General features: G+C 46.6%; 2 long non-coding RNA genes across 3 annotated transcripts; both read left to right on the top strand.

Moving 5' to 3' along the window:
• Positions 1-2,106: 2,106 nt before the first annotated feature.
• LOC121132880 lies at positions 2,107-10,334 on the top strand. The gene is made up of 3 exons (XR_005869587.1): positions 2,107-2,351; positions 2,853-5,862; positions 9,830-10,334. It is a non-coding gene; the product is annotated as an uncharacterized LOC121132880 (long non-coding RNA).
• An 11,401-nt stretch (positions 10,335-21,735) lies between these two features.
• Positions 21,736-68,931, top strand: LOC110340107. 2 transcript variants are annotated; one of them, XR_005869600.1, is made up of 5 exons: positions 21,736-21,992; positions 23,616-23,693; positions 42,442-42,575; positions 63,657-63,974; positions 64,310-65,375. It is a non-coding gene; the product is annotated as an uncharacterized LOC110340107 (long non-coding RNA). The 2 variants fall into 2 exon arrangements; XR_005869599.1 differs by lacking the exon at positions 64,310-65,375 and adding an exon at positions 67,419-68,931 and having other exon boundaries at positions 21,737-21,992.
• The last annotated feature ends 3,158 nt before the right edge of the window (positions 68,932-72,089 follow it).

Genomic DNA, 72,089 nt, shown 5'->3' with positions numbered 1-72,089 from the left:
GTACTGTGGAGTGAACTCACGTTTCCATGGTCACTCAGAAAGCCTTTTACCGATGGATCTGTCTCCCCAGGCCCTTATCACATGATTCAGAATGTTCCGTCTGTCAGTGAGGATTCTTCCCATCTCCTTCGTAGGTGTACTGTGGGGATAGCATAGACTGGAATGCATAGAATCATCGCACCAGATGTTCAGCAGAGGCCTGGCGCACAGCAGGTGCTCAGTATAAGGACATCAGCATGAAGCTGGGAACCAGAGGATGGAAGCATGGCTTGAAGCAGCCCGTTTAGCTACTGGAAATGATGGCAGCTGAGATGCAGGGGCAACCTTACTGTGCGGCTGCCAAACAGGAGTGGATTTCAAGTCAGCCTCGGGCAGTCTGATCTTAAAGCCAGGGCCTGGGAAATGAACCAAGATGGTTTCTGGTGATGAAGACAGGGAAAGGAGATAGATGGGGTTTGTAAACATGACTACAAACACACTTTTGGTAACCAAGCAATTTGGCAATGGTCCCTGGTCTCGAGAGGGAATTTTTTTCCTTTAAAAACTAGAATAACAGCACACGGCGATGACTTCATCCTGGACTCTGGGCGTGTGTCCCAGAGGGGCCACCCTTCCCTGGCTGTGAGACCTTCAAAGCAGGTCAGGCATAAATGGAGAGTTTCCTGTCCCTGGTGGGCACGGCAGGTGATCACCTCTAGCTGGGGGCTTCTCCTGTGTTGCAATGAGTGTGTTTGCGCCCTCGGTCCCTGTCCAGGCTTTCTCCTTGCATTTTCCGCAAAGCACCGGCTTGCTGTTGATTGAGAGTTTCCCAGTTAACTCCACGCAATGCAGTGGGCGTTTGTGCTCCTTCCTGCATCAGGTGATTTGGAATCAAGGCTGGGTAGACAAAGGTGAAGAGCGCCTTCCAGTGGCCACCATAACCCCCTGTACTCAGTACTTCAGCCTCTTGACTTCCGGGTCAGGGCTGGCACCTGGCGTATCTCACCATTCCTGTGGATTATGGTGTGTGGGTCGATCTGGTTCTAGAGGCTGCTGCTGGGAGAAACCAGCTTGGAGGTGCCTCACCCCTTTCCCCAGCGGGACACGCTGCCTCAGAACACTTTGTTTTTCCTGCTTTGTCTTCAGTCATTGTATCTTTCTTTCCATGTCATCACCGGTTGTGAATCAGCCTTCTAGACATTGATTGACCCACTCCAAGGCCTACAATCGACTCACCCCAGAGCCTACACACTCAACCTTATGGCACCCTGACCTAAGGGTGCCAAGGTCAGATTCCCAAGCTCAGTCCCAGCCATCTTCCTCTTTTCTCAGGATGAAGAAAATACCCCGTTAGCTCATGGAGGCCGAGTCTATGTCATATCCCGCTGAGCGCCTTCACGTGAGCTCATGTTGGGCAGGGCTGACACGGATCATTCATCTTCTCCTCACCCCGTGACCGAGAAGATGATCGATTTCCAGAACAGCTCTGTCTGTTTATAAAATCAGGAAGGTCTGGGCCAGGTTCCTTCAGAAATAACCTCCCATTCTAAGAACTGAAAACCATATTGATCTTTGAGTCATACTTTAGGCAGCCAGAGGATTTCTGCGGTTGGCAAAGTTTTCGTATCGAGTTGTCGGCCTGAGCTGGGGCCCAAGGCAGGTCCTTGGTAGAAGTGCTCTTGTTTGTAGGGCGGGTAGGACAAGTTCATTGCAGCGCTGGGGTTCGCAGAGCCCTGGTGTGTGCTCACGAGTCTACACAGGTGCACCCATACCCATACTTCCCGCCACACCCGCACACACCTTGGAAAGAGAAGAAGCAGGGTCAGGGCAAGAGTGAGGTCAAAGTTTGTGGGGTGGTACCACAGTGCCCATCTCAGTGCCTACCAGCCATGATGGCAGCCAAGTCCAGGTGTCAGTACAGCGCGTACTCTGACTCTGTGCATTCTGAACGGTACTTCGGTGCTCTCACGTGTTGCTAAAGCCATCTGTTGCAGGGGGATAGAGGCAGGTTAGTATAAACACACAGCAAGAGCTGACCTATCCAGGACCGATGTGGCCCTGGGTTCAGGGTGGTGGTATGAATATTATTCTTGATTTCTTATGCCGTGTCTTGGTATGTCCAGATGTTCAGCAGACGCCTGGCACACAGTAGGCCCTCAACAAGAAGATAAAGGAAGAGTGTGCCGAGCAAGCAGATGACAGCATGGTGTGAGGAAACACAGGCTTCATCTGCGGCTGACTTTACAGAGCATTGTTCTACCAAAAGCCTGCCAGTTCCATCGTTAATCACGCGCTTTGAGGAGGTCTTTCTGAGTCATGCTTGGCAACACAGATCCATGATCTGTCTGTCCTTGAGCCCGATTCAGCAACAGGTATGGCTGAAGGCAGGGCCCGGAGGGGAGAGTATGGCCAGGTGCCGGATGGATGCAAGAGTCCCGAGCAGTGAGGACAAAGTCAGGCAGGACTCATGGGGATGATAGAGAAAGGTGCATTGGAGAGGCTAAGGAAAATTCATAGTTGCACATCCCGTTGACTCTCCTCTGTGACGCCACACCCGAGAAGACCTGCTGGAGCAGTGAGGCCGTCACAACCCCCAAATGATCGAGCTTGCTTGCTCGCTTTCTAAAAAAGCATTTTTAGTGATTTACTTATTCTCATTTTATGTGCATTGGTGTTTTCTTGCATGTGTGTCTGTATGAAGGCGTCAGATCCCCTGGAACTCGAGTTACAGGCAGTTGTGAGCTGCCGTGTAGGTGTTGGGAATTGAACCCAGGTCCTCTGGGGAGAGCAGCCATTGCTCTCAACCACTGGGCCATCTCGCCAGCCCTGATCAAAAGTTCTTACATGATTAGAATAAGATCTTCTCTTTACAGGACTCGGCTTGGCTTTGGTTTGATTCTGGAGAAGAGGAGCCGGAGTTCTGAAAGAAACTGTAGATTTAGAATTTGCCTTTTAACAACGGCAAGAAGGAGCTGACATACCGTCCCGAGGAAAGGCAAATGCTTGGCTCGTGTCAAGCTCCCAGATTTCTCACAGCTGAGGTGGAGAGGGAGCCTGGCTGCAGCTTGTGGTTTGTAGTGCGTGTGCTCCTGGGGTGCCAGGGGAGCCTGGGCTGGACTGAGTGGGTGAACCTGAGACCTTGGTGACCTGCCGTAGAGAGACTCTGCCCCTTAGCTAACTTTCATCTCTTGCTACATCTGTGACTGTTTCCCCAAGACTCCTGAAGCCCTCAGTGAAAATGAGACCTTGTCTGATCTGGAAATATTTTTGCCGGCCTTTGATGGCCAGTTTAACTGTCATCTGCTCCTAAGAGGGGGAGCCTGCGCTCTCAGATGCTCCCTAGGGCCCTATTTCAACCCAAATGCCTTGGCTTAGAGCTACTGTCTCCCCTAGCAACCCTGCTAGATTCACCTCCTGGGGCGGTCACCCCCAGACTGGCTCAGCCTGGTCTACCCACAGCCCACAGGTAAGTGGACTTCCCCAGTCCATTCTCGTTACCTTCTCACAGCTTGCTGTAGAGACCTCATGGGTGACCGACAACCTGGACAGTGGACATCAACATGGCTATGAGTTGGTTGGGGATAGTGTATGCTTTTTTGTCCATGTAATGTAAACATGTGTGAGCCAGAAATATGTAGGGTTTTCTTCCTTCCGCACTTGGGCATTGAGGAGTCAGGACTCAAGCTTCCTGCTGGGGAACCACACCGTGAAAGTGTCCCCTGGTACATGCCTGGCCCATTATGTTATCACCCATGATGAGAGGGAGCAGTCCCTGACAGTGTAGGACACAGCTCCTGGGGGCTCATCGGAGGGAGCCCAGGGGAAGTGCCTGGTTTGAGCTGGAACCTTGGCTTCTCCTCTTCTTTCTGTGCTGCTGGGAGGGGTACCCTAAAGTGTTTGGCGATGAGGTAATGGTCAAGAAGCTGTGGGCACCACGATGCCTGGCCAGACACCATGGGTGGAGCAGAGCCCGGACTGGCTCAGCTGCGATTCCCAGAGTCTGGTTCCCTGAAGGAAAAAGGCTTCACTTCAGAGACACTGGCACTCTCCTGATGACTCCAAGAGGAGTCCTGGATCTCCGCTTTCTGCAGAAGCTAGTGCCAGGGAGGCCTCAGACAGACAGCTCTGAAGGGCCCACCCTGCCTCTGCAATGTGCCCTCATGGCATTCTCTCTAAGCAGCAGTGGGTGGGGCAGGGGCATACACTTCATACCTATCCATCCTCTCCCATTCCATCCTCTCCCATTCCAGGCTCCTGCAACCCGGGGCAGGTCAACAGGGGCGGCTGCATGCCTACCCTCTATGGTAGGAATTTTGAAGTCTTTGTTTAGATTTCACTGCACTTCTTGCTAGTAGAAGTCTGGGGTACTTTCTTTCAAAGAACATCTTGGAAGAGATGGTTCTCTGGCAGGGAGATGAATTCCATCTTTTCCAGCTATGTCTTTGCCCTAACTCTTAAACCTGGCATCCTGGAGTCCCGTTATATCATGGTCCCATTGCTTAGTGGCTAACCAGGCTTGGAATAACCCACTGAGATCATTTGCAAGTCAGATGCTTTTTGGAGGTGCAACTCAATTAATTGCGAGTCAGTATGTCTGATAGGTCTGGTGTTTGAAGCTCACCGAGTCAGCAAAAGTCTGCAAAATCTAAGAGGCGAGGAAGGTTGGTGACAGCGGGTCCTTCTGAAGTGGCTGCGTTGACCACAGCTTGGCATGTGTCTGTCCATTCACAGTGCCCCTAGGACCTTCCTTTAGCACGCACACAGTCTGCTCTCCTGGGTACTGCAGATACGGACAGCATCACCAGGAGCACATGGGGAGTTGAGGGCACCCCTCTGAATGCTAGTAGCAATGACAGTTCCTCTGCTGATGCCTGCTTTGTCTTTTGCTCAGGAGAATTGACAGAGAAAAGGAAAATGGCGGGTGTGGCTCTTGAGCCGTGGGCTGAGATGCCATCTAGAGTTGGTGAGCATGGTGCTGGGAAATGTTAGGGCTTACTTACAACCTCTTGCCTAGCTTGGCTGACTTAGGCACCCACAGATGCTAGTGAGCATGCCCAGAACCTCCTAACACTGCTTCAAGGAGCACAGGACCCTCCTACCCCCAGGGGATTCTGCTTGCCCTTGAACCTCCTGCCGTCAGTGAGGAGAGCGTCCAGGTCATTCTGAGCAACTCCAGTGGAGTGTTCAGCATGGACAAGAGGAAGCCAGCCAGCCAGCCTCTCAGGACAGTGAGCAGGTGCAGCCTCACAGGACCATGCAGCAGGTGTACACTGTGACGCAGGACCAAAGGGTTTCAGGAGGGGACACTTTTCTCTGTGCTGGTTTGACCAGATGTGTCTAATAAAACAGATTGTAAGTTGATTTTATACATTTGGTTTTCATCACAACAGAATTCACCTTGTAGGTATTTATTAGATTTTTTTTGTCGCTTTATAATAGAAATATGAAGAGGACCTTAAATAGACCTTAAAATTTATTATGTTGTCTTGCCACTAACAAGAATCCTTTTTATTTGTAGGATTCTTGTTTATCACAGATGTAGAAATTCACCTAATGCGCATTTGTGTCCATTGGAAAGGAAAACACGGCAGTTTGTAAGGCTGAAGGCTTTGGAGGCAGCATGAGGATTTGAGGACCGTCTAAACTCAGGGAATTCGGACTTGGAGCTTTGCCCTAATCAGCTCAGTGTCCTTGTTGGGTTGCTTCCTCAGGGTTTTTCTGAGATCCACGTCTTCTCTGAGGCTGATGCTTTCAGATGCTCACCGGGGAGCGACACTGAGCATGAGGATGGTGAGGAATGGGGACACAGGAAGCACAGTGTCACCCTTACATTCGTGGACAGGTCCTGGTGGCAGGGCTACAGAAACGAAAGGCACAGGCGAGGTAAAACCGTGTCGGGGCACATTTCTCTGTTGAGTGCAAATTTTAGTCCAATAAATGTTGTACAGGAATCATGGTCATTATGACTTTAAGCACGAGAGGCCATGTTTCTGAGTGGCATTTTCTCTCCAGTGTGCTTTGGAGGCTTTTCCCACTTCCTGTCAAAGTGAGAAATCCTCACTCAACATCGTTTTTGAAAGTCTCCCATGGTTTGGTGCAAACAACTTTTTTCCCTCAAGGAAAAGAAATTCAGCCCTTTGAATATACAAGAAAAGAATTGCTCTTGATTTTATTTATTTATTTATTTATATTTTCGGAGACAGGGTTTCTCTGTATTGTTTTGGAGCCTGTCCTGGAACTCACTCTGTAAACCAGCTGGCCTCAAACTCACAGAGATGGGCCTGCCTCTGCCTCCCGAGTGCTGGGATTAAAGGCGTGTGCCACCAACACCCAGGGATTTTTTTTAAAAGATGGAAAACATGAAAAGGTGAGGACATGTTTGAAGGTTGTGGAGAAGATGAATTGGTTTCGTGAGGCAGCGGTTACACAGGTGAGCAGTAAGGAGAGAGAAGGGGAAGGGAGGGGCTCCTGTGTTCACAGTCGCATCAACGGTTTACTCAGCTCTCTGGGTTCCCACAGAATCTCTCTACCCTAGACCTCAACGGTATTTATTCCCTGATATTTACTTCATGTGGATGATATAATGGCAATGAAGGCATGGCTTGAAGTATCGAAGGACACTTTTTTTTCTTTTGTTAATAGTGGGTAGGATAATTCAGACCTAAAATAACCAATGACATTTGAGTGATATTAAACAAATCCTGGAGAGCAGCAATGAGTGAGTAACATAGCAGGAATCTGGGGAGAATGATGCTCAGGACTTCTGTTGACCAAAGGGCAAATAGAAATCTGTAGCAAGCTTTCTTGTCCCAGACTACCTTTGGACTGCCAACCCACAAATAACAACATGGAGACTTGTTATTAACTATGAAAGCTTGGCCTTAGCTTAGGCCTTTTTCTAACTAGTTCTTATAACTTAAGTAACTTATTTCTGCTAATCTGTGTTCTGCCACATGGCTCAGTCACCTCTCCTTAGTATAGCACACCTGACCAGCTCTGAGTCTGCTGGTGAAATCCGTGTCTAGATTCCTCCTCCTAGTTTCTCTCTTTCTTTCCGGAAGTTGCATCTATACCTTCTGCTGAGCTATTGGCCATTCAGCGTTTGATTACACCAAATCACAGCAATACATCTTCACAGAGTGTACAAATATTCCACAACAGAAATCTGAGACGCAGAGCTCAGAGGGGAAGTATTCGCCAGCCCTCTGGGCCGGGGGAGCCGTGAAGTTGGAACCCGGAGTCATCAGGATAACCTTGCCATGCCTTGATTTGAGACTTAGCAGAGGTACCTGCTGGCGATGACGGTGGGATGGACGTAAAGCAGCCTTTTCATGAGCTCTGTCCCGGGTCTGAGCCCTCGGGGTGATGGAGGCTTCTCGAGTCATGAGCAAGAAATGTGTGATAATGAACTTGACGGTGCCTCCAGGGTCTGATGTAAACCAACAATGATTGCATTGGGGAAAATGACATCATCTGAGGGCCAGAATAGCTGTATGGTCTGAGCATGGTGGTGCTTATCTGTAACCCTGGCACTCATCAGGTGGAGGCAGGAGGAATCAGGAACTTAAGGCCATCCTTGGCACACAGTGAGTTCAAGAACCTGTTCTGAGTCTGCTGGTGAAATCCATGCCTAGATTCTTCCTCCTAGTTTCTCTCTGCTTCAAATTTTTTTTTGGAGCCTATCCTGGAACTCGCTCTGTAGACCAGGCTGGCCTCAAACTCACAGAGATCCGCCTGCCTCTGCCTCCTGAGTGCTGGGATTAAAGGTGTGCACCACCAATGCTGGGCCTAATTCCTGGAGCTTTTAAATCTGTAGATTCAGGTGCCTTTAGGGGGAAATTCTCAGTCTGCTTCAAAAAAATTTTTTAGCAAATAAATTTTCACTTACTTATTTATCATTTGTTTAGTGTGTGGGAAACATGCCACAGTGACTGTGTAGAGGTCAGAGAACAACTTGTGAGAGTCAGCTCTCTTTTTCTACCATGTGAGGTCTCAGGGATTGAACTCAGGTCATCAGATTTGGTAGCAGGCACCTTTACCTGCTGAGCCATCTTGCTGGCCATCTACAAGTAGTTTTAAAAGCACAGCCTCAAGCACACAGCAAAGCAAAACACCACCTGAAAATGAATCAGTTGAAATAAGAAGCAGCAGAAGCACGGTCAGGAAGGAACCAGACAGAGGAACAGTGGAGAGCGGCTGTGCAGAAACCATACTTAATGTTTTCAGGGACGGAGAAGATGTGTGTGAGGAAGTTAGCGGAGTATGTGAAACCATGAAAAGCGACATATTAGATTCAAGCAAGAACAAAGAAACACAGCAGAATTTGCCAACACAGCAACACAGCGGATCATTTCAACAGCTTGCAGTTTAGGCATCCGTCTAACAAGATTCAGCAGAAGAGAGAATCAGTGAGCTTGAAGATTGTTCAGAAGAACACACAAGGGCAAAGGTAGCAATGAATGTTAGACAGGGAAGACAGTGAGGCGCTTTCACGTTTGTTCACTTGGATATTCCAGAGGAGTCTTGGACACAACTGACGTTGGATAAAAATAATGACTGAGAATTTTCCCCTAAAGGCACCTGAATCTACAGATTTAAAAGTTCCAGGAATTAGGCCTGGCATTGGTGGCACACGCCTTTAATCCCAGCACTCAGGAGGCAGAGGCAGGCGGATCTCTGTGAGTTCGAGGCCAGCCTGGTCTACAGAGTGAGTTCCACGACAGGCTCCAAAACAATACAGAGAAACCCTGTCTCAAAAACAAAAAACCAAAACCAAAAACAAAACCAAAAAAAGTAGCTCCAGGAATTCTAGCAGAAACAAGTGAATAATGTACGTGACGGGGAAACTATGAACAATTATACCCTTAAAGGGTTAGGGATAAAAAAGAAAGATTGCTTTAGAAATGTCCAGGCTGAGGGTTTAGCTCAATAGTACAGCACTTGCCTAGCATGTGTGAGGCTTGATCCCATCATGAAAAAGTCATAAAACAGATTAAAGAATAAAAAGCAAAAGTAATTGTAGTGGGACAGTAGCGTGAAGCCTCAGCACACTGTCTTCAGCAGAGTAGAAGAAAATAATTGCTAACACTGACCGTCACTGACCACCACCCTCAGTAGGAAGAGGCTCCAGGAGTTGAAATACACAGGTGTGTGCAGACAACAAACCAGGGGTTTATTTCCAGGACGCTTCAGTGAAAGCACAGTGAGGACAGTTCTTCAGGCAGAGAAAAAAGAATTCTAAGTGGTAGGTTAGGGATGGAGGAGAAACGAAGAGCGAAGGAAAGGATAAGGTTTCAGCAAAGCCAAGAGAACCCCAAGTTTATAAAATGACCAACATTTTATGGTGTGTGTGTGTGTGCATGTGTACATGCATATGTGTGCATATGTGTCTGTGCGCATGTGGGCACTATTGGAATGTTGGATTTATCATAAGTTAAATAACCAAGGTGAGTATTCAAAATAGAGTGAAAATGTAAAAAATTTAAGATAAATATGGAACGATAAAAATTTCACTCCAAAGGGAGACGAGAAAACAGAAAGCAGGAAGTGGGCGCAGCAGACAGTATGCTATAAAGAAACCGTTTTAAAGCTAAATTTATCACCAATTAAATGTAATAGATTGCAGACTCGATTAAAAAATCAAAGGCTTTCATTCTTCATTAAAACTCAAAGTTAAATGATGCTCTGTTCTCAAGGCCCACGCTAAAATATGAGGATAAAAATGTTTGAAAATAAAGATCAGAAGACATTGTACTGGGTGATCAGCAGCCGAGAGAAAGCTGGTAAAAGCATATTGACTTTAAGGCAAAGAGTTACTTAAAATAAGAAGGTCATTTCTCACTGTTTTCAGGTCAGCCGATCTCTCAGTAACCAACATGGCAAGCAGGCAACATTTAAACAAGACTGAAAAATGCCCAGAAAGATGCTTAAGCCTGGCAGGAGAGATGCCCTCACAGACATACTAAGAGACAGAGAACACATCTGCAATGGTCAAGCTGGACATCGCTCAGCTTTACCACACACAGGGCGCTGAAGCACGCGCCAACAATGTCAAAGGATTTGATGACAGAAGATCTAATGTGACCAAGTTCAAAAACAGAGGGTGACTCCATAGTCACCGTGTCTTTAACAATTACGACGAGGGAGAGACAGTTTCATTAAGGGTGTGTCCCTTGGTGTGTCAACCATGCTACAGTAGCTAGCTCCATACCTGGGAGTACATGGACAACACAATTAAACTCACCGTGGTATTAAAAAACAAACAAACAAGCCATGAAATTGAGGAGAGCGGGGAAGTGGGGTAGATTTTGGAGCGGTTGGAGAAGGAATGGGGGTTGAGTATGACAAAAACACATTGTATGCAATTCTCAAAATAAATATCTTAAAAAGGAACACGTCTTGCTAGAACGTAACCAAAAAAGTAAAGCTCAAACAAAATTCTACAATATCAATTCCATGGAATGTTGTACTTTCTACAATATCAATTCCATGGGATGTTGTACTTTCTACAGTATCAATTCCATGGGATGTTGTACTTTCTACAGTATCAATTCCATGGGATGTTGTACTTTCTACAATATCAATTCCATGGGATGTTGTACTTTCTACAATATCAATTCCATGGGATGTTGTACTTTCTACAATATCAATTCCATGGGATGTTGTACTTTCTACAGTATCAATTCCATGGGATGTTGTACTTTCTACAGTATCAATTCCATGGGATGTTGTACTTTCTACAATATCAATTCCATGGGATGTTGTACTTTCTACAATATCAATTCCATGGAATGTTGTACTTTCTACAGTATCAATTCCATGGGATGTTGTACTTTCTACAGTATCAATTCCATGGGATGTTGTACTTTCTACAGTATCAATTCCATGGGATGTTGTACTTTCTACAGTATCAATTCCATGGGATGTTGTACTTTCTACAATATCAGAGCGAGAGATGCCAGGCGAGCCTTAGCAGGCACCAGACACACTGGCCGAAGGGGAACTGTCGAGGGTAAAGCCAAGGGGAACTGTCGAGGGTAAGGCCGATTTAGGAGGTGATGAAGGGAGGGGCCATCTCCATCCCAGGTGGAGAGCAAAGAGCAACCTCAGGAGAATGGCAGGGTGCAGGGAGGGCACCACATGATAGACTCACCCTTTAGGCTACGATTTTGGGAACAGTCAGGCGATGGGGGCGAGGTGGGCGGTGGCTGAGACTTAGGGGAACCAGTAATGAGGCAAGTGCTTCGGGAAGGAAGACGGTTTGCGCCACGCAGTGAGATGCAGTTCCCAGGGGCAGTTTCTGGAAGCTGCAAATGATGTCTAAAAAACCAACCGGGAGTTAAAGGGTGAGGGGCTAATGACAGACCTGCAAATGGGGCGAGGAAGATGAAATACCCCCAAAGAGGAGAATTTCAAGAGGAAGGATGTTATAGTGTAACGTCTGATAGGTGTTCTGGCAACCAGATCTGCTGCTGGTAGCTTCCGGGAGACTGGAGGAGAGCCTGGAGGAGAGCCCTACGGATTCTAGGAGGCAGCTACAGCTGTTGGAATCATTAAAGTTGGAATGCTGGGAACAGTGGGGGCACAGACTGTTTTAAAAGCTAGAAGAGGGTTTGAGGGAGGGCTTAGCTGTTTAGAGAGGGTTGTTGCTGTGCAGAGGGCCCAAATTCAGTCCCCAGCACCCACATCAGATGGCTCACGACCACCTGTAACTCCAGGCCAAGAGGATCTGGCCAACCCTCTTCTGGCCTCCACAGGCACCCACATTCAAGTGTGTGGACACAAACACACGGCACACCAACGTACGGCAGTAAAAAATCAAATTTGAACACAGAAGCTGGGACCCATGCACCTTAACTCTTCGCATTCATCACCTGAAAAGGGAACGTCCGATTTTTGATCTTGGATTAAGGTTTTCTAACCCTGTCAAGGGCTCAATCCTTTTACCCTCCTCTAAATATTATTAGGGAAATGGTTTTGAGCCCAACCTCCATGACAGTCTGTGCTAACGTTTCTGGTTACTTAATCTGTCATACAGTAGATAAGGAGACAGGTGTTTTTAAGAATTGCCAAAGGGAAGAGAGATACATTTGAGCATCCCCTAATCTGTTCTTACCTCACAGTGTTTTAAATCTGAAGTGGCTAGTTTACATGCCACACTGGTATTTCTGTAACATATAATTGAGAGATGCCCAAGCACATGCTCTCTCTTAATAAAGGGCTTTAATTCCAGAACTTTCCTCATCTGCTGCTCTCAGACAATCCTCCAGGAGGGGTAGAGCCTGATAATCTTCATTGTGGTTTTCGCATATGAAACTCCAGGCTGCCTGTGTTAGCTTAATTTTGTCTCTGAGAAGTTTTGTTACTAAAACACATCCCATCTCCATTTCAGATCAAACGCATTTTAACGATGGTTCTCATTTTACCTCCTGTGGTTGGGAGGTCTCAGTCATCTTTTGGCGGCCATCAAACCATTTACTTGTTTTTTGGGGGGATCATCGAGAACACTTCTTCCTCAGTTCCATCCACCCCACAGACTTTGGGGTCCCGCAGGAGAGCTGTTTAGTGTGTGTTGAGGCATACCTACTAACATGGCGACTCTAATGTTTTCTTGCTGGACCACGTTAGAAGTGAGATATTTGGAGTGGAAATGATGGAAATTCTGCTTCCCCAGTGACAGCCCAAGAAAGTGCTGTGTGGCTAGACTCTATCATTATTGCCTTAAGACTGAAATCACTGTGTCTCAAATGCCATTCTGAAGTCAGAGCTTACTATGCATAGCAGCTTGTTATTCCTCTCCACCAAGGACTGAAGCTCTGTTCAAGGGATGGGGAAGAGACACTGAGTTGCTCGCCAAGGATGCGAGAGTCTAATTCCTGGTACCTGCCACCCAGCACACCCTATGCCAAAGGCTTCCTTCCAACCATCTTGGTCAGGAGCGACCCTTCAAGTCCTCGTTAGTCAGTGGAGGAGTGGGCTTCTGGTACCCTCCAAACCCCATGCAGGTGGTTCAGCAGGGCAGGCAGGCACCTTCCTTGCAAAAGCTCCAGTTTCTTGCACTTCCTTGCTGGCTGGAGGTGAGAGGTGGGACTCCTGAGCAGAGAAGTGTTGCCAGAAAGAGGCTGAGTAACTCCTTAGCCCTGGCCTGCATCCAGCAGGGAGATGCTGAGGTGTGTGACCTTAATGCAGCCAGAGACCCTGGGGGAGCAGGAAGCTGAAATCCAGGCTGTGTTATTTGTTCACTCATCGATTTCTATCTGCCGTTGTGTTAACTTCATCAGAACCATCTCTGAATGCTTGGAGCGTCTGTCCTACAGGGAGACCTAACCATGCAGCCATCTGTGTCATTGTTGAGCCACCATGAATTCCATGGAGGAGGATCCAAAACGCCATGGATGAGAGTAGGAAGGGGTCCTTGTCTACCTTGATCTCATAGAGGTAAAGACCAAGGATCAGGCCTCTCCAAGGCGGCGGCATCAGCCAGAATGACAGATGAGTGAGGGAACTGGTCCCAGCAGAGGGAACAGAATATGTGAGGTCACAGCTGTCAAATACCTTTAGGAGAGGAGGGGACTGGCTGGGATCAGGGGCACATGAGACAGGCGACGGAGGGGTGGATGGAGAGATGAGGCCGGTGGCGGAGGCAGAGGAGCATGGATAGTTGGATGCAAGCCCCTCTGGCAGGGCAGGCAGGAGCTCTTTTTTTTATAACAAGGACAGGGAAGCTACCACTTGGTTTTAAGCAGGTGAGTGAAAATCCTACTGGTATTTTGAGTAGTTAATTCTGGCTCCTCTGTGTGAATGGGTTGCTCTGTTGAGGGATGGGGTAGATGTATGGAGTCAAATTTCTGCACTGGAAGTGACCTTAGCCTCCCTATGTGTCATTCTCTGGCATTGATGCTCACCCTTTTCCTATGGCTGAGGGTGTGGGAGCCCATTGGTCATACTGCAAGGGGACTTTAGGTTAATCATTCTCCTCCCTGTTTCTCCTACTTCCATGGTAAGTTGAGGATGAATGGAAAGAGCAAATACAAACTGAACCGAAGTCAAGTGGCAGTGTTTACACCGCTAACACTCACAGGGCACACTTCTCCCCATAGGTCTGACTCCATGGGAATGGCGAATCCTGAACACAGTGTCAGCTGCAGGCTGAGCATGGCCCAGTGCGCAGGTGCTCAGGAACCATGTGGACACAACACCTGGCACTGAAAAAGACACCATCTCAGGACTACTCTCCTTAGGGTCCCTGAAGGGTCTTCTGGGACTGTAGTATCAAAGTTTCTCTGCTAAAAATAAGAGTGTCTTTGCTGTCACCAGCATTAGACATTCCTAACTACAGCTCACAGAGCCCGTGGGGTCAAGTTCGTTTCAAGACAGCCACAGCCAACCAGACTTGGACTTAATTTGCCGTGCCGTTTATGAAGAAATAGGAGAATGAGTTGATGAAATTATATTTTTCTTTAAACAAAAAGAAAGGGGGAAAGAGAACCAGGCCAAATTTTTTCCTTTCACCCCAGGGAGGGAAGATGGCATTATTCAAGTGTGTGTCTGTATAGGGCTCCATGTGAGGTTGGAGAGAGATCATATGTCAGTGGACTGATGGGTTGCAACATACCTAGGTGTTCTCCAGCAGGATTAAACAGTGTTTGAGCACTTTTCTCGTTTTGGTTAGCAATACAGCCTAAGCTTCAAATACACAATCATAGTCACAGCAGAGTTATGTGTGGAACTAGCGACTGGAGAGTCTCAGCTGTGTGTCCCTGATTTGCTCAAGCTGCAAAGACATTGATGATCTAGAGGACAAGTCCTGGCAGCTTTTCCAGCCTCCACACAGAGAGTTTCCAGAATGGAGGAGCAAGAGGAAGCACTTTATTATGGCCAGCTCCCATCATGCCCACAGCTAATAGGGTTATGTAGGTGTCTGCTAAGTCAGTTTTCAATGGTGGGCTCACATTGTCTATCTGTGACTTTTTTCCTATTATTTTTTTTATTGCCTCTGGGTTCATTGGGTTTACTGGTTTCCTCATCCTGTCTCTTTTCTCCCTTGGAACTGACAAACTCTTATTATACATATTTAATCAAGTTTGAAATTCATCAGTACCTTAAAGTTTTAGCTTCTGCACTGAATAAAGATTTTAAACCAATTTCCAATTTTTAATTGGCATCCTATAGTGGCCCATTATTTAATAGTCCGGCTTTTTATTGAGTAATTTAAACATTGCTATTATTTATCTAGACCATTTGTCTCATCCCAACAACGTCGAAACCTCTTCAGTGAGGTTATGATGGCAGGACATTCTTTGACTTTTGTTTTTCTGAACATGTTTTTATCTTTGTACCTGAAAAGGTCATTTTGTGAGGTGCTTGATTCAATACCGGGTTAACCCAGTTTTCTTCAAGATTCTGAATATAGCCTTCCCCTGGCTGCCATGCGGCTGTGGTAAAGTCATCTACTGTCCCAGTTGCCTTTTTTTTCCTGTCAGTCTCTGTTCGTTCTTGATTTGACTCTATCATAGTATTATTGTGCTTACATGTGAAATTTGTATTATTTATCTCATTGTATTCGTCGTGCAAACCCTTTATTGCGTCTTTCATTGATTCTGGAAAATTCAGCTTGGGTTTCACCTCATCTGACCTTTCTTCTGACTTCATAGGATTCTGATGAAATCTATTTTCGATATCTTCTTTAGAAATAAAAAACCCAGTTATTTCATTTTTATGTGTATGGGTGTGTTTTGTCTGCATGTGTGTCTGTAGACCAAGTGCATGCCTCACGCCTGTGGATGTCAGAAGAGGACATCAGATTCCTTGGAACCAGAGTGTCACCTCTTCTTTGCTGCCTCTCTGGAGCTGGGACGTGGGTGATGGTCCCCTGGGAGAGGAGTCAGTGCTCTTACTTGGTAAGTGTGATCTCTCTAACCCCTCTTTGAAGTCTTGCCACTTTTACGCTTCAATTTTTGCTGTCCTGTCTCTATTGCATCCTAACTAGATTTTTTTCCTGAGGCTTATCTTTACATTTATTCATCCTGCTTTGGGTTAGGGTCATTAAAAAAAATCCACCCAGAGCCAAGGCCATAAAATAGGCTTAGAGTTCTATGAAATCGCAGGCTCATGAAATCCCAAGAAACAGCAAAAAGGAAAGCAACTGATTTTCACCCTGTACTCCAAGAATTATGAATATAGACAACTGGTCTACCTTTCATCCAACCGCTTTTCGAAAAGAACTTATCTAGACAGAATACCCACTTCCCAATTTAACTATGAATAAAAACCCTGCTCTCCCCTTGACAATACCCTCTCATACTCAGGCCTTGTACCATTCTCCTGTACCTCTGGTTACAGTGAATCTAGGCATTGAGATGCTCCTCTCAGACTAATAAAGCATGCTCTTGTTTGTAAAGTTGATCTGAGTTTTCATTTTTAATTCCTTTCACAAACTCATTTATTACAGACATCTTCTAATCCATGAAAAACCTCTTTTTTCATTAATTGCTATTGCATCCATACATATATACATACAAACAAATATTTCTAAATATACAAGTACGGTCCACTCACTCTGTATAATGTAACTTATATGCATGTTTACAGGGCTGACCATTTGGTATGGGATAATCTGTAGATGGAAGTTTCTGTCCTGCCTGGTCCTGCAGCTGTTTAGCCCCCAGTAAAGACACAGAAGCTTATATTAATTATAAACTCTTTGTCCTTTTACTCAGGCTCTCTCTTAATTATTAACCCATTTCTATCAATGTGTGCATCTCCACATGGTCTTGGCTTACTAGTGATTCCCGGTCCTCTTGCTTCCTTGGCAGCTACACGGCATCTCTCTTAGGACTCACTCTCTGTGTTCCTCTTCCCAGCATTTTCCTAGTCTGGTTGCCCTGCCTATACTTCCTGTCTGGATATATCCCACCTGTCTATTGGCCAAAACAGCTTCATTCATCAACCAATAAGAGAAACATATACTCACAGCATACAGAAGGACATCCCTCATCAGTAAGCAGTGGGTGTGCTCTTGCCTGGGGATAGCTATTTCTCCAGATCTCAGTATTCCTTAGCTGCTGCAGTTCCTTGTACAAGGTTGAGGCCACGTGTCCCGCTCCTGTCCACTGTGTAGTGCCATAACCAATCAAAATGTGGAGTTGTGGAGCCCAGTCCCAATGGATACATCTACAAAATATTTCCATACCTAAGGCTCAGAGAACATGGTGGAAGACAGGTCAGTAAGACTGTAAGAGCCAGCAGAACAGGGGTTTTGCTGTCAGTCTCACCTAGGCGTATCAGAAGCTGCACCCACAAAGTCTCACCACTTGACTGCCTAAGCAATTCCCACTTCAGGCCAATGTTCAAGATGCCCGCGAGGATCTCCTTCCCTTGCCTGGCACAAGCACCTGATAATCTGTCTGCCTTGATTAAACAGGTTTTCTTGGTTGCTTATGTAAGTATTGCTGCGATAATCTCTTATTTGTAGCAACATATCTTTTATTTCTGAAAAAAATTCAACCTTTGCTAGTTGTCTTAGTTAGGGTTTTTATTGCTGTGAAGAGACACCAAGACCACAGCAACTCTTATAAAAGAAAACATTTGATTGGGGGCTGGTTTACAATGGCAAGGTTCAGTCCGTTGTCACCATGGCAAGAAACATGGTGGCATGTAGTCAGACATAGTGCTGGAGAAGGAGCTGGGAGTTTTACATCTGGATCCAAAGGCAGCAGGAGGAGAGAGTGACCCTGGGCTTGGCTTAGGCTTCTGAAACCCCAAAGCCCACCCCAACTGACACAACAAGGCCACACCTACTCCAGCAAGGCCACACCTCCCAATAATGCCACTCCTTATGAGCCCATGGGGGCATTTTTCATTCAAATCACCGCACCAGTTTTTGATTGGTTTTTGATTTCATATTTATTTTATTCAAGAGTTCATGTAGGTCTGATGATTTTGGTATCTGAGGGCCTCACGAGGAGACAGCTGCTATTTTAAATCTTAAATGTTGCCCTCCACCCATATGCTTGTGCTTTGCAGTCTGAGAGGCTTGGAGCCCAGTGAAGCATGGTCTAGTTGGTGGGATTGGGGTGAGTATATATAGTGAGGATCCTTAAAGATATCCCATCCCTAGTTCCAGTCTGCTTTTACTGCTGTCACATGAACATCTTTCCATCTCATGCTTCTATTGTAGATGGCCTATCCCAACCTTCAGTCATGGCCAGCTAATCCTGCAGACTGTCACCCTCTAACTGTGAACAGAGGTAAGCCTTTCCTCTCTCTCAGGCTCCTTCTATTAGGTGTTTTCTCACAGCTAGGGAGAGACATAACCAACACAGAGCCTAAGCATGTTGTTTTTCTTTCTTTAAAGGCATGCTCACAGCAGCTTCTCTCCTGTGAATGTGATCCTCAACCATGAGCCTGCATTTGTTTGATTTCTGTCTGTGGGAATTCTGAGAGCCCAAGCCAGAGAGCCTGCTCCAGAGGGGATTTGCAAGATGATGCATCTGCTTGAAGTTCATCCCCCATTCTGTTTCCAAAGACTTGTTTAGAGAAATGTTGTGTCTTTGGAGATTTCTCTGGCTTCCACGAGCCCAGTAATATATAAAAAAGTCAATATAAAGTCCACTCTTGAAGGCAAGAGCAGTGTGGAGGAAGAAGTCTTCTTAGTACTGTTAACGAGGGCCCATAAATGCTTTCTTCCTTTGTCCTGGGTCCCTAAGCTCAGCTAAACTCACAGATGATGTCTCTGTGATGTGCTGAAAGGGCCAGCACTGAACTATAATTATTCACTGGTTATGTCTAAGTAGACAGTGTAGATAAAGAGAGCTGCTTTCAAAGCCAGCTTTATTGAACATTCTTGGAATTTCTCTATAAATGGCATAGAGGAGGACACTAGAAGTTTCCAAGATGTTGAGCCTAGGGGTAGTGTGGGAATGCTGAGTGAATTTGTGTCTGCTTCTGTCTAGGGCAGATTTTAGACTGTCCTGGGGTCAAACCCTTTGTGACTCTGAAGTCTTCTATGTTCACGCCAAGTATAGAGTGTTAATACTGAGAATGAGATCTCTACCCTCCTAGGAAAAGACATCTAATTTTAAGCATGAATGTACTGAGCAAGAAGTCTGTTCTTTAAGGCTGTGGACTGGGAGTTTATCTTAGTAAGGGAAAGAGAGAGAGAGAGAGAGAGAGAGAGAGAGAGAGAGAGAGAGAGAGAGAGAGAGAGAGAGAGAGTGCGTCAACACTCCATACAGTTTTGTGATCAGGCAAGGTGACTTGGACAGTTAAATGGCAATATGTAGTGTTAATGTAATCTGATGAAAACAAAAACTAATAATGACAGACGTGCATCATATAAGCTGCATTATCTTTCCTGTTAGTAAAAGGTTTTCCAAGTTCATTTACACAGTGACTCTTGGTGACTCTTGTTACTTAGAAAAAGGAGTGTTTCAGGAATTTCTGAAACATGAGTCCATTTCAGAGTCCTGTGTTGTCAGGAAAACACACACACACACACACACACACACACACACACACACACACACACACACACATTGTTCCTCCTGTCTGAGTGACCTTAAACATCCCCCACTTATTTGTTCTTGAGACAGAGTCTCTTTATATGGCCCTGGATTGCCTGGAACTCACTATGTAGACCAGATTGGGCCCAACTTTTTGAAGATCCACCTGCTTCTGCCTCAAGTGTGGGGACTACAGATGTAGTAGGCCACCACACCTTCAGCTGAAAGGGTCAAAAGTGGGGAGCTATAATGACATTTTAGGGGAGAACCATTGCCAGAAAAATAATTTGTTATTGTTACTGTATGTATATGTGTATGCATGTGCCTGCACACGCGCGTGCGCGCGCGCGTGCACGCGCGCGCGCGTGTGTGTGTGTGTGTGTGTGTGTATGCACACATTTGCCACGGCGTGAGTGTGGAGGTCAGAAGACAACTTTCTGGGTTCACTTCCTTTCTTCCACCTGTACGTCAGAATTGAACTCTGGTCCTCAGCCTTGCATCACCAGACAGCAGGTGCTTTCAACCACTGAGTCCTCCTGCTGGTCACTTGACAGGTTTTCAAAATTCAGGATATAAATGTCCCAGATGAGAACAATGTTAGCTCCTTTATTAACTTCTCATATGATTTACTGCTTTGGGAAAGCCAATAATGGAACGATAATTTATTTGATGAATTCAGAATGGAAATAGTTTTCTGCACCTCTATTAAAGCGATGTGATTCCTTTCCTAGATACCCATCTTATTTCAGGTTGCTACGATAACGCGCCATAAAGCTGGAAGTCAGATCAGGCGCAGGGATACTTGGTTCTGCCAAGTCCTCTTCTGGAGGGCAGACTGCAGCTTCTCATTCTATCCTTACATGGTGGAATGTGAGGGGCCTCTCAGGAACCCCTTTCCCACAAGCACTAGTCCTGCTCAGGAGGACTCTACCCTCCCAACCCACTCATGACCTCTCAAAGATGCCAACCCTGAATACTACTTTACTGGACATAAGGATCTCAACACATGCTGTTTAGAATTAGTTTAGAATCTCGCAGGAGACAAGGTTTTGCACATGTATGTGAAGGATTATCTGGATTAGTTTAAACTGGGGTGGGAACTCCCACCTTATATGTGGGTGGCACCATTTGCGGGGCTGGTGTGCTGAATAAAAAGGAGAAGTTAGGCCAGGCGATGGTGGCACACGCCTTTAATCCCAGCACTCGGGAGGCAGAGGCAGGTGGCTCTCTGTGAGTTCGAGGCTGGGCTGGACCGATAGCCTCCAAAACAATACAGAGAAACCCTGTGTCGTAAAAACCAAAAAAAAAAAAAAAAAAAAAAAAAAGAAGTTAGGTGTGCATAAGCACTCATCCCTGATTCCCAAATGCAGATGTTCCAAGCTCTGGCCCTCATGGCTTCCTTGCCATGTGAGATGGGTTGAATGAGAATGCCCCATAGGCTAATCTACATGAATACTTGGTCCTTAGTTGGTGGAACTGGTTGGGAAGGATTAGGAGGTGTGGTCTCATTGGAGGTGTGTTACTGGGGACAGGCTTTGGGGCTTCAAAGGTCTTGTGTGATTCCCAGTGCGCTCTCTGCCTTTTGCTTGGGGGTCAAGATGTGAGCTCTCAGCTGTTTTGTTGCTCCACCATCATGGACCCTAACCATCTGAAATTGTAAGCACAATTAAATGTTTTCTCTTATAAGTTGCCTTGATCATGGTGTTTTGCCTCAGTAATAGAAAGGTAACATGCACTATATGTCTTTTCCATCCCCTAAATTTGGCTTATTTCTCCAGTTCCATCCATTTTCATGAAGATGGTGTGTTTTCCTTTATATGGCTGTAAATATCCATTGTGCGTATGCACCACACTTTCTGTACCCATTCATCTGTTGGTGAAATCTAGGCTGCTGGTATTTTCTTCTTAGTTATATATCTCCGTGTGCATCTGTAACACGTGGGTACCGGCAGAGGCTGGAAGAGGGTGTCCACTCTACTAAAAGTTGCCGGTAGTCAGCCGCCAAATATGGGCTCTGAGACCCAAGCTTGTCAGAGTAGAAGGGTTCAACATCAGCGTGCTTAGCTTAAGAGGCAAAGAGCATTCTCTGTTCTTATCTCGTTTTGCCTGTGTGATCTATGATTTTCCCCAAGTTAAAGCCTTGATTTTTTTTCAAGAGCTTCTTCAGCAACTTGCGCTTCCTTATTCAAGTGTGTGTGTGTGTGTGTGTGTGTGTGTGTGCGCGTGTGCGTGCGCGTGCGTGTGCTCCTGTACTAGGACTAACTGTGTTTGATGGGAGTCTGCTGGGTTTGACTTGGAAACAGGTGTCCTATTCATTCCCGAGAGTGTGTTCAGGTGCTCACCTGGGGTGCCAGACTAGAAGCTGGAAGCCGTGTTCCTTCCCAAGACCTGTTAGAAGAGCTGAGTCCTCGAAGACAAATGTCACCCTCTCACAATAAATGTCCTGACTGCCACGTCTTTGCGGTGGAGCAGAATTGCCAGACTAAACCGTGCTTAGATTTTTCTCGTGTGGTAAGTGTCACACTCTTTACTTCTATTAGGCTGCTAAGCTCAATATTTCTTCCCAGTTTCCTATGAATCCGATTAAAGCCTGGCTTTACACTGTGGTGAAATGGAGGGCTGCCAAAGACTCTCCAAAGATCTCCAAGGCTGAGGGTCCCGGGAGCTTGACCACCCTGAGCAGTTTCCCCATTGTCTTCTGAAAACGCATGTCCAGAGCCACCGCCTAGCTTTCCCAGGCCACCTCCCCGTTGTCACTCTCATAGCCCTTCCAGTCCTTCCCTTCTTGAAGGCCAGATATGGCCTGGCCTTTCTGTGAACCCTTCCCAGCTGTCTGGAGCCTTTTCTAGACTTCCTTTCATTGACAGTATCTCATGATTATCTCCAACGATGGCTAATAGTTAATGTTCCAAGTGCCTATTTTTTTTAAAAGTAATTAAAAACAGTTTTACCTACTTATTTTTTTTGAGACAGTGTTTGTTTGTGTAGTTGTGGCTGTCCTGGAACTCGCTCTGTAGACCAGGCTGGCCTTAAACTTAGAGATCCACCTGCATCTGCCTCCCGAGTACTGGGATTAAAGGCATGTGTCACCACCACCTGGCTAAAAGTTTTATTTTTATTTTTAAAGTCTGTGTGTGCCTGTGTGTGGGTGTATACACATGAGTGCAGGTGCTTGCAGAGTCCAGAAGAAGGTGTTGAGTCTCCTAGAGCTGGAGTTACAGGCAATAGTAGTTGTTTGAAGAGGGTGCTGGGATCTGAACTCTGGTCCTCTGCAAGAGCAGTGTATGCTCTTTGCCAGGCATTTATAGTTCACATCAGTTCCAAGTGTGTGGTAGGATTTTACATCACTCTTCACTTGGAGTGGGGTGTGCCCTTGTGATAGACTTTGGCTGATGAAGCATAAATAGTATGTGCATTTTCTGGGCGGAATGAGTAAGAGCTTATGTGATAGTCCCTACATTTGCCCTCCCCTCTGGCACTTAGAATAGGTTATTGGAGATTATCAGCAAGGCGACTTAGCCTATACTAAGTGACAGTGGTAAGTGGAGTACCTTTCCAGTCTGTGTTAGATGTTTAAGCCACTGTCTTAGTCAATGTTCTGTTGCTGTGAAGAGACACTATGACCATGACAACTCTTATAAAGGAAAACATTTAACTGGGGTGGCTTACAGTTCAGAGGTTTAGTTCGCTATCTGCACGTTGGGAAGTATGGTGGCATGCAGGCAGACCTGGTGCTGGAGGAGGTCAGGTTTGTACATCTGGGTCTGCAGGCAGCAGGAAGAGAGACCCCCTGGGTTTGCCTTGGGCTTTTGAAACCTCAAAGCCCACCACCCCCAGTGACACACTTCCCCCACAAGGACACCCACTTCAACAAGGCCAGACCTCCTAATCTCTCTCAAGTAGTGCTGTTCCCTAATGACCAAGCATTCAAGTGTTGAGCCCCAGGGGGCCATTCCTATTCAGACTACCACGACCACCAACGTTTGGGGATGTTTTGCTGTTGCTGTGTAACCAGTAGCCTCCCTGACTGATTCCGGTTGTTTCCCTGCTCTCAGGGAGCAGCACCTTAAACTGCCAGTTGGCTAAGGAGGCCAACAAACTAACTTGTATGCTTCTCTTGTCTTCTTTTGCTAGGCACGGGTATTTTCTTTGGAAGCACTGGATTCACTAATTGGTGATGAGTCTATACGATGTGGAATGAAGAGACTACACGTAAGTTTTTTTCTTAATCTAAAAGATTCTGAGGGGGGACATCATTATTTCTCAGGGACTCTATACTTTTCTAGCAATGAGTTTTTGAGGATATTAGCTCAAGGAAAGATTGGTACAAGGAAAAGTTTCATCTAGATAATCACTTCATACATCTCCTACAAGTTTATCATCATTCTAGATCACGGGGGAAAGAAGGAGGCACAAATATTTGCATAGGTGGTTAGGAAATACAGGCTCTTGGCTAATGATCTGTGATGTGTCTCCGGACTTGGACACATTCTTGGCTTCTGTTGTCAGTGGCTCCTCTCCAGGGCTTAACTCCCAGTGATCTGCTTTCTCTGGATGCCAGATGCTGCAACTCAAGTCCTGGGCCACAGGGAGGAGCCCCCAGTGCTTCCTGGGCTGGGTTACAGCCGTGAGAAGGAGACTTGTTGGGGGGAATTGCTGGCTAAATTGTCTAATTTATTGCTTTTAAACCCTGGGTAAATTCTCTCCATTGGGTAAAATTATAGATCACCCTGGGTCACAGTGAATGTCCTCGTCCTTCTGATGTGTTTCATGGTCAATTCCTATCCAAAGAGCTGTTGGGTTAGGGCTGTGGCAGCTCTCCCCATCATGGCTGTCACCAGCAATGTGTTACGAGAAAATATTACCCCGAGGAGGATTTCCAGTGCTGGGGGAACTTCCTACAGCCTGGCGTCTTCCAAGACCATTTAGATGTGCTAGTTCCCATGATCACACTATGGTCAAAGGTCCAGGCTCATCAAGCTTGAGACATGTTTGCTTCCTCCACTGAGCTCTTGGACATCTTTCTCTTTCTCTGGGGGTTCCTGTAGACTGTGCTGGGCAGAACTGTGATGGCAGTTATGATCCGCTCTCCAGGAAGTTGGGCTATCTAAATCCCAAGGACAAGAATACAGACAGGACTCAGGCGTAACCCACGCTGTGGACTTAGGGTCACCAAGCATTCTTTCTCCTTCCTGCTCCTCATGCAATACCCGCCTGCACTCAGCCAACGGAGCCTTCTCCAGGACCACAACTGAATCAGTCACTTCACATCACTGTGTCCAGGACACCTGACAGAAACAGCTTAAGGGAGAAGGGTTTGCCTTGGCTCCCAGAATCAGAGAGTTCATTCCATCAGGGCGGAGAAGGCAGGGCTGTGGGAGCACATGGAAGAGACAGAGTAGGAGAGGAGCCACTTTGGACTGTAGCCTTCGACAGACTGCATCCAATGGCCTACTTCATCCAAAGGCCTGCTTCTGCAGCCTGTCTCCTAAAGGTCCCTCGGCCTTTCAAGCCCACGCCACAGCTTGGGATGAAGTCCTCAAATCATCAGCCCGTGGGGAACTTTGAGATCCAAACCACAACACTAACCATTTGGCCACTGGATACCACATCTAACATCTGCAGCTCCTGGGGAAGGATGGGCCATGGAAAATAGCCCCCTTTGCCGGAATCATGTAGATGGATCGGGGGGGTAGGAAATACTTTCCAGAAGAATGCAAACACCGTCTGCCCCCCTGCCCAAAGCAGCAGGAAGAATCTTTTCACACCTCGTCTGTCTTCTGTACTCGCCTGAGGTTAGTCACTGACCGCTGTAGGTCGCTATAATAGAATAATGCGGAATGCCTGAGAATTCAGAAAGAACAGATGTTGTTTCCTCATGATGGTTGTGTTTCCTTTCTGACTGAGATGTTTCCTGTACCCCTTCCTCTCCTTGGCCACTGATGCTCCCATGTCAGTCACTAACTCCGGGAGAGCACAGCTCCTGGAAGGGACGGAAAGAGCACTTGGAAGGCACGGGAATCCGGTTGTCTGAGTCCATGGTTTACCAGGGAATAACACTACTGGGGAGGGGAGGGAGGAGTCACAGAGAGGGTGGGTGCCTGTGGGGGAAGGAGGGGAGTGACAGAGTCCTGCCTGGGGAAACTGGGGAAGGATGTGGTTGTGACTGGGCGTTCAGTTTATCAAGAGAGAGTGGTCTGCACAGACGCCATCACACCGGCGGCTCATGACCTGTGATCTCCAGAGGTCCACGGCATAGATTACAGAAACAAAAGCCCTTTTACATCAACTTTTATCCAATGCCTTCCTTCTTGTCATCATTTCTTCACTTCCTCCTTCCCACTGTCCTCTACTTCCTCTCTTCCTTCCCGTCCTCCTTTAATTCCCCCCTCTCTCTTTGCTCCCTCCCTCTGTCTATGAATTCTTTTCTTAAGAATTCGCACTTCAAGGTGGGCAGTGGTGGCACTCAACTTTAATCCTGGCAGAGGCAGGGGCAGGGGCAGGGGCAGGGGCAGGGGCAGGGGCAGGGGCAGGGGCACCTGTCAATTTCAGATTTACACAAAGCAGAAGGGCCTGTCAGGGAGGAGAGACAGGAATGAGTTCTGCCTTATCAAACTAAATAAGGGAGGAAGAGGCAGAGGCAGAGGCAGGTGGATCTCTGTGAGTTCTAGCCTTGTCTACAGAGCTAGTTCTAGGACTAGCTACAGAGAAACCCTGTCTCGAAAAAACAAACAAACAAACAAACAACACAACAGAATTCCCACTTCTGTGTTACTAGCTTTGTTGCTGTGACAAAGCCCCCATACGGCCGTGTCAGAGCAGGGAAGGTGCACTTCTGCGGTTATTTCTGCAGGTTCACGTTTCTGTCCGTTGTCTCCTGGCTGTGCCGTTTGGGCTTTCACACACTGATCACACTGGACATCAGGGTGGCAGCGTGTGGTGGAGGAGGTGTCACAGAGGAAGCGGCTGGAGTCCCACTGTCCCTGGCAGCAGCTCGACTCCAGCTGCCCTGTTTCCTCCCGCTGAAGCCCACTTTCTGAAGGTCTCAATGCCTCCGCGTGCACCATGGCTGGAGACCAAGCCCTTCCCATGTGGGCATTCCGGGCGACAGTGTAGATCACAACTCGGGCAACTTCTCCTGGCGCTGTGGCAGTCAGGGGAAAAGCGCCCCGGTACTCTCCAGCTATTAGTGCATCGTCTTTGTTAAGTAGCGGGTGAGGTCAGTGTTTGGAGTGCCATCCGTGGAGGTTGGGGAATACAGGTCTCAAGTTTACACGAGTAGCAGAGCGGCAATAAATGAAACAAACCAACAAGACGATCTTATTGACTCCTCCAACAGTACATGGTACATACATACCAACAGCAGGGGTGCATATAAAAATTGCAGGGAAGTGTTAAAAAATGCGTATTCCCAAATCCCACGCCAGAATCAGAGCCTCTAACTTGTAACTTTAAGATGCTTTTAAGCTCCCTAGAGAATTGCACACTGATGTTTAGAGAACCCTGTATCTGAGAGACCACCCTACGGACTTGGGCTGTAACAGCGTCTTGCTGTTTCCCTGTTTGTCTGCCCTAGAGACTTGCAGGTAGCAGACCCATCTGGGCAGGGGCCTCCCACACAGCATCTCTGTTCTAGGGTCATGAATCACCAGGGAGATCTGCTGTCCCTTTAGGTCTTTAACATGGGACTTGTGCTCCACTCTTGCTGTTAGAGTTCCATCTGCTCTGCCTGTGAGAGACCCTGCTTCAAGGCACCCACAGACAGTTCAGAAAATAGCTATGAGGGAGATGGAGAGAGGGGGAGGGAGAGAGGAAGAAAGAAAGAGAGAGAAGGAGAGGGAGAGGGAGGGGGAGAGGGAGAGAGAGAGGGAGGGGGAGAGGGAGAGAGGGAGAGAGAGAGGGAGGGGGAGAGGGAGAGAGAGAGGGAGAGGGAGAGGGAGAGGGGAGAGGGGAGAGGGGAGAGGGGAGTTGACTCAATGGTGAGGAGAGATTGCTGCTCTTGTGCAGGACCCAAGTTCAGTTCCCAGCACCCACATTGGCAGCTCACAATTGTCTGTAACTCCAGCTCCAGAGGATCTGATGCCCTCTTCTGACTTTCATGGACACACACACACACACACAGACACAGACACACACAGACACACACAGACACAGACACACACACACACACACGCACGCACGCACGCGCACGCACACACACACACAAACAATAAAATAAACCTTAAAAAAGGAAAAGGAACAGCTGTATGGTCCCGCTTCAGATCCCGCGTCCTCCAAGTGAGCTTTCCTGCAGCGTGCTTTCAAAGCATCTGTCCTTGCCTGGAGGCAGGCTTTTATTGCCAGCATCCCCATAACTGACACTTCATCTGGGGGCCTGATGACGCTGTTGCACACTTTGCCATCCACGCAGACCGTAACAGCTCACGCAAACTCACTCATTAGGGTGACTGCCTGCCGAGCCTGTCCAACGCTTTGAATCACCGCACAATGGCAGCCTGCCTGAACAGTGCCCGGGGGTGGGGGTGGGGGGACACTGCAGAATCAGGACACACATCAGAGTTCTACAGGGCTTGTGCCCTTTGGGTCCCCCAAACCTAGTGCTGTAGTTCCAGCTGTACGCTGTGGGCAGGAAGAAACCTCAGCAAGGTCGTTCTAAAGTGACAGGGCTGGAGAGGGCTGACATCCCTCTCTTCCCGTCCTTCTCATTTTCTCCCCCTCCTCCCTCTTCCCTCCTTCCGTCCTCGCCATCCCTCTCCCTCTACTTCCTTCTCCATCCCCTTCCGCTCCCTTCCTCCGTTTCCTCCCTTCTCCTCCATCCTTTCTTCTTGTTTCCTCTTCCCCTCCCCCTCCTCTTTCTCTCCTTTTCTCTTTTCTCCCTCCCCATTTTTCCTTTCCTTTGTCTGTTCTTTCCTTCCCGCTCTCCCTCATTCTTTTTCCCTCCTCTTCCTCCTCCCCCCTTTACTAAGTGTCTTCAAGGTGACAGGGGTTGTCCTAGATTCCTAGATTGTTCTAGATTCCTAAAGCACGTTTAGTGGACACTTTCAAGTGTCCACAGTGTTCTCAAATGTCTTCAGGAAGAGACCTAAGAGTGATTTAAAACTTATCAACATGAAGCAGTCTTAAGGTGGTACAGAATGTTTGGAGTCCTTTTCATTTTTTATGACTTACTTTTTAAGTGTGTGTGTGTGAGTGTGTGTGTGTGTGTGTGTTTGAGAGAGGGAGGGAGGGAGAGAGAGAGGGAGGGAGAGAGGGAGAGAGTGAGCAGGTGCTCATGAGTGTTTGTGTCTGTCTGTCTGCCTGTATGTATGTATGTATGTGTGTATGTATGTATGTGTGTATGTGTGTATATGTGTATGTGTGTATGTGTATGTGTGTATATGTGTATGTGTGTATGTGTGTATGTGTGTGAGAGCAGGTACCCATGAGTGTGTGTGAGTGTGTGTATGTGTGTATGTGAGAGCAGGTACCCATGAGTGTGTGTGTGTGTGTGTGTGTGTGTGTGTATGTGTGTATGTGAGAGCAGGTACCCATGATTGTGTGTGTGTGTGAGTGTAGGTGCCCATGAAAGCCAGAAGAGAGCCTTGGATCACCTGATACTGGAGTTACAGATGGTTGTGAGTCACCTAAGGTGGGTGCCAGGACCCAAACTCAGGTCCTGGGCAGGAGCAGCAAGCACTCTCAGCTGCTGGTCCATCCCTCCAGTTGGGGTGCACCATCTTGACTCAGAGCTCCTTCTCTACTGCCCTCTGTTCAAGGTACAGGCCTAGAAAGACACAAGACCCTGGGGTTAGCTAAGGCACAGTCCTTTATGAGACGGTTGTGGCCAGAGAGTCTCTTCCTGTTCTTGTATCTGTCCCTATCCCTGGTGTTCACAGGGCAGCATGAAGAAGGCTAGATGACAGTTTGCACACAGAGGCTCACATTCTAGAAGAGCACCCTGGAGCATGAGAACCCAACCATGACAGGAAGATGCTAGCCCTTCCTCGGAAGGGGGAAACTGTGGTCTCTGCACCTCATTCTTCTTGTAGGTCCAAACAAGCCAGAGCTGCTGCTGAATCTAAAGCAAGAGTCCTGCCCGGCCCAGGGCTGAGACGCTGCCTATCCAGCTATCCTTCCTCACATACCTACAACCTCTAACACCCTCTTCTCTGATCCCTTGACCTCCTCTGGGCTTCAGGTTGTGATTAGTGGACCCTGGCCCACAGTTTCACTGAGCTTGCAGTCTGTTTTTTTTTATATCCCCGGATCCAGGTATGATAAAAAACAAGCTACAGGCTGTAAAAACAGCAACAAAGAAGAATGTAAGGCAGAGGAAGTTCACAGAGCCTAAAACATTGACTGTGTCTCTTTTTACAGGACAAGCTTGCCAATCCCTAGTCAGAAAGTGATTGAGTCACATTGTTGGGAAAGGAAGTTGGGTACCATAGCAGCCAACCTTCCCTGAGGTTAGTGCAAGAGGAGCGAGGGAACAGGCCTCCTTTTTATTGTTAAATTCAAAAAAATTGCCTGTATTCAGGTCAGGGTTTGCATGCGCCATATCATATACGTGGAAGTCAGAGGAGAAATTGTAGAAGTTAGTTTTTTCATTCTACTCTGTGGGTTCTGGGGATTGAACTCTGGTCCTCAGGCTTGCCAGCAGGTGGGCTTTACCATATAGCCATCTTGCTGGTCCTTACCTTTTCATTACCAAGGACTCCTGCATCCTTCTCTGACAGCAAGTTGACCAAGAGACCTAGAAAACACACAGGGTCAGTGGTGGCGCACGTCTTTAATCCTAGCACTCGGGAGGCAGAGGCAGGCGGATCTCTGTGAGTTTGAGGCCAGCCTGGTCTACAAAGCTACACAGAGAAACCCTGTCTGGAGAAACCAAAAATGGGGAAAAAAAAGGAAATGCACAGTTCTCGGGGTACCAAATGTCATGTGCTCACATGGAAGAACACATCTTCATGAGTTTAGCTTAGAAAAAAAAAAACTAGGCAATGAGAACCACAGCTCCAATCAGGAGATGTCAGGGCACCAGGGGCCTCGGCTTGCCCCTCTTCCAGCCGAGTGCAGCCGCAGCCTCAGTGAGGCTGGAGAAGATGTTCTCAGGTCTGGGGAATGAGTCTCCCAGTGCCAGGAAAATCGTGCTACAGTGTCTGTGTATGCGCACAGCTGGCTGGACCCAGGCCCCGCAGATGTCCTCTCTGTCCCCCGGCATCATCAGAGTGCTGCCACGTCCTCTCCCAGGGCTTTTGTGGAGCTCCTGTGCCCTCCAGTCTCTGAAGAATCTTATTTTTTTAAACATCCTCTGCTAATAAAAGATACAAGAGTTCACTCAAATACCTCCTACCCACTTGAAGCATGTTCTCAAAATTACCCGGAACTTGGAAGGTGATTTTTGAGAGCCGAGGCAGACTTCCAAGAGACTGTGGGATAATTTTGGTTTCTCCAAGATGGTTCTAGGGCTGCCTCTAACCTTTGGCCTCGTGGTGTGGACAGTGCTTTAGTAACTTAGCAGAGAACTTGACCTGCTTATAGTTTGCTCTGACTAAATCAAGAATTTCGACCAAAGATGTAAATATGTAAATATTTGCCGCTGTGACTCAACCCGGCAGTTCTAAGTCAGAGGATCTCATGTCCTTACACATGGATTTGAAGGTGAAGAGGACAGATCTCTCTGTATGGTAATACTGAACTCACGTGACCCACCACACCCGGTTTAGAAGTAGTTTGTTTTGTTTTGTGTGGGTGTGTGCGTGTGTTTTGCCTGTCCATATGTATGTGCACCACATGCATGCTTGGTACCTGCAGAGGTGAAAGAGGTCATTGGATCCCCTGGAACCGGGGTTACAGTAGCTTGTGAGTCACCATGTGGGCCCTGGGGACCAGCCCAGGTTCCCTGGAAGAGCAGCCAGTGCTCTTAACCTCTGAGCCACCTTTCCAGCCCCTTATAAGTCTCCCCCAGACTTAGTTCTTGGGGTTTGCTGGTGTTTAAGTTGTTTCCAAGACGATGGGGTTGGACCATGAGTCCTCTGTGGGATTGTTTCAAAGTTCAAGTATATAGAACTATCTCAAGGTCTAAGTACATGCAAATGAACATGACAATTGTGACTTCATTGGCTGGGAGAGGGGCCCTGACCTTCTATTTGCAAAAGCTCCCCAGAATACTCTCACTTGCTTCTGGGTGCCTGTTGGATGGAGGCTTGCACTAGCAACCCCTTTATCAAGCTGCATTCCACATAGAAACCCTTGCAGTCCATTTCATTGGGAGACTTGTCCCGGAGGAGTCTCCATGCTTACATCACCGGGTTTAAATCCAGCTCCAACCAATCCCACCCCCTTGAAGGCATCTCATGCAGATGCTAAAGTTTAGGGTTGTGTTAGTATCTGCTGGAGTTGTGTGCTGGTCTGAGCCGCCTGCATTGCTACCTGGAGCAGTGGTGACATTTAGACCCTGCTGCTGCTGAGGACCAGGTCTGAGTTCATGGTCCTACCACAGCTGGGGTCTGTGCTGAAGTCCAGTCCGGGGTTGGGGCCACAATCTGAGGCGTTGGTGGTGTCTGGGGGCCATGTTCCTGCCAGAGCCACGCCCATCTGAGTGGCCAGTGCTTCCACCAGAAGCCAGATGTCATCTAGGACCAAGCTACTGCTGAGGGCCATGTCTGGGTCTGTGGTTCAGCTGCAGCTGGGGTCTGTGTTCATATCTGTGGCCTGTGTCACCTCAGGGGGCCATTGGAACCATGCATGACACAGTCAGACAGCCAGGCTGAGCCAGCCCTGCCCTTTGCTGGCCCAGGGAAAGCTGACCTTGCCTCTCACTGGACATTTCAGCAAGAGAGCTGACCCTGCTCTTGGGAGAGGCAGCCCACCCCTCACACAGGGGTGGAGGGCTGACCCTGATGGCTTAGGTCTAGGGGAGCTGGCTCCATCCCCTTGCCTGAGGTGGGTGGTGAGGGAGGCCTGGACTGACCAGTTCAGCTGCTACCCAGGCCCACAGCTGAGCCTTGGGTTGGCACATCCTGACATCGACCCCATCTATGGTCTGCCGGAGCTTGGGAAGGGACTGGTCCTGGGGGACAATACTGCAGGGTCTCCATGACTTGGGTAGCCAGGTGATATCACAAAGGAGTTCTGGGCAGGATCCAGTGATGATGGTGTACTGGAAACCAGAGGCCTTGAACCAGATCAGTGACTCGTTGCAATGAACACTGATTGGACAAAAGGGTACACTGTGTGACAACCCTTCTCATTGCCACCAGAATGAGTGAAGAGATATTGGAGATTTGGGAAAGAAGGAGAATCGAAGAGTTTTTTTTGTTTGTTTTCTTTGTTCTTGTTTTTGTTTATTTGCTTGCTTTGTTTTGGTTTGATTTTTTAAAAATTTTCTTTTGGGGAGTGCTGCAGGGGTAAGGGGAGGATGTGGGGGAACATGCAGGTGAATAGAGGTGGGGTGCATGATGGGAAATTCCCAAAGAATCAATAAAGAAATTATGGTTTCTTTTTTAAAGATGGCATTTTAAAACATCATATTCCTAGGTAATACTTACTTACACATGTGGATTCCATTATTTACTTATTTAATTTTATAGAAAAGATGGTCTATCTTGGCTTACAATGTTAGGACGTTCTGATGGGGAAGGCATGATAGAGCTCTCGTTAGCTGGTCACATGACACCCACAGTCAGGGAGCTGAGTGATAAATGTCATATATTACATTTTAAAAACACCTCGGGTATCACCCTTAGAACCTGCATGCAGCTCCAATGCTGTACCCCAATGCAGCTCAACACCCACATGCAGCTCCAATGCAGCTGCACCTAGTGCAGCTCAGCACTCACATGCAGCTCCAATGCGGCCGTACCCCAGTGCAGCTCAGCACCCACATGCAGCTGCAGTGCGCCCGTACCCCAGTGCAGCTCAGCACTCACATGCAGCTCCAGTGCAGCTGCACCCTAGTGCAGCTCAGCACTCACATGCAGCTGCAGTGCGGCCGTACCCTAGTGCAGCTCAGCACTCACATGCAGCTGCAGTGCGGCCGTACCCCAGTGCAGCTCAGCACTCACATGCAGCTCCAGTGCAGCTGCACCCTAGTGCAGCTCAGCACTCACATGCAGCTGCAGTGTGGCCGTACCCCAGTGCAGCTCAGCACTCACATGCAGCTCCAGTGCAGCTGCACCCTAGTGCAGCTCAGCACTCACATGCAGCTGCAGTGTGGCCGTACCCCAGTGCAGCTCAGCACCCACATGTAGCTCCAGTGCAGCTGCACCTAGTGCAGCTCAGCACTCACATGCAGCTGCAGTGTGGCCGTACCCCAGTGCAGCTCAGCACTCACATGCAGCTCCAGTGCGGCCGTACCCCAGTGCAGCTCAGCACTCACATGCAGCTCCAGTGCAGCTGCACCCTAGTGCAGCTCAGCACTCACATGCAGCTGCAGTGCGGCCGTACCCCAGTGCAGCTCAGCACTCACATGCAGCTCCAGTGCAGCTGCACCCTAGTGCAGCTCAGCACTCACATGCAGCTGCAGTGTGGCCGTACCCTAGTGCAGCTCAGCACTCACATGCAGCTGCAGTGCGGCCGTACCCCATTGCAGTCTAGGGACCCAACAAGACTTCCCAGGAGTTAAACGAAGGAGAAATGAAAATCACTTACAATAAAACCACACAGGTTCCTTTCTTCCTTTTCTTCTGTATGTGAGTGTGTAGCTCAACTGTGTCAAAGGTCTTCTTAGGACTGACGCCGCCATCTTGAATGTGGCCACTGGGAATGCACATGGAGCAGGGAGTGTGTGTAAGTGGCTGTGTCATGATTCTAATGAAATAATGAATAACTCTTAAGAAAATTTCAGCAAAACAATACAGAGAAACGCTGTCTCCAAAAACCAAAAAAAAAAAAAAAAAAAAGAAGAAGAAAATTTCAGACACACAATACTTCCTTCAGTCTGTTTGGACATGGAATTTGTGAAACATTTGATTATGAGGAAAACTGTATACAAATACCTCTGAGCACAAGAGTTAAGAGAAAGAGAGGTGCCCAACAAGAATGAGACACCCAAGAGCTTGGGGGTGGGTTCCTTGAGGGAGAGCCGATCAGTGGTCTTAGCATTATTCAGTGTAACTCTGAATGACCCGGCACCTCAGCACACTCAGCCAATCTTAGAAAGGGCAGATGGTGTTCTAAAGTTTACTACCTAACAAAACTTCAAGCTTCCCACTGCTTATCTATTCAAATATCCCTGACCTCTCGCAACGGGTCCAGGAGGCAAGGCCAGGTAATGTCTCTTGTGGTAAAAGGATGCTATGCTGTCTCAGGGCTGTGATTTTCCCCCTGAGATTTTACCTGCTATGTCTCTCTCCAGTGTCTACTTTGTACTAAAACTTCTGATTCGCCGTGGTCTGGTGCCAGGGCCTGGGCTCCTCCGTTGTCCTGATGCAGTAGGCAGGTTAGGTGTATTCAATACACTGTGACTTGGGACATTTTGCTTTACAGTGGATTTATCAGAGCATTATCCCATTGTGAGTCAGACAACACTGTGGAGGAAGCATTCCTTTGGGAGTCTGTGAGCACTCGGCATGGATTCGTATATCCACAAGACATGAACGCAAAAGCTACCCTAGACCACTGAGCATCAGGATTTCTTCATGGGCTTTGATGCTCAAGAGAAATCCAGAATACTCTTATAAAGACGCTGATTTCAGGAGCTGGGAAGATGACTCAGCTCCTCCAGAGGAAGATTCCCAGCACCCACATGGTGACTCCCAGCCATCTGTAACTCCAGTTCTGGGAGATCTGATGTTTTCTTCTGGCTGCTGCAAGCAATAGGCACACACAAGGTGTAAAGGCAAAAATACCCTCCCCCACACAGATAATACATGTTAGGGTTATAATCTTAATGCAAAAATAGGCCATCACGGATAAATACGCACACATGCACGCACACACACACACACACACAGACACACACACACACACACACACACACACACACAGCTTTTACCTTTGATTTCACAGTTTGGATAAACCTCGCCAGGATCTGATTTTACTTTAACTAACGCAGACAGCAAATTGCTCATTAAAGAACAGTAGAGATCAAGGAAAAGTTGAATCTACCCCAGAAGTATGCATAGTCTGCTCAGTTTTGGCCCACACTTGCTGCAAGAGGGGAGTGCTTTGGAGAGGCGTTTCTGATGTGGGTGCCTGCAATGAGCTGTCGTCTTTGGACACTCTTTGCAGCACTCCGCTGTTTTCTTTTTCTCTTATGCGTTGGAGAGATCTCTTCCGTTGTGGAGCTATATATATTTGTGCAAGAAAAGGAACTGAGACTTAGCTCCCCGAGAGGGTTACGTCTATCATCGTCGAGCCCGCGGCTCTAGTCATAGCTGAAGCAGCTTGAGATTGGCCGCAAAGGGGACCATTGTTTTTCCTGGGGTGGAACTAAAGAACCTCTAGCACAGGTATGGCTGGTGGGGCCCTTAGGGAAAGGAAATGTGTGAGTGATTGTGGGTGAGCTTACTTTTTCTCCCTCCCGTGAAAGCATCCACAGCCCACCCACTTAGCGGCTTCATTCAGTCCAGCAAGTGTTTATTGCGCACCGATACTGGCCAGGAGTATTCTAGACAATTGGAAAAGATTGCTGGGCAAACATTGTTCCCTGGGGGTGCTGGCTGGGAGACAGGGATGGTCTCGGGAGATCATGAGAACGAGACACGAGAGAGGGATTTGATGAGAAGCTGAAAGTGGTCTCCTGGCAGAAAACAACTTGCATGCTGGGCCCGAGGCTGGGTCTGGGCAGTGTACTACAGGGCCTTTGTGGGAGAATAGGGGTAACAGTACGGCAGGGGCTCCAGGAGCAAATGAGGAGGAAGGGAGATAGGAGGTCAGGGGCCTCGTGAGCAGTGGTTTTCTCTCCGTAAATGGCCTCCTTGGCTGCATGTATCCTACTAGGCCATGAACTCTCTCTTTACACTGAGCCGAGAAAGCGTGTGTGTGTGTGGTGGAGGGATGGGGGAGAGTAGATCCTGAGCAGGCCTACATCAGTTAACCTAACAAACATGGAAGAGACCTTTCTTTGGGCCATGGTTATGAGCAAATACTTCAACAGGGTTGCAACAATCTCAACGTCCTCATAGCGGCGTCTGAACCCCACCTCGTTCCATCCCTCCGTCGTGGACCCCATGCTTCCGAATCAGGACTCTTGTTTGCAAACACCCCAAACTGCCCTCTGGCTGCCTTTGCTCCCTTTGCCCTTCAGACACCCCTGGCCAGCCTCACTGAGATCGAGGAGGTGATGTCCAGGGTCTCCGGGTCCAGAGCGCAGGGGTCTTGGTTGCAGGATCTGTCTGTCCTAGGACAGCGCCTGTCAGCACGGGCTTCTCGGGCAGGTTACTGAATCCAGCTATGGGTCGTCAGCTGAGCCTTTCACTACAGGGCTGGACAGAGAGGAGAGGGCACAGCACACACCTGGGTTCAGAGACGGAAAAGCTGACGTGAGTGAGCATTGTGGTGAGCGCTTAGCTTCGCAGTGAGTGGGGTGGCTTTGGGGTAGGGTTCTTTTTGGAGAGATGGCTCAGAGGCCTCCCGGGGGAGGGGCGACCAGCTCTAGAGGAAAGAAAAGCTTCTCTGGACTGTCATGACGTCAGGGCAGAGAGAGGATCTGTGAATGTGAGGGGCTTTCGTCTGGGAATGGCAGCACCGACTCAGGGTGGTCAGCGAGTGGTTTTTAATGCGGCACGTCCCTTCCTTACAGCACTGACTACTCCTGTTGTTGTCGTTGTGTGTAGTGGGTGTGTGTGTGCCGTGATGCCTGTGTGCAAGTCAGAGGAGGACTTTGTGGAGCCAGGTTTCTGCTTTCATCTTGATGTGGGGGGGGGCGCCTGGGGATTGAACTCAGACAATCAGGTTTCACAGCAAGCACCATTACTCACTGTGCTGTTGAGCAGGCCCCTTCTCATAACACTTTAACAAGATTAAACAGCACATCCTATAGAATGTCAGCCACAACAGAGTTTGTCAGCAGATGTTTTTTAAGGTCAGAGTTCTATGGGACAGTATTGATCTGAAATACCTTCTCCTGGGTATTTTGAGAAATGAGTGTGAAATGTAAATTGGTATACTGCTTTCATGCAATTTTTTTAGGGGTTTATAGCTTAAGGTTTTAAAACTTTCTATTCTTTTTGTTTTTTTTTAGAGGCAGGGTTTCTCTGTGTAATAGCCCTGGTTGTCCTGGAACTCACTCTGTAGACCAGGCTGGCCTCGAAATCAGAGATCCACCTGCCTCTGCCTCCCGAGTGCTGGGATTAAAGACGTGTGCCACCACTACCCAGCAGGAGAGACAGCTCAGCCGTTAAAGGCTAGGCTTACAACCAAACTTTATAAAACTTTCTATTCTATTGTGAAGGATTTTTGCTCCTTGGCCATACTATGGATTTTCCAAGAAGTATCTGCAAGGTGTAACGTGCATTCTTCTCTCCAGGCGAATAGGTCCTGCTGCTGTCTCAGCCCCCAAATAATACACGGAACACTATATCAATTATGAAGCTGTTGGCTGTTTTCTTGGTTTCTTATTGGCTAGCTCTGACTTAATTATTAATCCATAACTGCTAATCTGAGTATTTCCATGTGGTCTTCTCTTACCGGAGAAAAGGGTCCAGACCTCTTATCCTCTGGTGTCCTACATCATGACAGCCTGTGCCTCTGTTTCCCAGAATCCTCCTTGACTCCTATTCCCACCTATCTTGCTTTCCTATTGGCCAACAGTGCTTTATTAACATATACACAGAAGGACTTCCCCATCACAAAGGTATATGTACAAGAATGTTTGCCACAGTATTTTTAATAAAAGCAGGAAACACTGATGGTAGTCTAATGTTCAATGATATGTATAGTGGGTAAAATAATCACGGCATATTCAGAAATAGGATATTGTACATCTATTAAGGTAAGCCTTATGAAGACTCCAGTGGCAGAGGGAGTTCTTTATGACACGTATTGAATTGTAAAGTTAAGAATAAAAACTTATATAGTGTGATACTCAATTATCAAAAGCTACCTGTTGTAGGTAAAAGCTGAGAAGAAATATGTATTAAAATATATTTCTGGGTCATGGTACTGCAGATGTTTTTTGTTTGTTTCTTCTTTGATTTTTTCTTAAGTCTCTAAAAAGAATATGAATTCTATTTTCAAACAGCCACAGAACAAGCAGGCTTTATTTTTAAGTGGTGACTCCACACACACTCATCAGACCATGTGTTTGGAATTTTATTTGGAAAATCTGGTTACAGTAAATATAGGTCAACTGCTTTCCAAAGACTTTTTAATTGGAGACTGAAAAAACATCTTCAAAGCAAATGACCTCCCAGACTCTATCTAGATGGGAAGGGGGAAATAGAATGCGAAGAAGTGGGGTGCAGCTTTCATCACTCCCCAGGAACAAGGGCCTCCTCCTCTTGGCTCTGGGTGAAAGGAGGGTGGGATGTCTTTGTTTCCCTTCTGAGACTTAGCTCAGGGCCTGGAGGGCCTCTGTAGGAGAGGATGACTACTTAACTTGTGTGTGTGTGTGTGTGTGTGTGTGTGAGACAAAAGGTCTTCCAGAATAAGGATGATGTAAAAGTGGCATCACGTGACACCTCCCTCTCTCTCTGTCACTGTTCCACTGGCGTGAAGAGACACCAAGGACCAAGGCCAAGGCAGTTCTTACAGGAGCAAGCATTTAATTGGAGGCTGGCTTGCAGCTTCAGTGGTTTAGTCTGTTATCATCATGGCAGGGGAGCATAGTGGCATGCAGACAGGTGCTGGAGCAGTAGCTGAGAGTCATATACTGATCCATAGGCAGACAGAGACAAGGACAGAGACAGACAGACAGACAGAGAGACAGAGACTCACACATACACACATGCAGAGACAGACAAAGAGAGAGAGAGAGAGAGAGAGAGAGAAAGAGAGAGAGAGAGAGAGAGAGAGAGTGGGTGAGCCTGAATTGGGCTTTTTGAAACTTCAAAGTCTGCCCTCAGTGACTCACTTCCTCCATAAGACCACACCTCCTAATCCTTCTAATCCTTTCAAACCGTCCACTCACTGGTGACTGAGCATTCAAATATATGAGCCTATGGGGGCTGCTCCCATTCAAGCCACCAGATCTGCCTCAGTCACCCGAGAGTCTCCTGGAAGTGAAAGTGCAGCTCTTCTAGGGTTGAGCCCGAGAGTCTGAGTTTCTGCCCAGCTGCCCATTCTGTGCCATGCCATTCAGCCAGCAAAGGATCAGCAAGATGCGCGGCTGTCCTAGAGGAACACTAGGAGGCCGTGGAGTGCAGCTGTGGTTCTAGTCCACTGACTTTTAGTGCTCCGTGTGCACTGGGACCACCCAGCCCCAGCTTCGTCATTCCAGCCAACGTCAGGTGCTGTGAAAATCAGAACGACAGAGCTGCAGAAGACGTTTACATGTAGACCAGGGTACATCAGAGTAAGACTTCTTCTTTATTTGCCAGTGTATTTGTTTTGTACTAAAAGGCATGGTGACACCTCTGGACTCTAGCTTGGCTTCTATCTGGGAGGTCAAACCGGACAGTGGGTAAATGAAGACTCACTTGTGTTCTATTCACATTGGCCATGTTTGGAACAGCCTGTAACGAGTGTGACTTCTCAGAAGTCCATATTGGTTTAATTGCACACCAGCACCAACATGTTAACACCAAGAGCCACTAGGTAGACCTCACACTGGGGCATGTGAACATCCCATCCATGGATTTCACTAAACTGTGAACGTGTTTGTAGAACATGTGCCTAGTCTGTGGGTATCCTGGGAGGCAGATGGGCTTTCTTTCCGCTATAGAGTTGTCTCCTAGTTTTTTTCAATTAGTGCAATGTTAAAGGTTGACCTAGGATGCATTTGCCTGGAGTTCTGGAGTTTATAGGCAACATAAACAGCAAGCCTGTGAGGGTAGAGCCTGTGGAAAGCCTGTGAGGGTACAGCCTGTGGTAAGCTTGTTAGGGTATAGCCTGTGATAAGTCTATGGATGCAACCTGATGCCTCAGGCAGAAGTATCCTGCCTTTCCCTGCCTTATATGTTTGGCTTTTCTGGCCTGTTTCTTCTCTTGGAGCTAAAAGAAAAACTCGTCTACAATTCGTAAGACCTTAGAATTTAATGTGTGTGTGTGTGTGTGTGTGTGCGTGTGTGCACACATGTGTACATGTGTGGCATGCTGCATGTGTGGAAGTCAGCAGATGACTTGGAGTCACAAGAAAAGAGGGACAGAAGCAGGAGACATTTGGATAGGAGGATCCTGATTGCTGGCATCTTGACCGAGGGAGAGAGGGACCTGAGATTTTTTTTTTTGGCTGTGTTGTTTTGCTCATCAGATTACATGTGCATGAAGAGGACATAACAGGAGGTCAGGTTTATTCTACTGCCATTGTCATTATTCCTTTTAGATAGGGTCCCCCATCAAACTAGAAGCTGCTGGGCTGGTTAGACAGCGAGCTCCCAGAGTCTACCTGTGTCTGCTCTCATGCTGGTGCTACAGGTATGTGTACTCGGGCCTGGTTTGGGCAGTTATTTTTGAAGAAGGGGTTCTCCAACAGAAAATGGTCACATGGAGGGACGAGGAGCTAGATTAAGTGATGAGATACGGAAGCTAGTTTCAGTTTTAGCTGTAAATGTACACCAGAAAAGGTGGAGTAAGCCTGCATTTCAGATCCCTAGGGGGAAAAGGTACTACCAAGGGCTGTCTCAACATTGTATTCACTCATTCATTTGTTCACTCACTCATTCACCAACTCCTTAGTGGGATCCCCAATCAGAGCGAGGTATCATGATGCCATTTGTGATAACTGATCTGTATTATCAACTGGATTTGAAGTCACCTAGAAGATCCGCCCCTGGGTGTCTCTGGTGGCGTGTTCACAGAGGTTAAATGGAGGAGGGAAGGCTATCCTGAATTCAGGCAGCACCATTCCATGGCCTGGGTCCTTGATGAATACCAAGGAAAAGGAGGAGGAAGTGAGCTGAACCCCGGCATTCAACTTCTCTACTTCCTGGTTGCAGATGTGCCGTCACCAATAGCCTCATGTTTCCATGGCCATGCCTTCTCTACTACGATGGACTGTGTCCCTTCAAACCGTCAGCCAAAATAAAGTCTTCCTTGCTTTAGCCGTTTTTGTCATGGCAACAAGAAAAGCAACGAGTGTGTTATTAATGCACGGCTCAGTTCTGTCATCAGAGAGTCGCCGCCTTCCTTGTCTTTCACCACGCCCCCCTCCCCATCGCCACCTCAATTTCATTCTCTGTAGATGGCAGCTGCATGCCAGATGCAGAATCAGGTGCCGGGAAGCACACACTCGGTGTAAATTCTGTTTTCTGATCGCCCTATGACATTTGCTTCTTTTGAATTTAAAACAGATAGAAGGGATGTTTTTGCTAGTACAGAGAATTGTTTTTCCAGACAGGGATCGTATTGGGGTAAGAAGCCAAGTCAGTGTTGCCCGAGGGCCTTACCTTGCTGGCAGTCTCTGCTGAGGGCTGAACCTAGAGCCTCATCAATTATGTGGGTGCGACCCTGCTTTGAGGGGACCGGGGCCCAGGAGCTAGAGCGTCCCATGAGGATTTGTTGTGGGAAACCTTTGGGTTTAGAATCCCCTTTGTCTCTGTGGTTCATCATTTTTGCACGTGGATCTTTTCACACATCTGGTCAATAGTTTATTCTCAAGAATGTGAAGTCATTGTTGGCTGGGGGACCTTTGCATTTATTCTCTTAACTCCTGTGTGAGCGTTAGCTGTCAAGACTCCTGGGGGCCCAGGGTTCACCTCTGAGCCAGCAGGTGTAGGAGAACAGAATTCTAGGCAGATCTGGGGATGGGAGGAAGCCTCTTCCAGACTTTCCTGTGGGGGTGTCATGATTTATAAACAGGACATTTATCTGTTGCATGTGTTTTCTAGAATACCTTCTGTCCCTTTTAACTTATTTTCCTTCCTTCCTGCAACCTTAGCCACCCTGGAAGGGGCTGTGTGCTTCCACTGTGACTGGAATAATCTCTGGAAGAGTCTTTGGGAGACCCTGGTTTCTGGAGTACTTACTGGGAGAAAGGCCACAACTGCAGAGCTACACACAGGCCTACTACAGGTGGGTTTGAATACAGCTTCCCAGTGGGATGTGCTTGGTAGCCCTGCTGTGCTACAATCTGGGTGTAGTGGGCACTCTCCCCTTGCTTCCTCCTTCAGTGACATAATCCTTAGTCACAAACATGGTCATAAGAGGTCAGAGCAACTGTGGTCTCCTTGGGAGCCAGGGCCTTTCACCTTCAATGCAAAGGGAACATTGGAGGCTCTGCTTCAAGTTTACCATAGGGACAACCTCAATGTATAATTTCCCTGGGGAAAAAGAGAAGGGAACTCAATAGGGGGAGGGAGAGAAAGAGGGGAGAAGAGAGGGGGAAGGGGAAGAGGGAGGAGAGGAGAGGCAGAAAGAAAAAGATGTATATATATATGCATATATCTCTATATCTGTATCTATATATCTATATATGTACACACACATATATGCTAAATGAGAAAAGATGACTTACATCCATAGAAGGTGGACATTATTAAAACCGAGTTCTAAGATCTTCACAGTTCCCCTTTCCCAAGGACTTTGGGGAGACAGTTAGTGGTGCAGGTTGCTCTGGGTTTGGGGACATGGATGATGTCCTTTGTCCCAGGACCAACAAGAGATCTTTGGTTAGAAACTTCCGTCAACAAACTCTCTCGTTCCCACAACTACTTCCTAACCCAGAAGAAGATCCTGGTCCTCTCCTCCAGCAAGGCTTAAAGGGATTTCACACCCCACCAAACTCTGTGGGGTGGGTAGCACAGACGTGTGTCCTCTTTCCTAAGATAGAGGACTAGAGACAAGATCTGGCATCAAGTTCTGAACGCAGGCATCAGGCTCTAGTGGAAGATTTCAGGTTATATCTGAATGTCTGTGGGGATTTTCTGTTTCTGATAGGGATGACAATACTTGTCTGTCCGTGAAGTGCATGGTAAGCCAATTTCTTCCTTTGTGTATTACTGTGGATGCTTCAGAGGCCAACTTTATCATCCATGCATCAGTGATAGCCATCACAACTAAGGAGCTAGAGCAGATACTGCCAAGGCTGTTTGAGTCTTGTCTTTTCTCTGTTGCCTTCAACTCAGATAATTTTTAGTTCCTTAGGATTTAGTCTCTCAGCCTGGCCATCTGGTCAGATCTGCTTGCCACTGGAGAAGCATTTTTCTCATTAGCAGGTAGGCGGGGTCCAGGAATGTCCTCAGGGAGCCTTGTAATTGGGATGGAATCTTTGCCTGTGACTCAGCCCAGCAACTTGAGTTTCCCAGGAGAGGCCGTTGATTTCGGTGTTGGAGAGCAGTCCAGGGAGAGAGTCCAGGGAGAGCAGTCCAGGGAGCAGCCCAGGGCCTCAGCTGCTCCCTGCACTGAGGAGGGCTTTACCAGTACCCAGAACCTGGAGCAAGAGTCCAGTCATCATAGGTCAGATAGAAGTTATGGGAAGAAATACGATGAAAGAGACCCTTTAAGAGTTTGTTTGTTTTTATTTTCCAAGACAGGGTTTTCCAGTGTGTAGCCCTGGCTGTCCTGGAACTCACTCTGTAGACCAGGCTGGCCTTGAACTCACAGAGATCTGCCTGCCTCAGCCACCCCAGTGCTGGGATTAAAAGCATGCACCACCACTGCCTGGTAAATTTGTTTTTGAAGCAGAGTCTCACTGGGAACTCATCACATAGACAGGACAGGTATCACATTTCTAGCAATACTCATGTGCCCCACCCCTTTCCTGAGTACTGGGGTTACAGACGCACACACCACACTCCTCCAAGATTTTATATTTTGAGGGGAATCCAAGATAAAAAGGGGAACGAAAGTAGGAGGGCGAATGAAAGGATGAAAGGTTGTAAAAGAAGAAAGACAGAGGGGAGAGGAGGAAGACAGCTGGAGAGAGACAGAGAGAGACAGAGACAGAGAGAGACAGAGAGACAGAGAGAGAGACAGAGACAGAGAGAGGGAGACAGAGAGAGACAGAGAGAGACAGAGACAGAGAGACAGAGAGACAGACAGAGACAGACAGAGACAGAGACAGAGAGAGACAGAGAGAGACAGAGATACAGAGACAGAGAGAGACAGAGAGACAGAGAGAGGGAGACAGAGAGAGACAGAGACAGAGAGACAGAGAGACAGAGACAGAGAGAGACAGAGAGACAGAGACAGAGAGACAGAGACAGAGAGAGACAGAGAGACAGAGACAGAGAGACAGAGACAGAGAGAGACAGAGACAGAGAGAGAGACAGAGAGACAGAGACAGAGAGAGGGAGACAGAGAGAGACAGAGACAGAGAGAGGGAGACAGAGAGAGACAGAGACAGAGAGAGACAGAGAGACAGAGAGAGAGAGGGAGACAGAGAGAGACAGAGAGACAGAGACAGAGAGAGGGAGACAGAGAGAGACAGAGACAGAGAGACAGAGAGACAGAGACAGAGAGAGACAGAGAGAGACAGAGACAGAGAGAGACAGAGAGACAGAGAGAGAGGGAGACAGAGACAGACAGAGGGAGACAGAGACAGAGAGAGAGACAGAGGGAGACAGAGACAGACAGAGGGAGACAGAGACAGAGAGAGAGACAGAGGGAGACAGAGACAGACAGAGGGAGACAGAGACAGAGAGAGACACAGAGAGACACAGAGACAGAGAGAGACAGAGAGAGATATGAAGGAGGAGGACAAGGGGGAAGAGGAGAGGAGGAAGAGGGAGGAGTTGGAGGTGGAGGAGGAGATAAAATGATAGGCACACTGGGGAAATGTTCTCCCTCAGATGTGTAGCTCAGAGAAATGCTGGCTCACACCTCCCTCAAGGCGGGCAGTCTGCTCTGCTCAGGTCTGGGCAGAGGAAGAGAACAACTCTAGGCCCACTCCGAGCTCTAACATTTACCAAGCCTAGCTGAACCCCCAGGCTCTCCTTTTCAAAGCACACCCGAAGATATTGACAATAGTCCCGTAAGCCTCTGGCAAAGCCAACCTGCTAATAGGAAGCATCCCACCTCCAAATCATCAAGCCTCTTGGTGAAAGCTACAACCACCCACCAGATACAGTCTTCAAAGCCTGCCACCAGATCTCAGGTTTCCACCTTGCTGGTTCCCATGCATCTGGAAATACACGCACTATTTATTTACTTTTTTGGGGGGGCGGGGCAGTTGCTGTAGAAGATCATCTCTCCAGGCACTGTTGTCAGCAACAGCTCCAGACACTTCTGGTAGGAATTACTGCCTGCAAAACCCTCTGAAAACAGAGGCAAGTGAAGGCAGTCACATTCATCAGATCAGAAAGACAACTATTGGCCGTTTCCTCTGGGCTGTGGTCCTTTAAGTTTGTATAGTCTCACACGTATGTATAGTACAGACTGGATGAAATCGAAGTGAGATAGATTGTCCAGGGGAACTAAAGGGATTAAGGAGAGAAATTAGGCAAGCAAGGGTGGTTGTGGTGGAGGGAGAATGTGCTAACCACACACGCTGGTAAGAAAAAGACACCCTTGACATTCACAAGCAGAAGTCGAAAAACATCAAGTCCTCAAATTCTAAAAAAAACTAGAAACCTGATAAATGTGAATTTCTAGATAGTCTTTGGTTTCCAAAGTAAATCCATTTTCCTGTCCTCTCTGCTGAACTGTGAGCTTCCTGGGTGAAAGAGCTCTGCATGGTGCTTCTGAACACCCCTGTTCCTGGCACGTGGGTAGGGATAATGACGCATGCCCACGAATGGCAAGCTACAGGTGCACCTCACCATTCTCTCGACATGGTGGTGGATAGGCCGAGGAGAACTATAAGGCTTTCATGAAAGGGCTACCTACGCTTGGGAGCATCAGGGGCACTCTCTTTGTCAGAAATTTTTATTTTGTGTGTATGGGTGTTTTGCTTGTATGTATATGTGTGCCTTTTCCCTTTGGAGTCTGGAAGAGAGCATAGGATTCCCTGCTGCTCCAGTTACAGATTGTTGTGAACTAACATGTGGGTACTGGGAACCAAACCCAGGTCCTCTGTAAGCGCAGCAAGTGCCCTTACCCACGGAGCTGTCTCTCCAGCCCGGCAGGATCACTCCTGACTATGAAGCCTGGGTAGATATGCCCCTCTGTTGTACAACAACCAGGTGTACAGAGACGAAGGACCACAGTCAGGTCTGTCTTACCGTGACGCTGAGTGTCCAGGCCCTGTGTTTGTCGTCGGTGACTGGGGTTAAGATCCTCAGGGCCCAGCAAGGGCAAAACAGAGCGGGTTATTGTAGGTTTGAGGCGAGCGATGCTGCTAGCTCTCCACAACCCCTGTTTCTGGCTGAGTCTCTGGTTTGGGAAGCAGAGAGGGTGTTTTTCTTTCAAAAGTTACATTTCACAGAATGATGTGTTTAATAGCCACCAGACTGAACATTTTGTTTTCTAAGTTCTCAGAGTTGTTTCAGTTGACAGATGGCTGAGGGGTATGAGCAGTTTTAGGTGAGTTGGCGACCATGTGCTTTCCACCTTAGAAAATTCCGTCTTCTAAGAGGGGGCTGAGCATGGCTTTACCGATGTGCTGACAAGTCCTGTCTCAGGGTCTGGGAGTGCTGGGAGGGCAGCTCTGTCTGACTCTCTGGGAATTCTCCTATCTGAACCAGGGCCCAGCTCACAGGGGACACAGGGATTGATAGACACCTCCAGTGCAGCCCAGATGCTACTGAAGGACGTTATATCTCCAGAGGCAAACACAGGACTTTTAGATTCCATGTATCGTTGATTCTAAAGATGGACATCGAAATCCTGGCCAGTCCCCATGTCCTATGTCCCCTAGTTCCCTCTGTTCTAAAGCTTATATGTAGAGGAGTCCATGGTCTCTTACCAAGCCACCCCTAATTAAATCTGAAACTTTAAATGAAAACTATGCACGTTCAATAGGTGGCAACTATTAATGTATTTTTCAGTGTGTGTGTGTGTCTGTGTGTGTGTGGTATGTGTGTGTGTGTGGTGTGTGTGGTGTGTGTGTGTGTGTGTGTGTGTGTGACATGCAATCATGTATAGGCAATGAGTGACGCCTGTGTGGAGGCTGGAGGACAACCTGTGGGAGTCAGTTCTCTCCCTCCACGGTGTAATCCCGAGTATCAAATTCAGGTTGTTGAGCTTGGCAGCAAGCCCCTGTTACCTGCTGAACACACACCACACACACATACCACACACACACACACACACACACACACACACCACACACACAGACACACACCACACACACAACACACACACACACACACACACACACACACACACTGAATACGTATAGAAATAACTTTAAAATCTGCATCTTCCTTGTTTTTGGATTTGATTAACATTGTTCTAATGTCCAGAGTCCCTGAAGAAAGCGCCCCCCAACTTTAAAAAATTTTATTTTTCATGAGCAGGCATGATTGAGAAACTAACCACAGTCGTACCTTCTAGGAGAAATGTGGGTCACAGCCCCAGCAGGTGGAACAGGAGCTGTGGCCAGCTCTGCCACTCAGCATACATCCCCATCTGCCCCCCCCAAGAAGGCAGCTCTGCCACTCAGCATACATCCCTATCTGCCCCCCCGAGAAGGCAGTGGAACCAACACCCATGTGCAGGGAGCCCCAGCTCCTGGGTGTTTTCTGAATGGAGTACCAGAATGGGATTTTTCCAGCTCTGCAGGCTCCGCTGGAACGCTTAATAGTTTGGCTCTAAAGCCAGACTTTTCAACCCCTGGAAAAGCAGCAATCATAATTCTTTGATAATATTTTCCTAACATCAACTAAGTACCGAGAGGAAGTTAGCAGAGAACAATAAATTGTGGGTTCTCATTTATATAAACCCCTTCCCTCCTGGTCCAGGGAAACGGCTGAGGCTGAGCTGTTTACTAAGCTGGCAGTGTGGCCTTAGACAAAGCCTTTCCCTCTTGGACTGTAAGGTCAAGATGGCAATAGTCAACATCAGCAGGGACTTTGGAAAGTTGAACTCAGCTGTGCATCTATAGCGCTCAGAGGACAGCTCCACACTCTGAGGGACTGACAGACTGCTGATTTTCCTACTCCTTGGGCCAGTGCAGTTTTTAGTCTCATTTCTCATTGCTTGCTCCATTTTCTGGACCCAACACGCACATGTTTCTTGGGTTTAAATAAGCTTTTTACCTAATCTCAAAAGTCTGCTGTTCTTTCAAGTCCTGCCAAGAGGTCCTGGGCCCTGTGACCCCAGACAAGGACCTGAGACTCCTCGGCGCCTCTTGTCTTTGAAGCTGAGACCCAGACACCTCTCAGCAGGCAATGTCCTTTCACTTGTCTTTCTAAGGGGTGATGGACAATGCAAAGTCACTCATTTCTTGCCAAGATTTTGTTTTTATATTTCACTTCTGGCCAGAGTTAAGGGAACAGAAACCAACCAAACAAAGGAGAATGTCCTGGCAAAGAACCTTCCTCTACTGTCAACATGAGCTCACAATTCTGTCCTCAAATTAAACAAGATGTGAAACAAGGAAGACTGCAGGTTATACACCTAAGTGAGTCGGCCTGTACTCTATCTAAGTGAGTCTGCCTGTACTCTATCTATCTAAGTGAGTCTGCCTGTACTCTATCTAAGTGAGTCTGCCTGTACTCTATCTAAGGGAGTCAGCCTGTACTCTAGGCCCTGGTCCTCCACACCTCCTGTCCCTCCTACTCCTTCTCTGGCACATTTGAATTGAGTCAAGGTCATGATGCCCTACATCTAGGCAGCATTTTCTTACTAATAAGAAAATAGTTAGCTCAAAATAGTTGCCCAAATGGCATCTTACATGGATTTAAGCTAATATCTGGGGTCCCTTGGACTATTAAGTAAATACATCAATCATGCTAGTCATTGGTATTCTTTCTGTTGGGTGTTTAAGGGGGGCAAATGCAACAACCACACTTCCTTCTTTTTCTTCTTCCTCTTCTTCTTTTTTGTCTGTGTCTTTCCTCGCCTCTTCCTCCTCTTCCTTTTACTACCAGAGCTCGTTGAGGATCTGCTTCTTGGGGTCACTTGGGTCTGGTTCCTTTAGACTTCCTTTTTATCAGTCATTCCAACTATGTGATAACAAACCGAAGGCCTCTCTTAACCATGGCTTTGCTTGGAGCCCTTGAGGAAATTTTCATCTGTGTTGACCCTCTTCTGTAGAATGGACATTGGTCAGAGTCACCTAGTAAGGTCTCCATGGACTCTCCAAACAAGAGGATGGACGACGTGGCAGGGTAACAGATCATTGAGAGGTGACCCATGGTCCTCAGGGACCTTGCTGACTTTGGAGGGAGAAGATCAAAGTATTGACTCCTTTAATCTCTGACTACACTAGCATAGCTTCTAAATATGGTTATTGAACGCCCAGAGGTTATTTATACCTCTCTGGTACCTTTAAATGCTCTGTAATATTTAGATAAAGCTTGATAAAAACACCAAACACTTTAAAATAGATCTTGACTAGACTGACATTTATTCTTTTATGTCAGTACTTGTAAATATCACTCAGAGCAGATCAATAAATTAAGAGAACTCCATTGATTTAAGTAGATGATTGATTGAGCTTCGATCTTAGAAGTTTTAATAGAATATATGCTAGTTAATATACAATTATTATAATATATTTATATTTTAATACAAATACATTACTATTATAAAATATTAATATAAATACTACTATTTAACATAATATTTATAAAATATATAAACTCTAAGCCTCATTGTTTGTATTTCTTATGTCACTCAGAACTTCCTGACTTGTCTAGACTTTACCTTTTATCTTTCCTACCCTGGAAACACCCAGCCATCTTAGCACAAAGGCTTACCTCACAGAGACCATCACCGAAACACCCTCATTTTCACAACCTTCTGTTGAGGAAAAGTAACTGCACACAGGATATGGATGTTGATGTTTGTTTATTAAAGGGCAATCACTTGCATGAGAAACTGATAACCAGATTGGTGCTCTAAGAATCCAGTCTCTGTAGCACTCTGAGACCCGACCGGAACCCCCTCAGATTTTTATTCCACACGCCCCGTATGCTCCTGTGGCCTCACCCAAATGGATGTGATCAGCACCACAGGTACCCAGAGATCTCTCCCTACAATTCCCCTTTTAGTTTAAAGAAAAGATTTAGACTTGATACAAAACTGTCTACAAAGATGTCAAAATTCAAGTACACACTAGGAAAAGGAGAAGTATGAAACTACATCCTCAAAATCTAAAGCCAGTAAAACAAACAGAGCAAATGGCAAGAACTACATATCCAGTCCTAGGGTAAGGGCATAACCGAGATTGCTATAGAGCTGTCCTAAGATGGAAAGTTTAAGTCTTGTACCTAATATTTCTATCTAGGAAGAGAGAAAAATATTTGTGACAGTCTAATCTTCAGCCTTGTCAAAGACCTGAGAAGGATAGCAATACTAGGGTAGGCAGGAAGCGCAGGTGAGCAACTTCCAAAGGTGCAGTGAAGACAGCAGGCTACCTAGACAGTCACCCAGAGTCTCACAGCAGCGTAGGGGCAACCAGCTTTGGCTAAGGCCTGGAGTATCTGACTGACCAACACAGAAGCAGGGAGGTAGAAAGGCTGTCTTACCCTGACTTGGCAAGGTTCAGCAGTCTTTTTTTTTTCTTTTTTTGATGTTTCGAGACAGGGTCTCTCTGTGGCTTTGGAGGCTGTCCTGGAACTAGCTCTTGAAGACTCAGGCTGGTGGGCCCACCAGTTCAGCAGTCTTCTAAGTTTATCTTCTGTAAGCACAGTAGGACAGCGTGTTCAAAGTCAGCGGTCGAGGTGGGGCAGTTCTCTGCCCAAGAGGCCATTAGCTGAGGACAGAATGGACTCCATAAGGAGTGACATCAGTGCCCAACATTTTCTTGGAAATAGCTTGGTGCTGTCAGGAGCAAGTGTGTTTCATGTCAACAGAATACTAATATCATAACATTTAAATGCCATATTCTGCAGGTCTATGAAGTGTTTGAAGATCAAAATCTATGTCTGACTAGCCACATAGATATAAGAATGTGGATGAAAGTATCTGTAATTCTCAGGAACCTAGTAATATGAAGGCTTAAGCTTCCTAAATAATTTAGTAAGAACCAAGATTACGGCAATATAACTATATACACATATATATGTGAATCTCTAAAACAGAGGTAGTAGAAGTGTCTTAATCTGAGGTAGAACTATATAGTGCAACATGATAGAAATATACTAAATTTTGTCAAAATACAAAATGTCTTAAACATATGTAAAAGCATATATACATAGAAGATGATAAGGATATTTATGCACTAAACATTGTAAATAGAAAGAAAGCCTTACACAGTATGACAAGATGCAATATACAAAATATCCAAGAAAGCAATACAACTTGATTGTACATAAGTTATATCATATGAGAATCTATAACAATGTAAGTTGTCTATAGCTAATAATCACTAGGGTAAATCACAAGAAGATATAATAATTTACCTATATCCCATCCTAATCATATCTTTCCCATTCAAACCCTAAATGTATCAAAAATAGATACCCAAACCTGAACACCTCCTTCCAAACCCAACCCTTAACAACTGAAAACTAACCCTAAACAGGTGTAATAACGCTAAACAGGTGTAAATTATCCCTTAGTGTCAACAGTAGGGAAAGGGGGCGCTGTATTCTTAGAATTACTTCCTGCTGAAATGGAATGGTGATAACCTCATGGGATCCTGTAGGGAGAAAATTTTAGAGTAAAGAAAGTCTCGAGTGGACTAGCTGTAATGTTTGTATGTAGTCTCTGTTCAGAGAGAGATGCTTGGCTGAAGTTCTTATCTGGAGCTCTGCCCAGAGTGTAATAAGAAGGTACACCATATCAGCTAGCTAGTCTAGAGTTGTCTAGAGTGATATAGGGTGGTATTTGTCAGTTCAAAAGCTTCAAGTTGGATCAGGTGGAATCGATGAAGTGGGGGCCCATTTTCTTTCCAGAGAGTTCAAAGATTGCTGTTAGGAAATTCTTTGTTTGCTGTGGAGGACTTAAACATTAATATCAGCACAGAAATTTCAACTTTTATAGGTATGCATACTGGGAAAGGCAACAATAAGGAAGATAGTAAATATGAGGGAAATTAAGCTTTCAGAGAAAGAACCCAGTATAGACAAATGACAGTCTCTAGATTTTGTTTTCTTCTATCATACATCAATTGGCTTCTTGATATAATACAGAAACTCTGAATTTTATTTTAACATCATCTTGGATTTAGAGGAGGAGAGCCAAATCCAACTCCAAAGCCAGCATTGGTTTAAGTGATTTAGTTCAGAAGTTTTTTTTCTATTGTCCAGTGTCTTTCTGCAGTTGTTTGTCCTAACTAGCATTGAAAAAGTTTAATGTTAATACAACATTATGTAATCTATGTTTGGGGGTCTGTTCCCCCTGCCTGTTTATTATTTCTTTTAAAGTGTGGTTAGATCTCTCAATCACTGCTTATCCTTTAGGATTGTGTGGTACACCAGTTATGTGCTTTAAGTTATATTTTAAAAACTGTTTCAATTTACTGGAGCATTGTCAGTTTTTATTTGTGCAGGTATACCCATAACGACCATCACCTCTAAGAGGTGTGTGATAACAGACTCAGCCTTTTTAGAGCTAAGAGCAGTGGCCCATTGAAACCCTGAAAATGTATCTATAGTATGGCAGACATATTTTAAATTTCCAAATTCTGTGAAATGAAACACATCCATTTGATAAATTTCATTTCTGTGCATACCTTTGGGATTACTGCCTGCTGGTAATGGAGCTTGGTTATAGAATGAACAGGTAGGACAGTTTTTTACTATTTCTTTGGCTTGTTGTCAAGTGATAGGAAAATCCTTTTTTAAACCTTTGCTATTTACATGGTGTTTTTATGAAATTCTGAGGCTTTTAGCACACTTCCTATTAATAAATGATCAATCTCATCATTGCCTTGTGCTAGAGGACCTGACAGGCCCATATGGGATCTGATGATATATATATATATATATATATATATATATATATATATATATATATATATGATGAGTCCTATTCCTGATTGTTTATTGTAATTTTATAAACAATGAAGTTCATTACATATTATCAAGGATGAATTCAGCAGTCTCAATGTGTAAAATGACTCTCTCTGCATATTGGGAGTCAGTAACTATATTGAGAGACTCTGTAAAATCCGTAAGTATCATGAGAATGGCGTACAATTCTGCCTTTTATAGAGTTATAAGGGCTTTGAACTACTTTACTTATATTTCCTGATTTATAACCTGCTTTACCTGATTTGTTTGCATCAGTGTAGGAACTCCAGAGATTGGTGTTTTTCTTATAATATGTGGAAGGATCCAAATAGTTTTCTTTATGAATTTGATTTTCTCAGTTTTTGGATAATTGTTGCTAATCATTCCCAAAAAGTTACTGCAAGCCCTCTGCCAGTATTCATTATCCTTCCATAAGGAGGAAATTTCCTTATTAGTTAAAAGTCACTATAATTTCTGGTGAGTCCCTTCCAGTTAGTTGATGAAGCCTTAATTTGCCTTTTAAATTCAAATCAGAGATTTTTTTCTATATATGTTCTTAGTTTTTTTATTCTGTTTATGTGGTGGAAATATTCATTCTAATATGATATCTTCCCTCTGCATCAAAAACCCTGAGGGGTATTCTCCAGATGGTAAGGTAACCAGAGTGCAGTCTCATTCTGGATCCACACGGCCCACATGTATTCTCCTTTCTATTTCACTTCTGACACCATCTGTTGATGGAAAAGTGACCATACACAGGATATGAAACTAATGGTTGTTTATTAAAGGGCAATCACTTACATGAGAAACTGATAACCAGATTGGCGCTCCAAAAATCCAGTTTCTGTAGCACTCTGAGACCCGACCAGTACCCCCAAAAGAGAGCGAGTACCCGTCTCCTCAGATCTTTATTCCACACGTCCCGTACACACCTATGGCCACACCCAAAAGGGCGTGGTCAGCGCCACAGGTACCTAGAGATCTCTCCCTATAACCTTCTAATACTTTCAATCCTGATCTTCTAAATTGAAGGGCTGAAAGAGAAATGCCTAGATTGCCTGTGGAGGTTAATTTTCTGTGTTAGATAGCCCTAATGATCATGAAAGTTTGGTTAGGTGGCTGATTATTGAAACAAAGGATGAAAAAGCCAGGAAGAGGCTGTGGAGAGAATGGAATCCAGTTCTTTAACTGAGAGGTCAGGGACTCTCTTCAGATTCTTTCATAATGCTATATCATCTTGTCTGTCCAGCCTACTCTGTGAGCTATCTAGTTATGGGTGATCCCCTTTCCTGTGGTTGTGGAATGGTACTAAGAGAATACTCAAAACTTGTTTGTTGAATGGATGGATGGATGATGGATGGATAGATGATAGATGACTGACTGGATGATGAATGGTTGATGGATGGATGATGGATGAATGGATCTTTGAAGAAGCTCACTGTTGAATCTTCTGGCAGAGCTCAAAGCATAGATGATCCATTATTCCATCTCTTTGTATGCTGCCTAAGGAAGAGTTCTCTCAACTTTGATATTGATCTGAAGTTAAGGATTATAAATTCTAAGGCTGGTTGCCATGGGGGATATTATTTAACTTCACCAAGTCTCAATTTTGCCACTTGTAAATTGGTAAGGTCATACCAGTTCCTGTCGATATCACAGGGTCAAACTTATGTGAATCGTAACGACGTTTGGAAAGCAGCAATGGCTGACCTGCATTAAGTGGTTAGAGTCTTTAGTAGGTGAGGCAGAAGGAAGCCACCAGAGGTTGTGCCTTTCTCAGTATGCACTGTGGTCCTGCTTACTGACTTGCTCCTCCTTAGAGACCTGCCTGCCTCTGCTTCTTAAATGCCAGGATTAAATGTGTACACCACCACTGCCTGGCTGGGTCACCATGCTCGGCTCTGAGATAGCTTACTAGGAAGAAGAAAGGCACTTCCAGGAGTGGAAATGGGCTAGAAAGCTAGGATAGCACTAAGGCTCAACACTCCAGCTTGAAAGTCATGACCCTTTAGCTAACTTATACAGCACCTGCCTTCTCCCTTGTCTGTCGCGTACTTTCTGCTCATGCTCTGTTCTTTACATGTATCGTCAGTGTGGAGAGGTTCCAGATCCTTCTGTCAACTGGTTCCTTCCATATGTTAATTGTGATGTCTTTCCCTGCACTACTCTTCTGCCACTGTGCAGTATCTAAGGCCTTATGAAAGATTCTTTTTTGTATTTTAAAATAAATTTAATTCTTGAGAATTTCATATACATACACAATGAACCATGACCCTACCCCCATTCTCCCCCTCTGCAAGGCTCCCATAGCCCACAGTTCTCACAGCATTTGTATTTTCCAAGTCCCCACAACAAACAACTGCTCATTAAACTCTGAGAATCAAATAGCTTTTCTAGACCAAAGTTCCAAACACTTCCACACTGTTCCAACAAAATAGTTCAAGGCACAAAAACCATTTGATCAGATCTATCATAGCAATAACCCCATTTCTGGCTTTGTTATTTCTTACTTTTATGTTGTTATGACAAACGCTCCCACCAGAAGCGCTTAGAGGAGGAGAGAGTTCATTTGGCTTATGCTTCCAGGCCACACATTGTCCATCATTGAGGGCAATCATGGAAGAACGTCAAGGAAGAATTTGAAGCAGAAACCCCAGAGGAACACTGCCTGCTAGATTCCCCCACCAACTCACGCTTACCTAGCTTTCTTATACAACCCAAGGCTTCTTGCCCAAGGAATGGTGCCTCCCATAGTGGACTCTCCTACATTAACTAACAATCAAGTCAACCCTATCTCAACATGACTATGGGCCAATCTGACCTAGACAGTTTCTCAGTTGAGTCTTCTCCTCCCATATGACTCTTGGTGGTGTCAATTGACAATTAAGCCTAAAACTAGGACACCCACTGTGGTTGTTTCAAAGTCTGAGCCCCGTTGATAGAACGCTTGGGGGGAGGATTAGGAGTTATGGCCTTGTTGAAGGAGATGTATCACTGGGGATGGGTTTTGAGCTTTCAGAAAGCCCATGTCAATCCCCATTAGCTCTCTTGGTCTCTTGGCTATGGATTGAAATGTAAGCTCTAAGTTACTGCTCCAGCACCATGCCTGCCTGCCCTCTGCCATGATTCCTACCATGGTAGTCATGGACTTTAACCTTCAGGAATGATGACCCAAAGTTAAATATGTTCTTTTATAAGTTGCCTTGGCCATGGTGCCTTATCATAGCAGGAGTAACTAGGACTCCCACTAAATCTAATTAGAGCTGCCTACATGTACACAAGTGTGCAGCCGCCCATCAAAGCACGGGAAACCTACCAGTGACCACATCCGCAAAAAGAATGATTCTCCCCTACCCTCCAGAAGTTATCGACTGCCAGTACCTCCTCAGTAAGCAGTGGGGCTTGGAGAACACCTTCCCCTTCTACGCTGGGATTTCGGCTGGTTTGGTCTTGTGCAGATAACCACAGCCATTGCAAGTTCATGTGTGTGATAGTCATACCATGTCCAGAAGACAACATTTCCATCTTATGATGCTTAAATGGCCAAGATGGAGAAATGTGCACCAGCATCCCCTCTAGTAAGCTAGACCAACAGTGGGCTGATTACTTTGTTTATGATGAACATCATTTTGTGATTGGCCTATTTTGCAATCAACAGTACTGTCTGCCAATCTCTGGCCAGTGTGGAAGCCAGCAACTTGGATAGGCCTTTAATAGAGATAAATACACCCACAATTAACGTGAAATTGGGAGAGATGATTTATCTTGAAGGAGAAATTGGGGCCCCCATATATTTTGATAAAACTATCCAATTACTGATTCAGCATGATAAAAGTGAAATGACATAAATGCCACATTTTGACCTTTAGTGTTTTTAAAAATCAATTGTAGAAATGTGAGATAATAACACAAATAGAAAGATTTGAAATCTTTACTTGTCAAAAACACTGGGGCAAAACAAAGAGTTTATGTATCTTTGAGATGTTAGATTACAGTGACAGAAGCATACTTTGTGAAAGAAGATGTGGAGTGTCTCCTTCCTCTACAGTCTTGGTTATGCTTACCCAGTATGGAGTACAGCGGTCACACTTAGCTGCTACTGGTGTATGGTGAGAAACTATAAATCTTATCATAAGAGACGTGATTAAAGGATAAAGGATATGGATGTGTGCCTGGAAAAGGCTCTGCAGAGCCCGATAGTCTCTTCTTTGTCCTTTGGGAGAAGGGAAGCACTCAGAGAAAGATTGGAAGAGGCTGCCGCATGAGGATTTGAAGCTGTGCACTACTCAAGCACGTCTGCACCAGCTCTGGTCCTTGATCTTTGTGTCCTGTGGAGTCTCTGGAGATACTGCTGGAAACTCCCAAGTCATCCCCCAGAAAGGTCACAGCCATTTTACAGTTTTCCAAGATGTTTATGTACATGGACCCTGCTAGGTGCACAGATCTTATGCTAAGAACTCCTGTCTGGGACAATGAGAGAGAGAATGGGGCAATGTCACAGATTGCCATGTCACCAGAAAGCACACAAACCCTTATTATCTTAGGACTTTATGTAATCCTCCTTGGGAGTTGACGCCTCTTTCCTTTTGCCTGGTTTCTCTTCAAATGATCAAAGGTCAACACAGACATTGACATTGCTGAGGATGAAGAGAGGCCTTGCTTGGTTACTCTACCTCTTCATTTTCAGAGTGAGGTAAAGAGTCTTGGAAGCTGGTTTCTCTCAATTATTATATCTGTTTTTTTAAAAGTATATTAAAAAAGTATGGTGTTATGTTTGTGTACCATCCACATGCATGACACTCACAGAGGCCAGAGGAGGGCATCACATAACCTGGACTTGGAGACACATAGTAGTGAGGCATAGGGCCTGGGAATTGAACGTGAGTCCTCTGGAAGATCAGTAAGTGCTCTTTACCACAGAGCCATCTTTCTAGCTCTATAAACATACACCAGAAGTCTAAACATTGTTCACACCAGAGCTCTAAACATTGTTCACACCAGAGCTCTAAACATTATTCACACCAGAGCTCTAAACATTGTTCACACCAGAGCAGAGCTCTAAACATTGTTCACACCAGAGCTCTAAACATTGTTCACACCAGAGCAGAGCTCTAAACATTGTTCACACCAGAGCAGAGCTCTAAACATTGTTCACACCAGAGCAGAGCTCTAAACATTATTCACACCAGAGCTCTAAACATTGTTCACACCAGAGCAGAGCTCTAAACATTGTTCACACCAGAGCAGAGTTCTAAACATTGTTCACACCAGAGCTCTAAACATTGTTCACACCAGAGCAGAGCTCTAAACATTGTTCACACCAGAGCTCTAAACATTGTTCACACCAGAGCAGAGCTCTAAACATTGTTCACACCAGAGCAGAGCTCTAAACATTGTTCACACCAGAGCAGAGCTCTAAACATTGTTCACACCAGAGCAGAGCTCTAAACATTGTTCACACCAGAGCTCTAAACATTATTCACACCAGAGTTCTAAACATTGTTCACACCAGAGCTCTAAACATTATTCACACCAGAGTTCTAAACATTGTTCACACCAGAGCTCTAAACATTCTTCACACCAGAGCTCTAAACATTCTTCACACCAGAGCTCTAAACATTGTTCACACCAGAGCAGAGTTCTAAACATTGTTCACACCAGAGTTCTAAACATTGTTCACACCAGAGTTCTAAACATTCTTCACACCAGAGTTCTAAACATTCTTCACACCAGATTCTAAGCATCCTAGTTCAGCTGGAAGTCTCCATTCAACAGTCATACTGACTTCATTGCAAGGAACATTTGAGTGTTGAGGACTGTTTGATCATGTAGGCACTTGTCTTGGTTAAGGCTTCTATTGCTGTGAAGAGACACCATGGCCACAGCAACTCTTTATAAAGAAAACATTTAATTAGAGTTGCTTACTTACAGTTTCAGAGGTTCAGTCTATTATCATTATGATGAGGAGCATGGACATGTGCAGGCAGACCTTATACTAGATAAGAAGCTGAGAGTCCTACAGTAGGAAGTCCACTGAGATTCTGGGTGGTATCCTGAGCATAGGGAAATGATGGTGGTTGTACTATGTATGTATTTCTCTTATTGGTTAATGAACAAAACACTGTTGGCCAATAAGGCAGGAAGATAGGTGGGACTGGGAGAAGAGGAGAATTCTGGGAAGTGTAGGCAGAGAGGAGTTTTTAAGTCCACTGAGATTCTGGATGGTATCCTGAGCATAGGGAAATGATGGTTGTTGCCCTATGTATGTGCTTCTCTTATTGGTTAATGAACAAAACACTGTTGGCCAATAAGGCAGGAAGATAGGTGGGACTGGGAGAAGAGGAGAATTCTGGGAAGTGTAGGCAGAGAGGAGTTTCCATGTAGCCTGCCAAAGTAGTAGCAGGTTCTGACTTCTCCAGTAAGCCAAGACCACATGGAAATACATAGATTGATAGAAATGGGTTAATATTTAGGACAGAGTTAGCCAATAAGAAGTCCTAGTCATTGACCTGTAATAGTTTTATAATTAAATAGTATCCATGTGTTTATTTGGGGCAACACGGCTGCAAGAAAACCAGCAACAGGGAAACTCAAAGCCCACCCCCACAGGGACATGCCTCCTTCAACAAGGTCATACCAACTCCAACACAGCCACATCTCCTAATAGTGCCACTCTATATGAGCTTATGGAGGCCAATCACATTCAAACTACCACAATACTTTTTAGACAAGCTATGATTTCAATAGAATATGCATTAACCTACATTGTAACTTAGTTTAGTTGTTGTTCTTGTTTTACCAACAGGTGATCCGTTTCTCACATGGTGTTTCCTTTATGTCTTTTATAGGAAATGTGACACTGTTGTTGCCCATATGCAAACAATTAGCCGATGCTGTTCACACAGTTGGTGATAATGCTAGGTGGTTGGGACTGGCAAACTGAGCTTTATTTGTAATCTTAGGAACCAAGAACATGGGTTGCAGAGTCTGCTGCTGAACGTGATTGGAATCCTTGTCTCACCAGCTAGGCATGTGTTTTTGGGTGGTGCCTAATCTTTGCAGCATCTCAGGTTAGCTCTGTACAAAACGGAAATGCTAAAATAGCTCAGGGCTTAACGAGGATTAACCAGGACAACTTCTGTAAAGCGCATAGTCGAGGATCTAGCATATATGAAAAATGTTGATATTTAAATTACCTACCTTTGGGGAAAATTGGCAGAACTTGCAGAGGACCCCACTTGTAGATGCCCACCCTCTTCTGAATGACACTTCTGTGAACTTTCTGTCATGACACAAAGGGATTATAAATTCACTGGGGGAAGTCGAAGCTGGTGGAGGCGCTCCAAAAATCTGATTCCCATGAATATCTCGCAAGAAGGGAAGAGAAACAACTGGCCGTAGGCAGTTCATTTACTGCCAATTTCTGGCTTTGCGTCACATTCTCTTGACTAAACGAGCATGTCCCAATTTGTATGGTTGTTTTAAATACTGATCAGTCTTCATTTCGCTTATTAATGTCAGGTGTAGCTAAGATGCCTTATGCAAATAAAGGCCTGGCCCCCTTCAGCCCCCTCCAGCCTTCCATTTTAAGCTTAATCCATTCTGTTTTCCTGCTAACATGAGCATCCCTGGTTTTCCTGTTGGCCAAGGACCAAAGGTAAGAGAAGTGGTGACAGTGGCTGACATGGAGTGGTCAGCCCTCATGGGGTTGAGGGCTTTCTTTCACAATGCTGTGTGGTGTGTGCCAAGGCTTCCAGGCCTGTAGCAGCGATTCCGAGACTGTAGTATGAAAGGGAACCTTGTAAAAACACCAGTCATCTGGAAAGACAGTGAGCCCTGGCAAGCGCTGGGAGGAGGGGCCTTCTCTTCTCGTGCTTGTGGCCTATAGAGACGTGGTCTCTAGGATGGGCTCACAAAGGGTGCAGTCCGGCTTGAGGCAAGCCTGGCTCGGGTTAGAACAAAACCCACACGAGAAACGTACAGAGGAAACTATTTGGGAGCAGGAACTGGGTGTGTTTCAGACATTAAGTCTGCAGAGAAAAATCTGTAGAATTATTCCCCCCCCCACTTTTTTTTAAAGACAAAATCAAGTGCCCGGAAATGAAGTTTGGTAGAGATCCTTTCTGTGGGATGTCTGCCCAGAGGAGGAGACAAGAGACACAGTGAGAAGCAGTCCAAATTGTAACGCTCACTGCCTGGTCCTGGGGGACAAAAAGGGACAGAGCTGTCAGGCTCTTTACTGAGGTTCAAGTAGAGGCAGTTGGTGGGCTGAGCACAAAGGGAAGACGACACAAGAAAGACACAATTCCCACAAGCACTGGCTGGGAGTAAGGCTTCCCTCATGCGGAGAAGAAATGAGGTGTGATCGGCTTCAATAGAGGGGTCAGGCTCCTGTGTCCAGATAAGTGATCTTCACCCATGCTCCTTATGTGTGGCTGCATCCACCCCCTGCAAAGGATGGAAACAGAGATACCTGGGGATGTCCCCACGGTCAGCTGCACACCTGCTCACATAGAACGCCAGCCCAGCACAGGTGAGGGGTCCCTTCTTCCAGTAATGAGGCCACCCAGCCTAGTCCACTGTGTCGACCTCAAAAGAGTGTCTACAATGAGACCGGATTATGTGACAAAGAACTCTCAGATATTTCTAGATCCCTCCTGGCTTCTGTTAGTTTCGGGGAGAGTGTCACCCAAATGGAAGAGTGCTAGCTGAAAGGTAGCCACTGGAAAGGAAGGGAAGGTCCTGACTGTGAGCTGTGACCAGTCTCAAAGTGTTTGGGAGGATTCAGGTCTAGACAACCCAGCAGGAAGGAGAGCAGGTATGGTCATGGGTGACCATGATGACAATGGGTGTTTGGTCACTGTCATGTGTTGAGCTGCATTCTTTTCTTGTTTAAATCGTGGCCTTCAGCCTCTCTTGGATATAGAGTCATTGCAAGATCTATTCAAATTTAGATTACATCATTAGGGTAGACTGTAATTTACAGGACTGGGGAAGGATATAGACATACAGAGGTCTCATGGCTTCTGGAAATGGTGAAATGATCTATCTCTGTTGTTTGAAACTACTCAGTATGTAGTAATTTGTTATAGAAACCCCAGGAAACAAAAGAAGCCGACTGAGTTTATTCTTTGGAGAGGGGGCTGGTCTGATGCTGTTGGGTGTAGGGGGACCTGAGGGACATTGTTGTGCAGTCATAGGAGCAGATGTTGCTCAGATGCTTGGGGACAAGACTCACTGGTAGCTTTTACGGCTCCAGGAAACTTGCTCATCAGGCAATTATGGCTGCGACATTGGCTGATCTATCTTGTAAATGTTTGTGCAGAATTCCATGTGTGCCCTCTCATACAATCAAACCTGTCAATTATACTTCATTAGAGAGCTCACAAGCTTCTAAAGACCTTCCTAATCCTCAACACAAATAGTTTCCCAGATGCAATGTTGTGCTGTTCAAATGCTCTCTCTCTCTCAGCCTTTAGGAAGAAAGTGTAAAACTCACTGACTACATCGTAAGAAAACACATGTTAAAAATATGAAAAATATGGCCCTTCAGGGCTTGGCAGCTAGAGCATTTGTTGCTTTTGCAGAGGACTGGGGTTCAGTTCCCAGCACCCACAAGGTAATTATCTGTAACTCTAGTTCCAGGGGATCTAATATCGTCTTCTGACTCCTGTGTATGGTCTGCTTTCCAGAAACCAGAAATAAGGTTTTATGATTGAAGGCACTACATATTTCAGACACAGGACTTGAGCTGGAGCTGACCTGGAAGCCTCCTCCCCGAGGGCTAGCTCTCCCATTATTGGAAGGAGCTATGCAAGCTGTCAAGGGGGAAAAACAACAGGTAGTCCTACCCAGATACAAAGCCTAGGGACAATGACCAGACTGGCAAGAAATCCCCCAAAGCACAATAGTGGCCGGTGGTAACCAACAGCTCAGCTGTCTAGTTGGACTTAAGGCCTTCTCAATAGGAGGGGACTCATGCCTGAAACTGTAAACTTAGCCCATTCCCTGTGATGAATGAGGCCATGGACCCTACTTCTGCAAATTTCCTACACCAGTAGAATTCCTAACTGTGTTCTAAATACTTACCCTTAAATCCACACTCATAAGTAGCCTCGCTTCTCGTGAAAATATCTTCTTTTTACCACAGGCAGAGACCACTCCATAAAGTCGCCACTGGTGAAAATACAACCTGTAAAAAAGGACAACCAGCCGTGGGATGCCCAGCCCCAGCTGATCCATCTACAGCACAACTTTGACGCCTAGGCTCAGAGGACATTGAGGAAGAGGGGGTAGAAAGAGCTGGGGAGACAGAACATCTGCCATGGGGCTGTGTCTCTGCATACGACAGACAACCCACACCCATGAAGCCTCACCAGTGTAGCTGCTTCCACAAGACCCGGACAAGGACAATACCGGTTGCCATACCAACGCAGAAGGAGGAAATTTCAAGAGGCACCAGCAACAGGTAAAGAACTGCAGGCAGTTAATGGCTGCTGAGAGAGAAAGAATCAGGCTTCTCGGGAACGAGCCCCCTGATAGTCACTTAATCCCAAGGGATCAGCCCTGGACACATGCATAGGGGAGCAGCACTAAATGAACTAAAACAACTCGGGTTGTTTTTTTTATAAATGTGTGCATATATATGATAATAATAGTAGAGGATAAGAGTCCATGGATTTGAGAGGGAGTTGGGGGTGAGATGATGTAATTACAGTGTTCACTATGGAATTCTTAAATTATTAATGGAAAACATTTGCATGTATGACATTCTTAAAGAACTGATAAGATACGGTACTTCAGAGATAGGAAGTTTACGTCAGAGAGATGAGAGGCACTATTGCATTGGCTCCTGTGACTGGAGGCGGGTGGACCCACAGTGAAGGCTTGGCCAAGCAAGTCCTGCAGTGATGCAGCCCCCCTCCCCTGAAGAGCAAGTCTGTGCTGAAGAATGTGGCGTCTGATGTTCTCGGGTGCTGAGGCAGAAGAAAACAGACCGAAGCAAACGACAAAGGCTCGGGAAGGGTCGAGTGTGTGAGAACAGAACTCCTCCTCCTCCCTGTGTGCCCAACTTAATCCGTACCAGAAAAGCCCGCCCCCACTCACTAGCCTGTGCCAGCCCTTTCTGAAGACACCCCCACTGACACTCTCAGAGATGCCCCCCTCCGGCTTTCTAGGCACCTCCCAATTCACACAGGCTGCCGATCAAGGTCAGCCAACCCACACTGATGGCTGCCATCCCGCTGCTCTCGCTGAGGCCCAGGAGGCCCGCCTTCAGACCGCAGTGCACTGTGCAAACATGAAGGTGAGGATATACATTTTTCAGTAGACCTAGGTTCAGGGTTCCACCCCCCCCCCCGACGCTGCATTGCCTGCCATGACATAGGACTTCTCTGAGTCCAGGGCCAGGTTTACTCCTTAGACATTCCCAACCAGACCGGATGGAATCCTCCTGACCCCTACAGCAACCACTGACAACCGAAAAACAGTCCCAGACTGCAGACAGCACAAGAAGCCCTTCGTGTCCTCTGACCTGTATCCTGGAAGTAGGATACCCCCGTCTCAAAATTATATACTCTCTCTTACAATGATGAATACATCCTATGCTGTTCTATGACAGAATCCTGACGAATGTCCAGTCCCTACATTCCGTTCTGTCACTCAGTGTGTATTGTACACATCCAGTCCCCCTCTCAGTGTGCAGGCAAAGGCCACTGTCCTGCCTCCTGTTGGCTTAGTGAAGCTCGTTAAGGAGAGGTTAGGATGAGAGGATGTGAAAAAAGAGGGAAATCAAGGCAGATAGATAACAGTACAGATCCTAGGGCTCTGTCCCATCTGGATTACAGGCCGTCAGTAAAGCCATTCAGTCTCTCTGCCATCATTTCTTCATCTTCCCAGTGGGGGAAGAAAATCACCCACCTTGCAGCATCTACATAAGTGCTAAATGTTTCAAATCCCACGCCTCGCGCGTCAAAACACTCTATGAATACTAACTAAATTGTTATAAAACTCCCGGGGGGATCCCTATCACAGTCTGGATCACAGAAAAGCATGTGATGGCCGGAGAGCGGGACAGACAGCCAAGGACAGTCGCCTCAGCTGTCTGGGGTCTGGGAACCAGCGTGAGCCACAGGCGGCAGCTGGAGCCGAGCATGCTCAGTCTAAGAGGTGTGGGAATTGGAGCAGGTGTCCCCAAGGGGAGACTCGCTGGTCAGCAGAGGGATGGGGACGACGCTTGGTGACAACAAGGCTGCATCAGCTGACTGGGTGAGAATTCACCAGAGGCCAAGAGCGAGGAGGTTCCTGTAGAAATGTCTGCTTACTTTGCAAGCCACCACACGAGTGAGTCATTTACAGATGAGATTTCAATCAGAGGCAGAGAGTGGGCCTTGGACCAGACATTTACATGAGAAAGGGCCTTGACTCTAGAAAAAAGTAAATTCTTCTCATGTGTCCTCCTGTGTGTCTCTTTTGATAAAGTAGATGAACGTGATCAAGGAGCTTTAGTGGTAAGACAGCAATGTCACTGTGTGCCGGAAGCAGATGGCTTTCCTGTGCCTTGGCACTTCAAAGCCTGTGACAGTCAAGGGAGGCAGAGCAGCCTGTCTTAGAAACTCTGAACGTGGCCCAGGGCAATGAGAGGAGAAGGCAGATTGAGAGGTCAGCCTCTTTCTGTGCTCATTCTGAGCATTAACAGACGAGCTTTCAAATTCCCCTGCTAGACTTCACAGGTTTCCCACCTTGAGTGCTACCTTGGGAGTGGCTGACAGATGCTGCCGGCTTCTTGGTCCACTCTGAGTGGGTGCTGCCTGCACAGACATGCTCTCTTTGGGACCATCTGTCCTGGGACAATCATCTGGTCCCCTAGCTCAGCCACATCCACGCCTGGCACTGTAGCTACGTCAGAATGACCTGTGGGGAGGGCACCAGGCTGAAGAAACATATGGGTTGAGTCCCTTTTGCTTTTAAAGTACGATGACAAGGTTCTTTAATGAAAGCAGACGTCATATCTTCAGTTGCTCAGCCTTGGGACCGGAAACCACAGAGGGTCCCCAGCAATATTGTGTCCCTGTTTCGTACGGTGGCAGCCTGTGTTAGCCTGCACGCCTCGCTGGCGCTCTCTCTAACTTTGCCCTCCTTTCCTGCTTCCTGGGACGCCATCTTCGGGAAGCCGAGCATAACTGGGCAACGGAATATGTCTTCTAAGAAGCCCTTCCTTGAGTGAATCATGGAGGTTGCTGGTGGACGCACACCTGGCTGGGTCCTCGTGCCAGAATGCCGGCCAGGCACCAGGATGCATTTTTGCTTTGAAAACATTTCTTCATTGTGCTTGATGCCTGAGTCAGGAAGCTCAGAGAAAGTTGATGCCCATCTACAATGTGGACAAACGTCGTCCAAGTCAGGGGCTTTAAGAGCACAGACTAAGGCTTTGGTAAAGGAATCCAGTCTGCTTCCAGACAGCAGCTTGAAAGCCCTGCTTGAGTGTCTAGCCCGCTTTCCTAAGACCCAGAGTATCCAGTTGGCCTGCGTTCTCTACAGAGCTTGGCCCTGCGTCCCCACAGTTATGGAGGTCATTCCTTAAGGCAGCCCTCTCCCGTTGCCATGCCTGTCTTTGTCTCCCATCCCCCTTTCCTTCTTCCTCTCCCTGGCTTCTCTGTCTCTATGCTGTTCCCCTTCTCTGGGGGATACCAACTCCTAGTCAGGGGCTCACCCTCTTCAGGCTACCTCAGCACTTTTGCATACCTTGACTCTACTCCTGATTGACTTGCTATTGTAATATTTCAACTTCAGGTTTGCTCTTTTTTTTCCTGTTATTTAAATAACCGGTTGGCCAGAGCATTTACCCTGTAGGCAAAACCCTCAAAGAACAGCTGTTGTGGTCCTCATCTTGGTTCTTTTGTTTCTGCCCCAGGACCTCACTGAAGTAGCACACCAAGAACAAACACCCTCATAGATGCATGAAAGATGACACAACTGCTCACTGTAGCAAGAAAAGGACTCAAAGGGTGCGCCAGGGTGCAGGACGGCTTCAAAGTGTCTGCTGCGTTGGCTCCACCGATGGCTGGGAAGACTCCAAGCAGTGTTATTCTTGGTACACTTCTCAACCTCTGCCTTTTACCCATCCACATTTATGCGCGGGTCCGAGCAGCAAGTCGCGATTAACAGAGCACGTATCAGTGACAAGAGTGACAGAGTAGAGTGACGAGTAGCTGCATTGTCATCAGTGTAGCCCAGAGCTGCGCTCTGATCTACAAAGGGCTGGGCAGAACAATCCGGATTTCTTTGTCATCGTCTTAAATACGTCTGCACGGCTGGAGATAGATGATGTGACCCAATGCTCTCATTTTGTAGGGTTTTCACTAAGATGATGCCTGATTTGTGCCTGCTATTTTTTCTAGCCCCAACTTGACTGAGTCCTCGATTTCTTATCTAAGGCTTTGGAAGCCTCCAGGGAGGTGAATGTCTCTACCTGCTCCTCACCCCTAACTCCTTAAGAAAACAGACTTTTCTTTATGGTAGAAAAAGCACAGGTTTGCTGAACTGTCCTGAATCCTGAAACCACAGGTCTGGAGTACACTGTCTACTGCTCTGCTCTTTCTGAAACAGTGTGGGATTCCCCTGACTCTGAAGACCGTTGGAGATAGCGGTAAAGGAGGAGACCCCGTGTAGGAGGAAAGTGATGGTGCCTGGGGTTCTGCTCAGCTCCGGGGCTCCCTTGCTTGCTGGGAAGTCTCCTCTCCTCCAAATATGTCAAATAATGATAATCACACCAATACTTACTGTTTACAAGATCTGGTTCCAGCCTATGAGGATGACCCCAGTGATGACTCCTAGTAATGGGGGCTACGGAGCCGGGCCCAGCCATCTTTGGTAACCTGGTGAGGCTCTCACTGGTGGGACCGGGAGGCAAATCCTTCAACCCACATCCATCCTGCCTTCAGGATGTGCTGGGACAAGGGTGGCTCAGAGCTTGTGGAAGTGACGCCAATGACTGATTGGTCTAACTTGAGGCTGAAGCCAGGAGAGGGAGCCCAGGCCCATCACTGCCTTGACGGCTAGGAAACAGAAGCTGGATGGCTTGAGACCTAGGGTAGAACAAAATACAACTGACAAAAGAAAAGTCAATGAAGTGATTTCTAAAGATACTCTGCTGCACTCTTAGATAGGTGTTTAGCCCAATCGTCACCAGAGGGGCTTCCTTTGGCAGCTGATGGGTGCAGATGCAGAGACCCACACACAAACTCCAGGCAGAACTTGGGGAACCCCATGGAAGATGGGTAGGAAGGTTTGTAAGAGGGGTCTGGGACACTAGGAGAACAAGGCCCATAGAATCAACTAAGCAGGCCTCATAGAGGCTCACAGAGACTTAAGTAACAATCATGGTTGTTTAGCTTTGGGTGTCTGTGGAACTCCTTACAGGAGGAGAGGAGGTGTCTCTGACTCTTTTGCCTCCTCCTGAGACTCTTTCCCTCCTACTGGGTTGCCTTGTCCAGCCTTGATATGAGGGCTCTTTTTTTTGTTGTTTGTTTTTGTTTTTGTTTTTCGAGACAGGGTTTCTCTGTATTGTTTTGGAGGCTGTCCTGGAACTCACTCTGTAGATCAGGCTGGCCTCAAATTCAGAGATCCGCCTGCCTCTGCCTCCCAAGTGCTGGGATTAAAGACGTGCGCCACCAACGCCCGGCTGATATGAGGGGCCTTGCCTATCTTATTGTATCTTGTTATGCTGTGCTTGGTTGATATCACTGGGAACCATGCTCTTTTCTGAAGGGAAATGGAGGAACAGTGGATGGGGGGGGCAGAGGAAATGGGGGAGCAACTGAGAGGCGTGGGGGGAGAGGCTGCAGTCGGGATATATGGCATGAGAGAAGAATAAGTAAAAAATTAAAAATGACATAGGATGTGACTTTTCTGGTTAAAAAAAAAACATGTGTTTCCACATGCTCAACAATCTGATGCTTTCAGACCAGCACCCTGAGGCACACGGAGTCACTCTCCTAGCCAGAGTATGCCTTACTCCAGTCTCCCTCGGTATTTCAGGCTTCCATCTCCAGCTGCCTACCTTAGCCACATCTGGAAGTCCAATGTGTCTTCTCAGGCTGAAGTCGAAACAGGTCTGCAGGGATGATCATGTCAAGGCTTGGTCAGGGAAGGTCAGCCTACAGCTGTGGGCAGACTAGAGTCATCTTAGCTGTTATGTTCATCTTTCCACAGGGTGTCAAAAACCTTGCTTTTTCCAGAATAATGGGGATGGGGTCACCCCGGGACGGAAGCCACAGTCTTTTTGTTACCTAGTCTCAGACATGACACTATGACTGTTTGGCCATCTTCTATTCATTAAAAGCAAGCCTCTAAATGCATCCCACACTCAAGGAAAGGGAGCTACACTAAAATGTGGGGATGGGACTTACCCACTGGGGCAGTGTGAGAGCGACTCTCCTGTGCTACACACACATTTAATTTTTTTTTCATTTCGTTGTTGTTTTTAAAACAGTGAGCAGCATTGATTTTAGAACATGGTCCTAAAGTGGCTTACCAGGTGTCACCCTCTTTCTATGCCCTCAGCTTCCCCAGGTACGCATGCAGACTCTGACACACCAGACTACAGTGTAGACATTTGCATGGGTTTAACATCACAGGGTCATCCACACCCAGGCAGCGAACAACTGCTCTCAGCATTCACTCTTCTTTTCTTGGGGTTGAGAGGACATTTACAAGATTATTTTAAGACAAATTGCTTCATGACTACAAAAGTTTTTTATTTCAGTTGAACAATGAAAGCCTTCCTAGGCCTAAGAGTTGCTCTAAATTTCCTGGTACAACATGTAAAACAGATCTTGGTTTGTTAAGAAACTGTGACATGAGAAAAATCACTCTAGGAAACACATTGCGTGTAGCCCCGCATATTAGAATGGTTCTGTTACTTTTGCGACGTGTAGGGCGTTTTCCTAGGAGAGCTGGTGGTGTCAGATAATATCTGCTCGTGTTTTCTGACCTCTTTGCAGACACAGCTGTGACTGTCATCATGGATGTAAGAATTCTCACTCTAACACCCCACTGTCTCCTCCTCTGTAGATAAGGGAGAATGGCCTGAGTAAGGGGACTCTGAGGACAAAACGCACCGTGTAGTCCTCATTCCTGGTGCCTCTCCATTTCATAATCAGCTGAATGGAAAACAAAACAGAGCAGAAATAGTCTCCATCATTGCAGGTTCCCTGGCAGCAGAACTCAGGCGAACCCAGGGACGCGATGGCTGGGATATAGCACAACGCTGTGCAATTGACCAGCTTTCCAGAACTTGGCCCGCTGGCCTTCATCTACACCTCATTCCCTCCTGACTAGGACTTGCCTTTCAGGGTCATAACATGTGTGGGGCACCTTGTGATAGAAGAGGGGAGAGTGACAACCTCGGCCAGTTCTCATTCTTGGGGACATGAGACACAAGTGGGTGGAAGGGAAGGGAAGGGAAGGGAAGGGAAGGGAAGGTACAGCCAAACATGGGAAGTCAGCTAGCCCCGCATACGCCAAGCAATGAATGCATGTCATGCTCCCGTGACGTTCCCAACACGGTCTTTTCCTCTGAGCATTCTCCTAGCTACCCAAGGCCTTCTCTATCCCTCAAAGGGTTCCTGACAACCATGCTGTGGGTTCCCTCACTCCTTCCACCCTGGCTTCCAAAACCTTAATGCTGGCATAGCAGGATGTATCTGCTTTGCTTTAAATAAAGCATTACAAATCTTTCCCCTAATCTCTCTTGGCTTCTTAACTCCTTTCCCCCATGCACTGCCTGTTCCAGCATCGAGAGATTTGCCCGTTAGCAAATATCACAGTCTTCAACTCCCCAAGTCTTCAGTTTTAGAGCAACCGAATGCCTCTGTTTGTTGAACAAGTATCTTAGAAAGAATGATTGTACTTCAGGGTTTGGTTCCATTAGAGCTATAGCAATAGAATTCTGGATCCCATGGGGGCCACATAGGGTACTCTCCACACATGGTAGATACAGGAAACACAGCATGCAATTTGTAATGGTTGGAGTAAACCTTTTTCCTCATAATTTTTTTGAGGTTCATTTCACTTGAGAGAGAGAGAGAGAGAGAGAGTGTGTGTGTGTGTGTGTGTGTGTGTGTGTGTGTGTGTGATGTGTGTACAGATACCTGTGGATTCCAGAAGAGGACATTAGAACCCATGGACCTGGAGTCCTGGCAGTTGTGAACTGCCTGGCATGGGTACTGCGAGCTGTACTCTTGTCCTCTGGAAGAGCAGCAAGTTCCGCTGAGCCATTTCTTCAACCCCAGGTCCTGTTATTATTAAGATATTATCTGTAGACTTCGTCAGTGCTTCCTATATGACAGGATCACTGTGGATACTAAATAAACTTGTATAAGATACTTAGATAATATGAGGTCATATGATATTTGTTTAATATATGTATGGTTATATATATTTACATGCTTTAAAATGGCGTTTTACTACTGTTATTATTAACATTGATGTTATTGTCACCATGCATTGGGGTGATATATTATTTATGATTTTTGAAGCCTGCCTGAGGGTTCAGAACGTAAAGCCAGTCACAAGCCATAGA

This window comes from Mesocricetus auratus, unplaced genomic scaffold (genome assembly GCF_017639785.1).
Source record: "Mesocricetus auratus isolate SY011 unplaced genomic scaffold, BCM_Maur_2.0 Super-Scaffold_100018, whole genome shotgun sequence".
NCBI lineage: Eukaryota > Metazoa > Chordata > Mammalia > Rodentia > Cricetidae > Mesocricetus > Mesocricetus auratus.
This window is presented reverse-complemented; position numbering and strand designations above follow the sequence as displayed.